The 51,079-nt window shown below is 46.4% G+C and overlaps 1 protein-coding gene across 3 annotated transcripts; it reads right to left on the bottom strand.

Moving 5' to 3' along the window:
- Positions 1–4,207: 4,207 nt before the first annotated feature.
- Positions 4,208–43,810, bottom strand: Tmem154 (transmembrane protein 154). Of its 3 annotated transcripts, XM_087627129.1 has the most exons (9): positions 30,346–30,517; positions 29,802–29,868; positions 28,233–28,315; positions 23,868–24,119; positions 23,741–23,779; positions 18,394–18,421; positions 17,402–17,487; positions 15,750–15,807; positions 4,302–6,690 (listed from the first exon to the last, which is right to left on the bottom strand). In XM_087627129.1, exons 4-9 carry the CDS (start codon positions 23,953–23,955, stop codon positions 6,675–6,677), a joined length of 315 nt encoding a protein of 104 aa, XP_087483255.1. In that variant the 5' UTR covers positions 23,956–24,119; positions 28,233–28,315; positions 29,802–29,868; positions 30,346–30,517; the 3' UTR covers positions 4,302–6,674. The 3 variants fall into 3 exon arrangements, with proteins under 3 accessions (NP_001388824.1, XP_087483255.1, XP_087483254.1); NM_001401895.2 differs by lacking the exons at positions 28,233–28,315; positions 29,802–29,868; positions 30,346–30,517 and adding an exon at positions 43,715–43,810 and having other exon boundaries at positions 4,208–6,690; XM_087627128.1 differs by lacking the exon at positions 30,346–30,517 and having other exon boundaries at positions 28,233–29,868.
- Positions 43,811–51,079: the final 7,269 nt, after the last annotated feature.

The following is a 51,079-nucleotide window of genomic DNA, read 5'->3' as shown; positions in this document are numbered from 1 at the left end:
GTTAGAAGTACTTTGCTTGTTTTAATATCTTATTTATGCATATGTATCTGTTCCTGAAAGTATGTCTGTGCACCACTTATGTGCAGGTGCCTGCAGATGTTAGAAAAAAAAGGCATCAGATCCCCTAAAATTGAAATTATATATAGGAAGTAGTGCGCCAACCAGGGTAGGCACTAGAAACAGAACCCAGGTCCTCTCAAGGTGTGTAAGTGTTCCCAGCATTGCTCCAACCCTCGGGAACAGGTTATTTAACAAAACGATTTAACTTGTCTCCAGTATTATAGACTGAGTTTACTTTGCAACAAAATAAAATTCTGTCAGGACTATGGCTCCATCTTAGACGTTTCTCTTCAGTGTGGAGCTGTCAGCTGTTTGGATCTGGCCATCTGCAGGCTGATCTGGTAGATCGCTGACTAGATTCTGATGGAGATAGGAAGGAAATAGGAAGGGCCTGATGGGGTAATGGATGCTGTAACTGATGAGGCTTCTTCGGGGCTCTTCGTGCTCTCTGTCGGTCATGCTCTGACTGGTCTCTGTGTATGCGTCTCAGCCTGTGTCTTGCCCCAGCTATGTGGTATTTGTGGCTCCGTCAACTCAGTCCCCTGTGTTTACAAGGTCAGGGTGTGGAAGAGGAGGTTGGGATGAAAGCCACGGAAAAGAGTTAAACTGCAGAAGGAGAGAAGTTTTAATCTCTAGGATTCTTTTCATTTTTACCAATAATATTTTAAGTTACATTCCCATAAGCAATTAAATTTCATTCATTCCTATAAAAATGTTCTGGAAGGAAGGATGAAGACAAGAATAACTTTATCCTGCAGAGAGGTAGAAAGTTCAATTTGGGAACTCGATGGCTTTGGATAAAGCAGATAGAGTGCCGGGGACTGGTATTTCGTCATTCGTTTGAAGAGGTCTGTGGATCAAAGGTTACCTAAGGCTAACCTTTCTTTTTACAGTCACAGAAGGTACAAGAATTTTCCTTAGCAAGATACACAGCGAGCCCTTTACTCTTTGCAAGCAACAACTTCTGTAAACACATATCTGACCTTAAACACACTCCTAGCCCACATGTTGATATGTATCAAGTGACGTAGATGCAATGGCCTAACAAGTGTCCCTCCTCCCCCCTCACAGTTCCTCATTTTAAAATGAGGTTTAAGAATTCCTTTCAGCTTATCACTGCCAAGGGAGCAATTTAGTAAACAAATCCATGTGTTCTTATTTACTTTTATGTTTAATTGCCTCTGAAGGGTGCTGGAGAGATGGCTCAGTGGTTAAGAGTGCTGGCTGCTGTACAAGAGGACCCAGGTTCGATTCCCAGCACCCACATGGTAGCTTACATCTGTCTGTGATTCTGGTTCCTGAGGACCCGATGCCCTCTTCTGGTGTTTGTGCACACTGCACAGGCAAACATGCAGGCAAAACACTCATACACATAAAATTTAAAAAAGCTAAAGAGTAGTAAAGTTTTAAAAATTAACTTAAAGAAAATAATTTTTACATACACGCATATGTATACCTGACACAGTAAAACCACAAATCATAGAAAGTGTTGTTATGAATTATTCCGATAGGTAAAACATGGCCTAAAACTTACAGTTAATCTTAGGGCTTTGATGATTTTACAAATCAGGTCCAATCAGTGGCAGTGAGATAGTTTTTCTGTCCTGTTGCCACTGTTTTCTTGCAGTACTGGGGATGGGACTCTGGCTTTGCTCGTGCCAGGCAAGAACTTTGTCACTGAACCACATCCCCAGGCCCACAATCCTTTGAAAAAAGCACTTCTCTTTCTTTTCATTTCCTTTATGATACACGCACAGGCTCATGTGTGTGTGTGTGTGTGTGTGTGTGTGTGTGTGTGTGTGTGTGTACACCATGGTACACATGTGGAGGTCAGAGAACAGCTTTCAGGGATCAGTTGGAGCCTCCTTCCACATGTGGGTCCCAGGAATTAAACTTGGGATGTCAGGACTGACAACGAGTGCTTTCATCCCTCGCCCCCCCATCATTTCACCAGCGCTGAACAATTCTTATATAAGGGCTCCAACCAACATACATACACTGCTGGGACAAAGGCAGGTGATATACAAACTAATGGCCACCTGACCTTGCTGGCCTCCTAAAGAAACAGAAATGGAAGGACTGAGCATGGCATCTTTAGTTAACTGAGATGAAGATGTACGTGGATATCTACTGATGGGTTCAGCTCTTACCAATGTACCATGTATGTTTTTGCAAGCTGAATACCTATAAGCAGATGAATATTGTCCACTCTTCACATGCAAGCAGAAGAAAGAAAACTAAACAATGTTCTCTGCTTATAAAGCACTGAAGGCCAAGGAAAAATAGTGTGAGATGGGCTGAGAAGCGTGAGGGTCTGAGTCTTCTTACCAACTCAAGTCCAATCATAAAGAAACAAAAGGAGAGAGAGAGGGAGAGAGAGAGAGAGAGAGAGAGAGAGAGAGAGAGAGAGAGAGAGAGAAGAAGAAGAAGAAGAAGAAGAAGAAGAAGAAGAAGGAGGAGGAGAAGGAGGAGGGGGAGGAGGAGGAGGAGGAGGAAATCCACCTTTGGGTATGTTATACAGTTTTAACTCATACTTCTTTTTTTTTTTTTGTGGTTCTTTTTTTCGGAGCTGGGGACCGAACCCAGGGCCTTGCGCTTCCTAGGTAAGCGCTCTACCACTGAGCTAAATCCCCAGCCCCTTAACTCATACTTCTAATCTCATACAATATATTTTTAATTTAAGCACTCTTAGGAATTTAATTTCTCAACATATTTCAGAGTTTACAGCATATATAGAGGTCTGGTACAGTTATAATATTACTGCCTCTCAAGAATGCCATATTGTTTAGAAAAGGAGACAGAACTAATAATCGCTTCAAATGAAACCCATGGAACTAAGAAGCAATAACAGTCAAGAAGAGGGAAATCAGATTTCAGAACCAGACAGTGCAGTGCCAACTTGATGCCAATGGGAGATCTGAAATGAGAAATGGCCTCAGCAACTGGCTGTTTGGGTAGTTACAAGTGGCTTAGACTGATCCTCCGAAGGCTACAGACGACCTCTGGCCATTGTGGCTGTAGAAATGTGTCTATAATGAAAGCTGCTCTTCGCTGCTTGTGGTAGCTATTAAAAGAAAAACCCCAAAATGCACCCTGAGTGTCTTCACCATGTGAAGAAGTTACATGTGTTAATTGAATTCAGCATAAAACGTCAATGTTTTCCCCAAAACGATGACCTTCAGCATTGTCTTCCTAGTAGGAAACCATGTCTTGTCGGCCCACGAGGCTGAGGATTTGCACTGATTCTGTCAGAAGATTCAACATGTTGTTTATTCAACATAAAGTCTTTTCCCAAAGACCATGTAAAGTGTTGTTTTATATAACCCAATTGCAAGATCAAACCTAAGTGTTTTTTAAGACTTCCAGTTATATTGGTATTTCCATTGCTAGAGCTCTGAAAGTCAAAGGAAGCACATACCGCCTGTGGCACCAAGGTTGGTCTATACTACATTCATGCATGCATCTGGGAACTAACACCCCTCCTAGAGAGAAGAGTAGTGTCAGGAAGAGTGGCAGACGGCCTGTGGAGGGAGAAGTACTCAGTTGTCACTTCTCAGAGCCTTGCTTGAGCTGTCCTAGACCTTTGTAGTACCTGACCACAGAGAGACCACTCTGCTTAAGGCAAAGAGTCGCGTTTGTTTCTACAGGTACCCCAGGTGAAATACCACTCTGTTTAGCTTTAGAGCTCAAGAATCTTTGGCGGAAGAGAGAACAGTCAAACTGTGAGAGCTGGAAGGCAGGGGAAGGCTGTGAAATGCTGTACAGCAGGGCAGCCATGACCCCACATTAGCTGTGACTGTCTACCTAAGGCTGAACTTTGACCAACAGTCAATCACAGTTTGGAGAACTATTGGCTGCTAAGGGATCCTTGGAGAAGGACAGTCATTGTCTTCAGTTGTTTACCCACTAAGGAGCCCACTAGTTCCAAACCCTTAGCCACACAGGCAATCCTGGTTAAATTCAATGTGTCTCAAAACACAACAAAACAAAAGAGTGGCACGCATGTGGAGAAGAGGCCTGTAGGGAGAGGGAGGGGGTGAGAAGGGGATTAGAAGCTGTGGCTACAGAAATCAGAACGCACTCCATACATATATGAATTTGTCAAAGAATAAATTCAATAAGTTCTTTTTTAAAAATAAGTCCCAAATGGATTTTTTAAAACATGTTTATTGAAACAAGTTTCTGAAGAAGTCCAGCTAAGCAACGCCGTCAACCTACCTTGCTTTAAAGAAAAATACATCAAAGCATGTGTCTTAAAAACTTTTTTTTTGGAGTCACAGTCTTACCTATTCCAGGCTGACCTGACCTTAAACTCACTATGTATCTGCGGATAAACCTGAACCTGTAGGAATGATCTTCCTGCAACAGTGCCCAGTTTATACAGTGCTAGGGTCAAACCCAGCTCTGGGCATGCTAGGCCAACAACTCACCATCGGAGATAAAGTCCATGGCCATCTTTATTCTAAAATCTGGTTTGTTCTGAGTAGCTATCCAGCTAAGGCAAACTGCTGAGGGTTTTTCTCCTATCAATAGTGTAAAAAAAAAATAAATGGTTTTGTTTTAAGAATTCATGGAATTGACATATACATATGCTGTGCTCTGATCGTATAGTAAGAATAGAATCGTAGGCTTAACTTGACTGCTTGGGCCATGCCGATGGCATGAGTCAGAACTCATATAGCTCTGCAGGAAGTCTCTGTGCAGTTAGAAAAGCCAATGCGGATCTCAGATGCAAACTTAACAGCGTGCTGGTAAATTTGTTTCTTTGGGACTTCCAGGTTATTTGATGCACTGAATGAGAATCGTGTTATCGTCTCACAAAACACGCCTTTATCAAAAGTAACAGTCCGACACCTCATACACTTCTGAGAAATTCTGAAGTCTGATACTGGGCAGGGTGGATCAAGGTCAAAAACCTGGTAGTCATCGGGGATCTTAGACACCCCAAGAAAGAAGGAACTAGACTTTTCAGAAAGAGAACCAAATTTAAAGTAGCAGTCATGGGCAGACTAGGCGAGTGGTGACTCAGAAGGCTCCATCTGCTGTCGGGTGACTGGGAGAGTCAGGGCAGGTTATAAATTCATTGTGAGTGTCCACAGGGTCCATGACAGAGTGAGACAGGACAACGAATCTTTTGAGGATACACTGTTGAACTGCCTTTTGTCTGAGAACTGCACGGTCCCAGGACAGTAGGAGAGCCTGGATTCAGGTCATTTACTGCATAGAGAGACCACCCTAGCCTGTGGCTCTGTCTATAAAATTATCTGCATATCTCAGAAGACAAGAGCTCATTAAAGAGGCCCCAAGGGGGCAAGAGAAGGCTCTCTGTGGAGCATGAGAGCAGCCTTTCAAATACAGAACCCCAATTCAGCAGCAAAAAGTTTGGTTAACCTCATCTCCCCTCAGTTTATATGTGGTTAGCAAAATAAAATTTTCATTCTTTGTTTCTTTCCTGGAATAAAATACCAAGCATCCCACGAGAACCAGAGACTCAATTTGCTGGATGGCCTTTTAAAGGTCAGAATTAGAAAACGAAGGATTAAATGGGACTTTACTAAGGAGGAGAGGTTAGTGGGTTTTTCTGCATTTTTAACTCCATTGTTTTTAGTACATGGATGTCAACTAATTTCATGTAGAATGTCATTTCTGATGGCCTGGGAGCCACCTCCTGGAGGGCTAAGCATTGGAGACTCTTCCCAGCCCTACAGAAAAGGCTGGATGTAGAGCACACAGACCAGAAAGCACCATGGGCCAGAGCTGCCACAGGCACAGGTCCTTCTAGCTCAGCCTTGAAGATCTCCCATGACCCCCACCTGCCTGCACTCCAAGCCCGCGCACAGCACAAGCCAGGCCTGTGGCTTGAAACAAGATCAGCTGCTTTGAGATGTTGCAAGTAGAGGTGACTTTAGCGGAGAAGGGAAAAGTTGCTTCTCTCTTTAAAGACTGCTGTTTCTTCTGGAAGTTTTCAAAAGTGACTGAGATGTGGCTGAGTGCAAGTCTACGAGTCGTGCAAGGATCTCCCATGAGGCCTGTGGACTTCCTTGTGTTTTCTTAGCAGGTGAGAAACAAGCTTAACGAGTCCCTGGGATGGTGTGGCTATGAAACGCCTGCTTTGTTTGGCCTGTTTTCTGTAACCCAACCGTCCTTGAGGAAAGTTCCAGATGACTAGAGTTGACCTGAGAGGACATGAACAGTGAGAAAATATCCAAACCTGGTGGGCAGTAAGGCGACCTGGACCCAGAAGACCAGCTTCCTGATTCAAACCCTCAGAATGAAGCAGACCAGAGCTGTGATCTTAGGGTGACCAGAATGAGCGAGGAGGAGGCAGTGGGGAGGGACACCCACAGGTCCGAAGCCAGCACCACACAGGGCTCTTTCTTCATCATGCGTGGGCTGGCGGGCAGCCAGGCCTTTCCAAGACTTCAGTACCTCATTCTTCCAAGTCCAGGGGATGCCATCATCTGAAGAGGGGATGGTGGAAGAAACACTAAAAGGTTCTTGTGTCTACACTGATTTGAAATTAATTAAACTTGTCTCCTCTTCATCCTTCTCTGGTGGGCCCTGCAGGTGCCCTCGGGGAGTATGCTCTTGGGAAACGTCAACGCCACTTGGACTTAGGATTCATTATCACTGAAAAAGAAAGAAATACAGAACAGACCAATAGCACAAGAGGCAAGGGAGAGCTGAACCCTGGATTGCAGAGGTGACTCGAGATTCTAAACAATCAGAAAGCCAGCACTGTTTAGCTTGCGGTTTCCCACACAAGGCACAGTTTGGATTTAATATTCAATTCTTGAGGAGGAAATCCATGGATACCAAGAGACAATTTCTAGCTCTCCAAAATCCTTCCCCCATGACAGGGAGAGAACCAGATGGAGTTGGGGATTCCCGCCTTTAATTAAATCTAATCTCATTCCCTATGGATAGATGCCAGAAGTCTCTTTTTAAAATGTGTTATTTCCTTCAAGAGTTTGTGGCCCTGACTTATTTGCAATGGTGCCTCTTGTTCAAGCACACAGAGGGGCTAGGGAGTGTTCTCTGTCCCATCGGACATCTTGGTATGAATGACTATAAATTAGACACCTGATATTTGAACATAGCCACGGTGTCAGCTAATTTGTGCTTTTTTTTTTGTTTGTTTGCTTAATTCAAGTTTGGCTATCTTGGTCCAATATTTGATTTTGCGGCTTTTGCGCAGTGTGCCGGGGGCTTCTTGTGTCACCCTAGAGAGCAGCTGGGGCCCCTGATTCTTTCTTCCTGCTTCTTCTCTAGGTTTGGAGTCCTTTCTATTAAAACTCTAGCAGAGCTCTATTGGCAGCCAACTCTGTCTCCAAGGAAGGTCATGAGTAACCACAGTGAGCGGATGTGTTCTCTCCTCGGCTCCTGGATGTGTGCAGTCTACAGCAGTCTCCTGACTCACTCAACAGATGCTCAGCGAAGCATTGTGCGTTATCGATGGTACAAACATACCTGTAGTCCCAGCAACTACAGCCAGGAAAACAGTGTCTCAGAAAAACAAACAAAACAAGCCCCGAGAGAGATAGATCAGTTAGATAGATGTGTCCTTGACAGGGGAAAGAAGTAACTGCGAGTGTGTGTGTGTGTGTGTGTGTGTGTGTGTTTGCGTGCACACGTGTGCCCATGGGTGGATGCTGTGGGGACAAGGAACACATGAAAAGGGGAAGGAGGGCAGAACTGTATCCAAGGCAGGGGAATAAACAAAGAAATAGCCTCTATAGCAAAACTCATTAAATGTGGACAACGGATGGGAATTATAGTTTTAGTTTTCGGTTTGGTTTCTTATTTGTTTGGTTGCTTGCTTGCTTTTTGCTCTGGGAGGAAACTCAGTGACAGCAAGCTTGCTTACCGCATGTACTCTCAAGGCCCTTGATTTGATCACCAACATACCACACACTAAAGAAGGAATATTCCTAAGACTTACTAACAAACCTTTAACTATGAAACTCTGAAAAACTCATAGTGGGGAGTGATGGCTTCATTCCTTGGAAACTGGGTGACACCAAGATAGTGTTGCAAAGGGGCCAGGGCCATCTCTAAAGAACAGAAGTCCCCAGACTGCATGGTCTCCTTGTATGGCCTTAGCTAGCAAGACCCTCTCTTTTGTCTACAACACTGAGCTCTGACCACTGGTTGTAACAGAAATAGTATTCAAAATTATTGTAAAACCAGTCAGCGTTCATTGTACAGGGTCCTGGATTCTTCTCCGGCAAGCCTTCCCCTCCCCCCAACAAAACAAAACTCCCCCAGAGAAAGGCAGTTAAGGTCCAAGACATTAACCGTAGCTAATTCCTTGGCATTTTCTCTCCTAAATGGTTTTCTGTTCTAAAGATATGTTCTCTTTTGTTCAGAAACAGGATCTTTGCTCTGTCATCTGTTAGTCCACTTCTGGTCACACAGGGTGGGGCATGACTCAGCGGTAGAGCTCTTCCTAGAACATGCAAGGTCATGGGTTTAATTCCCAGCACTGCAACATACAGACTAGAACCTCCCTCCATTTCCCCCCCTCCCTTTTAGTAGCTATCTAGTGACCTGTTAACCCATTAGATATTGAAAAACTGAGGCTTAGGAATGTAAGTCAGTAGTACGGTGCTTGCCTGAAGCTCTAAATTCAATCCCCAGTTCTGAAGAAAAAAAGAAAGAAAGAGAAAAAGAAAGAGGAGGGGGGCCCACAAAACAACAATAAAACCTAACCAATACTTTTCATAATTAACTCTTCAGGCTACTCCTAATTTTTAACTTTTATGAACAGTCCCAAGAAGTCCCTTTGCATACGTCTTTACAAGAGGAATTGGGTCAAGAACATGCAGCTTTAAAGCATTTAAGCCTACTGTTAAATGGTCCTTCTAGGTAAGAACGCTAGTAGACTTTACCTAAGCTTTCATCTGCTGTTTTTTTGCTAAGAAGAATATTCTCTTTTCCCCAAACATTAATTGATAACTTCAATTTCTTTTGCTAAATTGACTACTGATAAACTTTGTTCATAATTAAAGTGGGTCAATTATCTTTTTATTTTATCTTTTTATTGGTTCAGGTAGTAAGAATTAATTTTGATTCATTATAGTACAAACCACGTCTCTGGTTTTTCTTTTTTGTTGTTGTTTTTTGATTTATTTATTTATTTATTTACTTATTTATTTTTGAGACAGGGACTCGCTCTGTAGCTGTTATGGAGCAGTCCCTTCTGACATTAAAACCTTCCATCTTGGAAAAAGGCAGTTAAGGTCCAAGACATTAAAGGGGAAGGGAGCCAACAGAATGTTCTAAGGGAAGGTGACACATCCCACCCCATAAGGAAGCTTATCAAGAAGGAAAGTTTACAAGGCTTCAGGAAGTTCCCAAAACTGATCAGAGTTGCTAGGTTCTTCCCTCCTCAGGCAAGTGTCAGTAGAAGGGCATTGAAAGGCACTCAGATGAGCCACACTGCCTGGAAGACACACTCTCCACCCTGAGCTGCCTGCAGGCTGTGGTGAGCTCTAGGTTCCCAGCTTTGTGAGCTGTCTCCATGCTGGGCTGGGCTTTGGTGATGCAGCTGCCTTCTAGTCATTTCTTCTCCCACAAGTAACTCAAATAAAACTCTTTGGTTCACCAGGCTGGACTTCTGGGGTATCCCCACTTTGACCTGACATCAATTCTTTATCTGGAAGAGGCAGATGCTGTTCACACATCCTAAGGATAGTGTCCCACAGCAGTAGCCCAGGCTGCCCTTGAACTTGTGTAATCCTCCTGCCTCTGCCTCTCAATTGTTAGGGTAGTAAGTATGTACTCCATGCCAGGCTTTTATTTGGACTTGCTTCTTTTTCAAATAGGGTCTTCTTCTGGACCCCAGATTATCCTTGATACTCCTGCTTCAGCCTCCCGGGTGCTGATTACAAGTTCGAGCTCTCACACCCACCTCTCCATTAACAATTCTTACCTGGTTTCAGTGGTACAATGTCAAATCTCTAATGTGTTTCCTGTGAGCCTCCCCGACTCCCTGCCCCAGCTCACAAATGCTCTCTCGGTTTAGGTCATCCTGGCTGTCTGGACAAAAAATTTTCCAAGTGGAAACGTCCAAGTGCACTGGGACTTGGAAGAGATGGGGCTGAATATGAAATGATAACTTCGAAGTCTTGTCTTTGACTTAGTGGCACGCACACTATGGCTTCCATTCCTTTAAGTCTTTTACGTTTACCAGGGTTAGCTCACTGGTAAAGAATGTGCTTAGCATGTGAGAGTCTCAGAATTCAATCCCCAGCATCAACTAATTAATTAGAAAGTAGGTTTGTGTGCATGTGCATGTGTGTGTTTATGCATGTTTATGTATATATGTATGTATGTGTGTGTATATATGTATGTATGTATGTATGTATGTATGTATGTATGTATTGTGTGTTTAGAATGTGTAAGCTGGAAGAGGGTGTCAAGTGCCCACTCTATCCTATCACCCTCTGTCTTGCTCTCCTAAGACTGTCTCTCTCCCTGAGCTTGGAGCTAAGCTGTCCACCAGCGGCACCTAACACTTCTCTGGCTCTGTCCCGGGACAGTGCTGGGGTTAAAGTTGAGAGTGGGACCACACACAGCTTTTTTATGATATGTGCTGGGCTCGCATGCTCAAAGGCAAGCACTTTTACCCTCTGTATCTTCTCCTCAGTCCCGGTAAATAAATACTTGGATCTTTCAAATGATTTGGCCATGCATCTTGTTGCGGGCATTAGCACTGGGTAGTTGCCATTTTTTTAGTGGCTTTTATGATAGTTCCAATGCTGGGATACCCAAACAAGTGGATTCTTAATGTCAGAAACGCACAGGATCTGGCTGAAGCTTCAGTCAGGGCACAGTCACTTCTCTGTTTTGTGTCAAGGGGCAAGTTAACCTTTCCTAGTTTTAATTTCCTTATCTGATGTCATTTGCAAAACACACCTAATAACTCTATAGCTTATAGGGTTGCTGTAAGAGAATAAATGAGGGCTTGAGGTGAGAAAGTCTCTGCCCTCAGTCCCCAGCACCACACACTCAAAGGATAAAAGGGAGGGGAAAATGTAGGTAAAACCCCATGTTACAGGCCCCGCACCTACACCCATGCCTGTTGGTGATTTGTACTCGGCAGACTGAGCTCTGACAAATGTTTGTGAGTTATCGACAACACTGCCTCAAAGAGGTAAAGGCTTTCAGAAACCATCTTCAGAAGCACACCTCACATTTCTGAGGAGACGTCTTTGCTTAGAAGCTTGTTTACTTTTAAAGCCCCCCAAAAGCAAAGTGTGTGAGATTTCTGAAACACCATAGACATGTGACTTGGTGCCAGCGCATCCCACACTGCCCCTGCTTTGATGGGCTATGGGGTCATTCCCAGACAGCGGCCGCCTTCCTGGTGTTTTGTGTGGTGAGGTGTCATCCATCCACAAGACCTGTGGGTGAGTCAGCAGCCTCCTCCCCCGAGTCCCAGCACATCGAGCCGGGCCGTTCTCCATCACTGGCTCATTGCTTTATTTAGTTAGCTGTCTCTAGCTATTCATCATCTCTGGAAAATGATCAAATAAGCCATGCATTTTTAACTCTAGCAAATCCTGGAGTTCCCTGTTAAAAATACCTTGGCCAGCTGCCACCGAGCCGTGACAAGCACACTGGCGGCTCAGCTCGCAACCTTCCCTGCTTGCCTCCATGTGCGCACACGTGCAGTTTCAGCAACTTATTTCTGACAGCGACATTAAAGAGTAATTTGTCTAGGAGTGTTATATAAACATGCGAAGAACATGGAACACCTTTCCACGAGCATATAGAGGAACAGGAGGACAAACTGTGAAACAAAACAGAGCGCGCCTGTATTTTCTTCAAGGAAGCACCCGACTGGCATGCTGCCAGCAGAATGGGGGCAGAATCAGCTCAAATCCCTCACCTCGTAGCAGTGACTGTTTGTCCAGATGGGACAGTCACCCTGTCCTCCTGACCCATCTCTCTTGCAGCAATCCTGAGGTGTGGCCCCAGCGAATGCGGCCATCTCTGAATGTGGTGTTATGCCACCACTCAGCCCTTCTCGGGCCATGGTGCTCTCACTCAGTTTCAGGGAGTGTGGAGTTCAGCTTGGCACGAAATCACGTAACAATTAGATCAAGCTCCCTTTCTCATCAATACAAAATCCCTTCTTCCCGACAGAGGCCTGGCCTGGGTGGAGTTAGGGAAATGAGGCTCGGAATTGGCCCAGGACACAGAGATCGTACTTGCTGTGGAGACATACTCTGGGACACACACACACACACACACACACACACACACACACACACACGTACACACACACACATGTACACACACACACCTGAGCTCATGCACCTATCTTTAACACCATCCTTCTCGGTATCAGTCTGGAGGACACAAACTATTTTGTATCCCTTGTGGTACTACAAAACTAACTTACTCTTTTTAGGGGTGGTGGGGACTAGATAGGAACTAGGGAAGAAAGTACCAAAGGAAACACTGGGGGGGTCATGGACATTTTAAGGCCTAGACCTTTCTCTGCACTGTCACCCAGTGTAAACTCTCCCCGTAGGGACAGTGATGAGCAGTAGGGAATGGACCGTGGCTGCGTCTGTACCTCCCTGTCTGACCTCATGTGGTCCAAGGTGCAGACAGAAGCTCTGAGTGTCTGACTAGACATGAGTCAGGAGAAAGGAAGAAGCTGGCTGGCCTGGGCCAGGTGGACTCTATCTGCACTGAACCAGTATCTGGTGGCATTTGGGAGGTGCTGTATGGGTGGGGTCCAACAATGGACTCCATTGTCTAGAAACTTTGAACCGTTGATTATAAAACCCACCAAATGGATCTGTTCTTACCGTCTGTCAGCTCTGGGCTGCCTCTCCTCTTCCTGTGCTCTGAATACCACTGATAGGTACACCACAATTTACAGGACAGGGGATTATGAGGAAAGGCCACTAAGGTGGAAAATAAGAATATAGAACTTTTCTCCCCACAACTCCTTTCTTGTCCTTTTCTGTCATTGTTTTTAAACATGACAACCTCACTGCAAAGGGCTTATAGTAGTTTGTACAAATCTGGTCCTTACTAGCATCTTATTTTGGGGCTGAGTATGTACATTTTAAGAAAAGTGTCCACTCTGAGGTAAATTTTGTGAACCCTAAATATATGTTACATGTTATATGTTACACATTACTCATATATTATATATTATTGCATATTACATATTACATATTAATTTATAATATATTATGTTATATTAACTAATATAATTTAGTAATCATTGCATCAATTGTTATATATAATTATTTTGATTATTATATTATACCAATTAACTTATAATTAATTGTAAGTATTTAAATCATGTTGATTATTATGTAATTAATAATTATTATTACATTGTATAATTGTTAATCTGTGTCAGTACTGCTTTGTCCCAATACTCAAAAAAGTTGAGGTAAGAAGATTATGAGTTCAAGGCCAGCCTGGGCTATGGAGCTCGATCCGAGTCAAAGAGGCAGAGGTGAGGGAAAGAGGGGAGGGAGGGAGGAAGAAACGGAAGAAGGGAGGGAAGGAGAGAGGGAGGGAGGAGCTGAGGGGAGAACAAGAGGTGGGGCAGAAAAAGATAGAAAAGTGAGGACAGAGAAAGTGAAAATCAGGGGCTGGAGTGGATTCCACGGGAAAGCTCTGAAGGGATAGCCAATGGAGCTGCCAGTCCCCACAAGCCCATAAGTCCAGGATGCTGATGCTACAAATGGTTCCAGAAGTCCTCCTTATCAGAAGGGTGGGTAAGTGTAGCGCCTATTAAATTCACTCCTTAGTCACTGTCCCCTGCTTTCCGAAGCATTATGTGCACCTGATTGGGGCGGGACGGGGAGGGGCATCTCGGGGGACGATGCCACAGAGGAAGGTTGCTTGATGATGACCTATCAGGTGATGAATAATGTACCACTCGTGGGGAGGTATTGATGACAGGCTGGGCTGTGTGCGTGGGAAGTAAAGAACACGTACGTGACTGTTCCCCGGGAATTCATTCTGCTTTCAGTATCATATGCCTGTGGAAGTCACTGGAAGGAGATGCAGCCAAGGGCTGAGACTGGCCGGTCTAGAACTCCAACACCGCTCCCCAGACTGAGAACGCAGTGAAGCCCTGGCAGGTATCCTGTCAACCCAGATGGTTCCAGGCCCCCAGAGGAATTCAGACATTCACTTGCAAAATGACCAGTTCACAGAGAACACCGAACAGATAGGGGCCTTTTTGTCTTACAGGCAGCTTATTTCAAGACCCAACCTCACTATATTTGAGAAAAAGATGTTTAATAAAAGCTCGTCAGCGTATAATTCTGTCAGGGCAGTTTTCCTCAGCAGTGTCAGGAATCTAACAGAGTGGGGCTCAAGGATATAAAACTCCTGACATTTCTCATCACTGTGGATGCAATCACAATGTAAAGAGAGTTTGAGGGTGACCTGTGTTGACCTATGCACTGTCTCATTAGGAGGGGGAAGGTTAGGATCTGTGGAAAAGATTCCTCCATAATGTCCTTTGTCATATAACGAGGGCACTACCTTTTCTTTCTTTTGCCTTCTTGTTATTATCTGGAACCACATTTAAGTAAGATAGAATCTTTTTCAAACTTGTGATGAATTGTAATGTATAAATGCCCCACGAGGTAGTAACATGGACTTGAGGGTCAGAGCTGAGGCTGCCCTGGGTAGGACCATGTTAGTCCATGACAGAGAGAGACGCAGGGTGGTGAACTATCAGCTAACATGTCGGGATTCTAGGATTCTAGGAGAATAGACACAGAGACAAAGACCCCGAAGGAAAACCTGACCTTTCCTTGCAGGGCTATGGCCTCAGGGCCTGTGGTACCATGTGACTGCATCTGGAAACATCTATGACAAGTGAACGAATGATGTATTTTCACGGGTATTCACCACGCTCTCAAGCTTCGATCTGTGAGCTCTAACACAGGAGTCCCATCGCCGTTACAGTTCAAGTTCTCTGCTGTCTGGCCAACTTTGTTACCCCAGCAGATGACTTGGTGACTCCCCTGAACTATAGTCATGATCTGAAGAGCAAGTCCGCTCTTCAACTCCTTCCAGTTCTTTCCACATACTGGGCAAACAATTCTCTAATCAGAAATTCCACAACTCACTAATTCCTCTCCTCACAAAGATCACATCATTTAAATACTACCATCAAGGGCTAATAAATTACACCTGGCCCCCAAGGCACTAAAATTTTCTATCAAGCAGAGCCACCTAGTGGCAGAGTGGGATATATTTTTTAATTTTCATTTAATTTCTCTCTGATACTAATGTAGATCAAGTAGGTTAGGGTTCTTTGTTTGTTTCCTTGCTTTATAAAAATGTTCCTTTTGGTCATGATTATTGAAAACCACCCTGTCTGGGGCAGTCCCCTCCTTCTGTTTCTTTACCAAATGTCTGTCTATCCAAGGCAAATAACCTGAGTCAATTTGCTGTAATCAGCAAATTTTAGGACTAAAACAAAAGCCAGTTCAACGGTGTCTCTTTGAAACCTCAAGAGCTACTAGGATGTTTTCTATTTTCCAAAACACGCTTCCTGACCACACATTCCTCCCTGTAAACTGACATATTAAATTGCCAGGCACAAAAAAGCCAAAGAAAATGCTGTGCTGGGCTGTGGCTGGGACCCTCGTCCACCCTTCGCCATCCCTGATAGAAATCACAAGTACCTTGGGCTGAGGTTTGGCTCCTTTTCTTCCTTCAGAGTAGGCAGACATTCATAGTTGGCTAAGACAGAAGGAAAACAAATCCACTGTTAGTCACCAGAATTGCTTTTTCTACCCACAAAACCGACACAGTCAGGAACAGACTGTACCTCTGGATGGCTACCTGTGAAGAAATGGCCCCATTGGGGAGTTCTAGAGGTTCAAAGAGTAATGACGCCAAGGCTCTTGACACGGTAAGAGCAGGGATCACGCAGATAGAGGACTGCATGTTCCGTGCCCTATGGAAAGGGCACAATTCATCACTGCTTGCTCTGTTGGCCCCCTGGAGGCTCGCAGTGTTCTGAAAACCAGAATATGCATCTTGGGAGTGAGACACAAGACCGAAATGCTGTACCTCAGGCCCTACAGTTTCAAAGCAGAGGCATCAGGAAGTTGGAGAGGGACCACCTTCTCCCAGGGAGCTTCTTTCTCCTCTACCACACTGTGTGTGTACGTGTGTGTCTCTCTGTGTGTGTATGTGTGTATGTCTGTGTGTGTATGTTTTTGTCTGTCTGTGTCTGTATCCGTGTGTGTGTGTGTGTGTGAGCGTGAAACACATGGGCAGAGACATTTTGCTGTCCATGTTCAGTGAGGAATTCTCAAAGTAATACGAATAGAGTGAGTTACAGAGCAGCACCAGATGTTTTTCTCTGCACGGAAACACACACACTATACATGCATACACCACAAACATATACACAATACATGTATACATGATTATAACATAGAAATATAAATAGTATGATATATAGCGAGTTTTATCAATTTTATATGAGCATCAAGAAATTTTTATTGATTTTTAATTTAATTTAAAAATTTATTGATTTTTAATGAACACAGTTTAAAGACCAGCTAGCACTTGAAAATTATCGTGTGGGAATACTCTGTATAGCAGGTCTGTCTGATAGAACTGTCTACAAACATGGGAATGTGCTTGAGTCAGCCTGATAAATATCATACTCAGTGGTTAGCAAACCGATCCCTTCGGTTACTAAAACCAAGTTTTATTTTTATATGATTAAACAGGCGCACAGCTCTAGTGCCTTGTGTACTGGACAGTGGTTCATACAAAATACACTTTATGAAGTTGTGCGACCACATACAGATTGGAATTCTCTTAATTCAAGAAAACACAAGGTCATGTCAGATTTTTTTCCCCCAGATAATTTTGTATCAGATTTCCTTCCCAGGCTAGAAAGATCATGGTTAGGGATGTAGCTCAGTGGAAAAGCACCTACCTAGCATGTTAGAGGCTGGGGTTAGATTTCCAGCAACACACATGCATGCATGTACACACACACACACACACACACACACACACACACACACACACACACATGTATGCACAAACCCACCAACTCTCACCTGCACTCACACTATCAGAAACAAATAGTACAGTTTCTTCTTGAAAAGCCCTATTTGAACAACTAGCACACACATAAAAACAAGTGGCAACAGATTTGGTGACTATGATTAAACTGGATCTTTAAGGAGTGCACAGGTCGAGTGCCAGATGAAGCACAACTTCAGATTTTCTGAGTTGCTGATGAAGCAGAGGCAGCCGTCTAGCCCTGCGTTACCACAGAGGCAAGCAAACGCTTTGGGCTTCCACGTACCATTTCTGTTCATGCTGTTCATCCATTTGTCAAGCTCCTCCATCTCTATTTCCATAACGGAGGGTGTGTCCTCTTCAAAAATAGGGCTAGACAGAGAGCAGAGACAAACACGGGTTTTAAAAAACGAAAAGGGTCTGTAGACTGATTTTCATTGGTGGAAGAGTCTAGAATATTGACTGGTTGGGAAAAACCCCACTTGGTGTATGACGCCCCGAGCTAGCCCTGGGTTTGCCCTAAACAAGATAGCATCAAACTCTAGCAGGAAGGAAGGCAAAATCTGCAACAAGACCTCATCTGTCACTAAGGCCATACGGGATGACGCAGAGGCCAGGGAGTGGACTGAAAGAGAACACTTTCGGGGTTGGGGATTTAGCTCAGTGGTAGAGCGCTTGCCTAGCAAGCGCATGGCCCTGGGTTCAGTCCCCAGCTCTGAAAAAAAAGAACCAAAAAAAAAAAAAAAAGAGAACACTTTCTGGAAACCAAAGCCATGGTTGCCAGGGTGCTCAGTGATCCTCTCACTTAGTTGCCTGGCCTTGCTTGGTCTCACTTCTCTTTTTTTGGAGTTTTGATCAATGACCCAGATAAAGAGACCAGGCACCAGGCTGCGTTCATCTGGTCTCCTTCAATGCCAAGGCAGAATCTACAGCAGGGAGGCTGATGGGAGGAGGGGGAGGCATCACTTGGTGTCTTTAGTGTTCCCCCAGGGCCAGAATATTAACTGCTATGCGGTTGGCACTGGCAGCAGCCAGACAAAAACTCTTTTCTAGAAGGTGACTCCAGCAGACACCCCTGGGTAAGGTTTGTAGACTAAGATGCATGGCCCTCATGACAATGGGGGGCGGGGCTGTCTTAGTCTAGGGAGACTGATGCAAGAGAAACCAGCCAGGTTGTTACAGCAGAAGAGGGGGAAAGGCAAATGGCTCCTTTATCTCTTCCCCTTGACCGTTCTTGTCCACACAACAGGGAACTGAAGGCAGGCGGAGAGGACTCACACTTTCAAGGTCTCGCCTCCTAGATCATCTGAAAGAGAGTAGATACAACAGTCACATCAGCCTAACTCATCGCTGGGACTTCCTGCAGCATCCACTAGGTGTCCTTGGCAATGGGAGGGACACGATGACAAGGGCTGGGGCCCATAGCACTTAAGCAAAGACAAGGGGACAATTTGTAGAAGTCCATTCTCTCTTTCTACCACATGGGTCCCAGAGATCAAACTCAGGACCTTTACCCACTGAGGCACCCTGAGGCCCATGAATCACATTTTCAAAGGCACAGTCATTAACCCCCGAGTCACACAGTACAGACTGTCATGCTGAAACCAGGTCTGAAATCCTCACGGAATCACGGCCTCTGCTCCCCTTGGAGATGGGTGCTCCCCAGAGAGTGCTCCTCTCCCTATTATTCTTATATCCACACAAGGGGGAAAGCATGGTCAGGAAAGAAGGTGTTACAAACAAGGGCTTGGTTATGGGTTTCCGTCAATAAAATAATGTTCCAGCATCGTTTCCTTATGACACACCGTCCTTAACACGGTGCCACATGGGTCGCCTTTACCCTGCTCTTTGAATGGCTGGATCCCTCCACTTCTCAGCCCATCATCCCCACCTCTGTTTCTAGGTTCATCGGTCCCAATGGTCCCTGGCTCTGCCTTCCACTTGCTTCAGTACTGGTCAGTTAGACCTGTTAGACCATCTGTTTGATTCTACTTCATCTGTCTCTCCCACCAGAGCACGGCTCCCCAAGGGCCATGATAGCATCTGTCTTGTTTACCGTGGCATGCCCCAGCCCCCATCCTGCTAGTGCAGTGCCTGGCAAACACCCAGTAAGTATGCACTAGACAGACGAACAGGCTTTAATCTCAGTTGTCTATCAATGGAGTTAAATTCGTGTCTGATCTTTTGGACCTATCATTACTATAATAGTGGGACTTCTAACCAGCTTGGCTTTGATGGCTGCTGACTGGGGTGAGAGTCAGGTGCCATTTGACAAGACAGATGAACAGGTGGCAAGAATCAGACATAGCCTGCTGCCTGGCCCAAGCAAGCTCTGTCTGGTTTGGCAGGGAAACTGACATCCCCTGGAGAAGGCAATCAGTGGTGGCAAGTGGGTGCAAGGTGAATAAGACAGATGCTTTGGAAAGCACACCCTCTGAGAGGTTCCCCAGGAAGTCTGATGCCTCAACCCCTGACAATTGGAGGCCACCTTGTGTCTAGCCTGAAGAAGTACAGTCATCGGTGAGAAAACAGCCAGCTGGCACCTGGAACTGAGCTCAGGTGGCACAAGCTGCTATGTCCTGCTGGTCGGGCAAGCTTTGGTGACATCGCTAACCCAGTGAAGCCGGTGCAGATGCAGGTTTCATACCGTCACTGCTGGCCTTGAAGGCACCTCCAGCTCTGTCTCCCGCCCCTGAATAGAATCTGAGACCTGCTGCAGATGCTCGACTCTCCAGAAACTTACTCGGGGAGTCGAATGGCTTCGTCGTACACATTTTGTGCCTGCAGTTTTCTGGTCATTGTTTAAGATGGGGTCTCACATAGTTCAGACTGGCTTCAAACTTGCTACATAGCTGAGGATGACCTCGAACTTCTGGTCCTCTTGCACTTGGCATTATAAGCAAGCCTCACCACTCTGGGTCTCTGCAGCGCTCAGAGACTGAGCCCAAGACTTTGAGTGTACACAGCAGGCTCAGTTACATCCCTGGCCCTGCACGTATAGCTTTAATCTAAAATGTACTGGCTATTTCCTTAGGGGATTTTAAACAAAGCCCCACACAACTGGAACTCTCTACAGGTGGTCCATAAAGACCTGCACAACTCTCTCTCTCTCTCTCTCTCTCTCTCTCTCTCTCTCTCTCTCTCTCTCTCACACACACACACACACACACACACACACACACACACACACACACCCCTCTGCCAGTTCTAACCAGTTCCCTTTCCCTGTTTAGCAACTTCCCCACCAATTTCCCAGACAGCAAGTGGCTCCACAGTCCCGCTGTGAGCACGGATTTCCACTCGCATCTGGGCTCCCCACAGGCTTGGAGGTGGGCAGAAACCGACCTGCATGCAGATGATGGAAAAGTTTAAAAATCCATTACCAAAGTGCTCCAGATGCACCGAATGAGAGGCTCCATAATCAGCATTAAAAGAGCAAAAAGCCTTCTGTGGCCTCATCTTCTCTGCTCCAGGGCCATTACCCCTGCCCCAGCCACCATGGCAACAGAAACACATCTGGGAGATTGTACAAGAGGAGAGCATTAAGCCGGGGGCAGAGGGGGGGGGACCAATTACTTGTCCTCAGCAATCAGGTCCTGCCTGCTCCACTCTACCTGCCTACATCTCTTTATTAAGAGCCACCGACTAGGTGCACACACTCACACTGGCTTCCATTTTGTCCCTTTCCGGCCTGCCATCTCATTCTCTCCCCTGTCTTGTCTTCCACCTTTAGTTCCTGCCTTACAACCGCTTTGCTGACAAGGCCCTCTCTGTGCTGTAGGCAGTGGGATTGTTGGTCGGGGCCCGAGGGAAGGAGCCACAGAAGGCTCTGGCCGCTTGGTTTCCAGGCTGAGCAGGAGCCTCACTGAGCAGAGCCAGCATCGGTTAGCCACAGTCTGTTCTAAATGATGACTTCCTGCCCGTGCTTTTGCACCAGTTCTTTGAGAGATTACCCAACACATCAAGGCAATGTGAGAGAGGCTGCCCCCTGCCTTAGCTTACTCTAGATTGTCTAAAACAGTGAGGCTTACTTGTTTGCTTCAGACTGTGTCTTTCCCTGAGATTACCTTCTTCAAGTAGAATTTGCCTTCATTTTGAGGTAGAGGGTGACTGTGGACCTGGGAATGACACCACCTGTCCAGAACTGCAACTCAAGGTACACACTGATAAATGACTTACTGAGAGTAGGAAGGGTGGGGCTGTTTGCACTTAGCAAAGTAAGCTGAGGCTGTAGGTGCACTTGGGTGTATTAAACCACATCAGGAAAACTGGACCTGCGAGGTTGTCTGATGCACCAAGGTGAAGAAACTGCAGAACTCTCTTAACCTAAAGTATAGCTGTAATAGCAACAGCCTTACCTGTCATCTTACCCAATCACTGCATGCGTGTGTGCGTGCGTGCGTGCGTGCGTGCGTGCGTGCGTGTGTGTGTGTGTGTGTGTGTGTGTGTGTGTGTGTGTGAAGGGACTACTAGGCAGAAAGCTCTAGGCTGTCCCAACTACTGATACAGCCTACTAGAATGGCTGTCTGCCTGTCCATCTGCCCATCCTAGACCTTGTCCTGCGTTTTACCTTTACAGCTTTCACTACACCTCGCTTGGGTGGCTCACCTCTGACCCTGCAGCCTAACCCTACAGCAGGATCTCCAGTAGAACTCCAGCCTGCATTTGTTATTTCATTTTGCAGAAACTGTAGACCTATTGGGTTCCTAGTTCTTGCTTCTCAGTCCTTGCTCTTTGGAACACCTTGAATGCTTCTGTGGCCTCTCAGACTCCTCTCTAGTCATTCAGTAACCTGGATGGATGGATGGATGGATGGATGGATGGATGGATGGATGGATGGATGGATACATACATACATACATGATAAATGGATTGATTTACTGTGTGATACATTAGTGTGCAATTGAAATTTAATATTACAACAAGGATTAGAATATGAAAACTGCTTTGATTAGCTATCAAGAAAAGCCAGGGGTTGGGGATTTGGCTCAGTGATAGAGCACTTGCTTAGCAAGTGCAAGGCCCTGAGTTCAGTCCCCAGCTCCGGGGGTTGGGGGTGGGGAGCCGGAGGGTGGGGCTGCTCCTCATATGCAAATGATTTTGGAACTGAAAGACTTGAACACCAGAATTCAAGAGCTTGACATGAGATTGGAGGCCCCAGCCCTGGACTCCAGGTTGCATTTAGGTTTGACAGGGAATTCCCCTGAGGTTAAAAAAAAGGAAGAATGAGAAGAGCCAGGTGCAGTGCTGTGGCCCAGAGCTACCTTAGAGGCTGATGCGGGAGGCCTGCTTGAGTGTAAGAGTTCAAGTCCAGCCTAGGCAGCAAGAGGGGGGGCAACAAGTGCGTCTGGGCAACCTGGCTGGGGCTTGCTTTAGCTGTAGATTACAGAGGAGCTCCCACGCAGCCACTGTTGCTAGGTTACTCTGAAACATTGAGAGGTGGAGAATGGGTTTCCTCTTCCTCCTCTGTCGAATTATCTTACCAGTTCCTTCTGTGAAAGAAGAGGACTTCCTCCTCAGCGCCACTTACCTCATCTGCTAGCGGTGCATAGAGTTGCTACAGCTCTTACCCAGCACTAAATGGCTGTCCCAGTGTGGGACAGACAGCAAGGAGAGCAAGGTGCCCTGTTAGTAGGCCTGGAGGACACGGACGAGTTTTTTCTGTGAGCCCGACTATGCATCTTACTTGAGAAGCCCCTCCCCTTAAATGAAATTTGAAATGACTTTTAAAAGCTTTAATTTAAAAACGGAAGCCTAGGCCAGTGGGATGACTCAGCAGGTAAAGGGACTAGATGCCAACACTGATAACTAGAGTTTGATCCCTACAACCCACGTGGTGAAAGGAGAAAAACTATTTCTACTAGCACATGTCTGACTTCCACATGTGCACCAATGCATGTGCCTGTTTGCTTGAACATGCATGTATGCACACACACACACACACACACACACGAATATAATTACAAACAAGCAAGCAAACAAACAAACAAACAAACAAAAACTTGAGCTAGTCATAGTTTTCTAACACAAGTCAAAATATGCCAGGTTTGCTTGGGAACCAGAGGGACCCTGGATTCTAGTATTCTCTCATTTTGTTCTATACTACGCACTGGTGACTTGACTGGGCGTTTCCTATCTTGGTTTCAGTCAGTCATCTTTAGACATTTAGCAATTTCCATATAGACGTGCAACCTTGGTGGGAACAAGAAGAATGCTTCTCTCCACCCTTTTCAAACTGCGGTGTGGGATAGAGGGAATAATATCCATTAGAGAAATGGGGGTGAGGACCCCGTTTCATGTGCACATGATGAACGCCAACCCTTTATCATTAACCCCAATCAGACACACTTCACATGACTGACCCTCTCCTCCCACAAAGTGAAATGATGTCACATTGTTCTAGTGGTCAAGATTCTCCAGGTAGTAGCAATATATTGTAATTTCAATGCAGACTGAGAACTTACACATGTGCGCGCGCACACACACACACACACACACACACACACACACACACACACCATAGAATATGCTATTGTCAACTTCTTGCAAACATCAGTGAGCTGGAATCACTCATCCCTTACTACCTTACCTCCAACACCGAGCAAAATACTGGGCGACTACTCACGTGTCTGCAAGGCACTTTGAGATCCTTGGCTAGAAGGCTCTGCATAAAAGAAGAAAGCATTTTGTTCTGGTGGCTCGGTAAGGTGTACGGTGGTTGTCTGGAATTGGGGAACACACGAGCTACCTACCCTGCTTGGGTCTTCTGCTTTTAAAGTAGATCACGATGAGAATCGCAAACAGAAGGATGAGCAGCGCAGCCAGTGGGACAGCCACCATTAATATAAATTCCACCTGATTCGAGGTGCCGTGGATGTGGGTAGAATTCGCGCTTTCAGCTAATGCTTCTGTGGTCACTGTAGCCAAAGCCCTTGTCGTCTCTTCCTCTGCGGTGTCTTCTTCTGTGGTGCTGTGTCCTGAGTATTCTGAATCCTCATCATTTCCTAAATGAGAACAGAAGCAAGATGGCCACAGAGACTAAGCTGATGGGTCATGGTTTCGGCGATTTTTAAATGGGTCTGAGACGCATTCAGTGGTGAACTTGGTCCCATTCGGCATGACATGGAATATACTGATTTGACCTAAATGAAGCTCAAGCTGGAAGTGTGTTGAACATAGAGTCAAAGGAGAAGCAAGCCTCCCAGAAAGCCCCGCAGTCCGGCCTCAGCCAGGCACTCTGGACACACTAATCTGGACACACTAAGTATGGGCTTTGTCACACCACAGGCTACTCCCAGCACCATCTGGAATCAGGGAATGTTCATAAAGTTTCTGAGTAAATTTAAATTTACTTGCACAATGTGAAATGCACGCCATTAAAAATACATTTAGATATAAATCAATGGTCCTGGAGGTAAAGCTTAGTGTAAGAGTACATGCCTTGCCAGCATAGGCCGGGGCTCAATTGTTAGCACCACAAAATGATAGATAGATAGATAGATAGATAGATAGATAGATAGATAGATAGATAGATAGATGATAGATAGACAGATAGATAGATGATAGACAGATAGACGATAGATGATAGATGATAGATAGACAGACAAAGATAGATAGATAGATAAATAAATATATAGATAGATAGATAGATAGATGATAGACAGACAGATAAAGATACATACATACATACATAATACATACATGCAGATGATAGATCATAGATGATAGATACAGACATTAGATAGATAGAGATAGGAATGAACTTTTTTCCTGAAAAAATAGAGGGCATTTGTCCATGGAAAGGAATCCTTTAATACTGAGATAACTTAGTTTCAGAGCTAAGTGCCTGACATTCTGCACAGCACTTAAGACCTCTTGAGTATCTGACAAGTCCTCCTGGATTCTAAATAAAACCACCATGAGTTCTCATTTGTGAAGTAAGATTCTCAAGATGATCCCTTGGAGAAAAAACAAAAAACCTCAGGGGCTGGAGAGATGGCTCAGCGGTTAAGAGCACCGACTGCTCTTCCAGAGGTCCTGAGTTCAAGTCCCAGCAACCACATGGTGGCTCACAACCATCTGTAATGGGATCCGATGCCCTCTTCTGGTGTGTCTGAAGACAGTGGCAACGTACTTATATTCATAAAATAAAGAAGCCTTTAGAAAGAAAGAAGGAAGGAAGGAAGGAAGGGAGGAAGGAAGGAAGGAAGGAAGGAAGGAAGGAAGGAAGGAAGGAAGGAAGGAAGGAAGAAGCTGCACCATTTATAGTTACTGGGGAAATGCATTGGTAGAGTGTCATGGTTAAGAGCAACGGTCAGGATGACAATATTTATCATCCCGCAGGAGGCAAGCCTCCATACGCGTCTGTGAGTTTCTAGATTAGGTTACTGCAGTGGGGACGCCACTCTCACTGCGGCTGCCATCGTTCCATGTGCTATGGTCCCAGACTGAGTAAGGAGAAGGCAACTGTGAACTGGTCGCCACATTCCACCCCTCTCTCTGCCCAACTGTGGCAACACTGCCAGCTGCCTCCTGTCCTGTCGCCATGTCCCCAGCCATGATAGACTGAATCCTTGGCCCGTGACCCAAAACAAACTGTTCTTTCCTTAAGTTGCTTTTGTCAAAGCAACGAGAAAAAAATGGTAACACCGGAAATCTCCCGATTTCAAAGCAGAAGCAAGATTACTCTGTCTGAACCTTGAGTGCCATTAAACGACCTTCCCAGAACCTCACCTCGACCCAGCAGTGATGCTGTGGGCTTTGTTCTGACATGGTGTGGGGCTGTCTGATTCTCACCCTGGTCTGACAGAAGAAAGTGTTACCTGCACAAGACGCATTGGTAGGTGAAAATTGTTTTAAGGAGAGATCAGTGGCTTTAAGCTGTGATCTGGCTAGGCCATGCCTCCATAGGATGGCCAAGCTGGACAGTGCAGAGACATTCGATAGTTTATCTTTCTGTGTAATTGCACAACAGTGAATTCCTCTGACTCACGTTACAGCAATAAAAATATCAGCGCATTTATAAACTACTCGTGGGTCCCCACTCCAATTCCTACATTGATCCCTAAGCTCCAGTGTGATGGTATTAGGAGATGCGGCCCCCAAGATAAGGTTAGTGCTCTTGTATGAGAAGAAAACCAGAAGTATTCATAGTCTCTCCCTCCACCTCCTCTTCCTGCTGGACACCACACTCAGCAGTATGCACATGCAAAGTGTGCTGTACCACTGAGCGAGGTGTGCAGACCTGCTTTCCTTCCGTTTGCCGCCCCCCACTGCTGCTGTGGCTGCTGTCACCTGCTTCAGGCTAATCTTTCCTGTTCATGTATTCAGAGGTCTTGCTCAGGGCCCATTTGCCTCAGCTTCCAGGAGCATTGGGATTGCGGGCCTGTGTCACTGTGCATGGCTTCTCAAGACTCTATTAAGAGCCAAGCCTTGTCTGTACTCTGCTCTCTACCTGTGTTATTCCATTCTGTGCTCTCTACGCTTGCAGATAGATACAGTGACAGAATTCACACAACTTGCTCGGTCACAGAGCTCACAAGGAAAGATCGGGATCCCCAGGGTCTTGTGATGGAACCTGAGACTTTGACTTGGTAATGTGTCCCTCTGATCAAGGGGAAATACGGTGCTGAGAATCATGGAAGTTTGACCATCAGGCAGAGAGCAGGAGACTAGACTCTGGGTTCTTGTCCCTTGGACTATAATAGGCAGTGGTTTGCTGGCACAAGGGTGGAAGGAAATCATTCTGGGGAAGGCCAGCATTGCCAGTTTCTGCCTGAGGCTCCTCAGCCCAGGTGCATGGCAGGCAGCTCAGCCCAGACCCACGGTAGCTTCTCTCCAAGGGGAGCAGAGGAACCAAGTTCCAGTACGACACTTACTGTCCTTGTCCCCACTTGACCTGTGACCCCAGGGAGGAGAAAATGGGGATGGATACAGACCAGTAAGAATGGTGAGAGGCTCTGGCACTGGGGCAGTGGAAGGAAGGAGAGATTAGTGCCGCACTCTGCTTTTCAAGACCGAGTAGGTGGCCTCTGGTGGCACTGTGGAGTTTAAATGGGCTGCAGGCTCTCCCTACGGCACACCCTGACAGGTGCAAAAGTTTTCCATCAGATTCTCCAGTATCTGTTTAAGTAAATGAGAGCCTAGAGCTCTTTCTGCTTCTGCCTCTTTCCCTCCTCTGAAAATTAATTTTGTGGTAAGGGGGATGGGACCCAGGGTCACTTGCATGCTAAGCAAGTGCTCTACCACAAAGCTCAACCTCAGAGCTCACTAGTGTTCGTTCTCTTTCTCTTTCTCTCCTCCCCCACCTCTCTCTCTCTCTCTCTCTCTCTCTCTCTCTCTCTCTCTCTCTCTCTGCCTTTCATTTCTTTATTCTGCAGACCTCCATTTTCAGAGACTCCTATGATAACCTCCCATGTCGCTCCCCATGTCCTAGCCAGGCGTAACCTCATGAAAGTCCCCAAAATAAATAACAGTAGATGGGCTGAAGGAATGCTTACTGTGTGCCAGACTAGGCTAAACTCCACCCCTACAGCACATGACCCCATGTCATCTAATTTGACCTTTATCATTGTCCACACTCTGCAGATGAATAGATGCAATTATCTTTCACTGGGGCTCAATTCTATGGATGCATAAAGAATTTCTTTGCTTTTGGTCTTTGTCCTTTTGAAAGTGAATGCAGCCAGGAGTGGTGGTGCATGACTTTAATCCCTTGCACCACCAAGACAAGCCTGACATATCTTGAGTTCGAGGCAAGCGTGGTCTACAGAGTGGGTTTCAGGACAGCCAGGGCTACACAGAGAAACCCTGTCTCAAAAAATAATTTTTAAAGAGCAGGCACTATGAGCTGAACCTAGGTCCTCTGCAAGAGCAGCACATGGTCTCAGCCCCTGAGCCATCTCTCAAGTGCCGGCTGCTCTTTGTTCCCTCTAAGAAGTTTCTCTCAAAGGTTATTCCACGAGTGAGTAGAGAGAGCCACATTTTTCTTCATTATTTATAAGATTGGTTCTTATTGACGGAAACTTAGTCGTTCCAACCTCACCAAAATAACGTCGCTGTTGTTAAAAGAGTGAGTCCTGGGGGCTGGGGATTTAGCTCAGTGGTAGAGCGCTTACCTAGGAAGTGCAAGGCCCTGGGTTCGGTCCCCAGCTCCGGAAAAAAGAACCAAAAAAAAAAAAAAAGAGTGAGTTCTGTTCACCTGGAAGAGAGAAGGGCATGGGACACAACATTGGGCTTAGGATAAGGGCTGCATCGCTTGGCCCTTGATGGTCTGATCTCAACTGCCTAAGGCAAGCCTGCTTAAGACAAGGGCTGGGAGTCCAGGGAGTCTGATATTGAAAAGGAGAAAAGCTAAATCACTGGAGATCAGCCCCCAAGGGCTCGTGGTTAAAGGAATCAGTGTCATGGAAAGCGGAGGGAGCTGTTGGTAACCAGCAGTCCACCTGCGAGCGCTTTAAATCCCAGCACTTGGGAGGCAGAGGCAGGTAGATCTCTATAAATTCGAGGCCAGCTTGGTCTACAAAGCAAATTCCAGAACAGCAAAGACTATACACAGAAATGCTGTCTCAAAAAAAAAAAAAAAACATTAAAAAAATTAGTGAGAAAGCCGGAAGCAAGAAAACCAAGGTGGAACTCAAGACTCAGCACAAGAACCAGAGGTGATAAAATGGTGGTGGGTAGAGCTAGCAGAAGGCAGCGCAGGGACTTTCCCCCAAAGCATCTTCCCCCCAACCCCCACAACCACTGACTTAAAGCAGCTTTTAACCCAATGAACATGGGGGGTCCCTAAACCACGGCTCAGCCTCAGGCAACCCCAGGGGCTCTAATCTTTTCAAAGAAACGCTTGCCTGTGCACTAGAGTCTAGCACGGTGGTGGTGGAGAAACAGGTCTTCAGAAAGCGAGTCTAGCTGTGAGCACTATCGAGGTTAAGTAAGCACCACAGAGCTTTCAAGTTTTCTTTTTTTTTTTTTTTGCCTCAGACACCCTACACACCCAGTCCTTCCCTGATTCCATGTTCATAACCAAGGAACCTGGGAAGAGTCCTTCCCAATTTGGAACCTGTTCCCTAAAGGTACTCTGGAAGGCAGGTGAGTTAGTAAGTGTAGCGCCTGGAGCGCATACATCAGAGTAACATACCTGATGTGTAACTTTGTCTTCTACCCATCCTCTTTCCTTGTATGCTTCCTGGCTGTCCCTTGGGAGTCCACCTGCCTGCTATAACTTCCTCTCTATTCTCGTATTTTCAGATCTAACAATTTGGATATTATTCAGGACATGAATGGTGGGGGTGGGGATAAAATTGGCAGAGCTGAGGGTGGGGTGAGGACAGAGCGGGTGTGAGCAGGAGAGGTGTCAGCAAGCAAAAGGCAGAAGAAATCCTGAAGGCAATGTGTGAAATGCAGGTAGGTCTTGCAGAGCTCACTCCTGCCTGTCACCCATCTGCAGGTCTCCAACAGGAGCTTCCTGATAGGGTGGCCTGGTCATGGTTATCTCAAGTGACCCCATCCCAAACTGCCCAGGACTCCTTCATTTCATCATTTCACAGTCTCTCTGCTCACTGAAGGATCACTTCAATGTCACCTCTCAACGCTCGATGTCACTGTCAGTCACTTGAAGGTAGGCTATGTCTCATCATCTGACTGTTCAACCTCAAATCACCAGAAACGAATGAAGGCTCGCTTACAAACGCTTGTTGACGGTATCCGTGCAAACACATCTGGGACTCACAGGGTGCACATCTGGTGAGGACCCTGGGAAAAATCTTTGTGAGTCAGGAAAAAAAAATGAGATGAGGTCTGATAGCACCAGCAGCTGAGACGCATGCATGCCTGTGTCACCATCCTGAGGACAGCCACTGAGTGGAAATGACTTTGCTTCTTGGTGAAGCAAACTGGCTAACTTCTCCTTTTTGAACGTGGAACAAATGCGTAATGGAGATCTGGGTTTTGTGGTGGCTACTGTGCTGTTATCCTGAGAGCTGAGGATAAAGACTATGTGGTTGGATGGCGCTGGGATCTTGCGCTGGCTAAGCGTATGCTCTACAGTGAGTTACACCCTGCCCTTTCTTGGTTTTGGAATGGGGGTGTTCCACTTCGCTGCTGATGCCCTGCAAACTAAAGCAATGACAGGAGAGTGTTTCCTAATTCAGAATAGCATGAGCTGTGCTGGGCCTGTTCTTGCCTCTGTTGAGTTTGCGGTGTATGTGCCCAAATGACTTAGGTACTTACAACTCAGACAGTGAAGTGAAACCACGCACACCGGGTGCCCTCGATCTCTCTCCTGCTCTGTGGAGTAACCGACCACATGTGTGATTTGAGGATATTCAAGAAACTAAACCCAAGAGTTCCACCTACGTGTCACCCGACATCTGAATGGAGCAAAGAGTAAAGAGCCCAATGTCTGTCAAAAGAAGATTAAAATAATAAATAAATAAGTAAACAAACAAACAAACAAACAGGAAGCCGAATAGGGATGTAGCTCAGTTGACTAAGTATTTGCTTAGCAGGCATGAAGCCCTAAGTATAACTTCAGCCTGGAATCCAAGCTCTTTGGAGGTAGAGGTAAGAAGATCACAAGTTCAAAGCCATAACTGGCTACATGATCTCCTGCCTCGGACAATAAACAAAGTTCAAAAGACAAGGGCACCCCTAGTAGTTCTGCCTCAACCACACATTCCCATCTCCTGGACACCTTATGCGTCTGATACTCTGATCTCACACAAATGAAATCTATATCAGAGGCTGGGATGAAGGCTTGGAGAATTACCTGCAGGGGACTGCAGGGAATAGCCAAGGTTGAGACCAACCTCTAAACTCTCTCTGCTTCTAGCCCTTCCTTGGGCTAGAAGCTACTCTTGTTCACTCTTGTTCTACTGTTCATTCTGTAAACTTGACAAGAATCAAAACTCAAGGCCCTGGAAACCTAGTACCCAACTCTATCAGCTGAAACCAATGACCTAAGGTTATCACTGAAGGCTGAGCTTAGGGGTGATCCTGGCTAGATATATCAGAGAAGACCATGACAAGCAGAGAGCACTCCCCTTTCTGAATAAGTCTAAGAGATGCATGCTTGACTTTAGAGCCTGAGTCTCCCCAAAAGATCTGCTGATGGCATGGCATGGTGGTTTAAGCCTACAGTCATTGGAACTATCTGGGAAGCTTCATGAAGCATAGACTGTCAGGTTCTTCTCCACGGTTCTGATGTAGTGGGTTTGAGTTAGATCTCAAGACAGTGCACAGGTCCGGGAGTTGTTGTTTTGTGTTAATAATGACCAGTTGTCCCAAAGAGCTATTTGTCCCTCAGTTTCACCAGTTATTTGATGCTACCTGGGGATGTATCCTGGGTTACAGGATATGTGTCTAGGAAGCAATCCTAGGGCCTTCCTCATGCTATACTCGCACATGCACACACACACACACACAAACACACACACACACACACACACACACACACACTCCGATGGTGAGTGATAGCCCTGGTCCCAATCATATTTCTTAATGTCTTCTTAGATGGTGCTGGTAAATATGCTCGCTAGCCTAAGAATTACCGAGCTAAATCATGAACGAGTGGACAGTGTCTTAATTTGCCATGACTCACCATGACAGACTTATTAACTTAAGTGTGACTGGGAGCCATATGCTGAAAGGAACCTTGGGAGCTATCTGAATAGGGATGTACACTGTTAAGCGGTTGATTTTTTTTTTCCTAGTGATCACTTTTTCAAAGATAATTGTTCTGCACTTGTGGTACCTGATTATAGGGAGACCAGGAACGAAAGGGGAACAAACGGCCAAGCAGACATCCTGGGTGCCAGTGTGGGTGTGGAGAGTGACTGCGTGTGACACAGACACACTACTGCCAAGTAGAAGGATGGCACATTGGGGGCAGCTTTGCCCATGGACCTCAGGTGGTGCCCTGGTCCTTCCCCTGGCCCACTTGCCCGAAAAGCATCATGAATGGATTACTGTCCTTGCTGAGCAGTGGAGGCAGACATGGCAGACACTTTAATCCCAGCACTTGGGAGGCAGGAAGAAGAAGGATCTCTGAGTTTGAGGCCTGCCTGGTCTACAGAGTGAGTTCTAGAACAGTCAGTGCTACACGGAGAGGGGAAACACAGACACACACACACACACACACACAGACATACACACAACACACACACACACACACACACTGTATAATTATTTTCACCATGCATTTCTCTGTGGTCTGTCTCTTTTTCTGTTTGGTACTCTCCTGGCACCTGAGAGTCTGGCATAAAATAGTTTTTTACAGAGTGATGGAAATGTTGAAATGTTAAATCAGTCAGTGGGGATGGGGCTGCCACTCAGTGATAGGACACTTGAAGCTTGCACAAGGGACAGGCTTCCACACTAGAACTGGAAGCGGGTGGGGGGTGGAGGGGCTCTGGGGTAGCACGGCCAGTCACCCTGTTTCTTTGTTATCAAGTCGGATACCTTCCTCACCCTAATAACTTTTATCCTTGAAGCATATGGTGTGTCCCTAACCAGAGAAACAGAGCTCTGGAGATTTCTTTCAAAAGCTATTTGGACTGTAAATGAAACAATATATGGATGACAAGGGCTTAATGCGAAGTTATAAGTCCCCCATCATGAAGGGTTATGTGCAGAGCTTATGTGCCGCAGGGGTGAGGGAGGCGGGGTGCTTTGTTAGAACATTCACGTGTGATGGTCCTCCCTCTGGCACAGAGCCATTGCTGCCTTCACTGGACACTCAGTAGTCCCTTGGACTTGATCATTTTTATTGTCAGTATCATTCAATATGATCGCCCTGGCATATGTCCTTGAGGAAGGGATCAGTAGAGTACACAAGCCAGTGGAGGACCTGCAGGGTGAGAGTATAGGAAGCCATTGTGCTAAGGTAGGGAGATCTGATCAGCACCAGGGAGCTCTGCTGTACTTTGATTCCTTTTTCATTTTAAGCAGTTTGTTATTTATTTCTTTTGAGAAAGCGTGCTTATAGTGAGCCAGACTATCCTAGAACCTAAGGCTGACTCTTGTTTTGAGTGTCACTCGAGAGACCTGCAACGTGGGCTACCTCGGCAATTTCCATCCATCAGAATGCCATTCTAGCCTGTAGCACGCATCCAGTTTTTAAATATATTCATATTACATAGGGCAGAATACAAAATTCTTCCCTGGACAAGGGGCAAATGTCTGCAGTCGTAGCACACAGGCAGCAGGAAGAGCAGTACAAACTGGACAACAATCTAGTCTGTGAAATGAGCTCCAGGCTATCCTGGGCCATAGAGTGAGACTCTATTACAGAAGAAAGAAAGAAAGAAAGAGGGGGGGGGAGGAGGGGAGGGATGGGGAGGAGAGGGGAAGGGAGGAAGGAAGGAAGGAAGGGAAGGAAAGGAAGGAAGGAACTTCTCAACGTCAGTGAAGTAAGATTATACTTTGAAGTAGGAGGGATCAATAAAGATGATTATCATCACAATACTTGGTATTTCCTGGTTCGATGTATTTTTGTTTCTCTTTGAATGGCTAATTTCCAACCACAGTGGCTAGGGTTTGGGCAGGGGGTGATCTCCAAAGGCTCTCAGCCTGAGGCACTGCTGGTGCAGATGGAAGGCCCTCAGGTCACTGGGAAGGTGTCTTTAGAGAGGATTAAGAGAAGGCAGTCTTTGCTTTGCCTCTTTTCTATTCCTGCCATTTCCCAAGTGTTTCCTGGGTCACACACACCCTGCCCCATGTGCTGCCTTCCCACAGGCTGCAGAACAACGGACCAAAGCCCCTAGAACAGTAAGAGTCACCCTCCTCCTCTGTCTCTGGCAGTTTGTCATAGTAACAGGAATCTGATTAATGCAGCACATAAAGGAGTAACTGGAAAGCAAATATCCCTAGCCATGCTCTTTTCAAAGATCCCTGTGCCCCACGCAATTGTTCTGCCATCCTCTTTCTGGAGACTCTGCCTGCCCCACCCGATGAGCCTGAGCCCTGGAGTTCACACTGTCATCTTTTTTTTTTTTTTTTTTTGGTTCTTTTTTTTCCGGAGCTGGGGTCCGAACCCAGGGCCTTGCGCTTCCTAGGTAAGCGCTCTACCACTGAGCTAAATCCCCAGCCCCGACTTAGCATCCCTCCGCGCCTCACCAAGAGCTGAGCACTGCCAGGCAGACGCTGGCAGGGCAGAGACAACTAAAATGTTAGATAGCAAATGCACTGTTTTGCAAAATCAGAAAAGGCAGGAAGAGAGCGGGCCTCCACCTCCACGGCTTCTGCACCCTGAATGGTGGCTCAAGAGGAACAACCGAGGCTTATGCAAACCTATGACCTTGAGGTGCTGAGGACCTTAGGACCTCTGTGTGTGGCAGAGGCCAAGGGTTTAAGGTCTGAGGCTTTTGACAAGCAGCTCAAGAGGGAAACAGATTTCTGATGCAAAGCGGTGGGATCCATTCTCTCGGATCAACTCTAAAGCAGTCTGGCCTCTGAACCACTAGGTCTTTAAGGAGAATCAGTGTTGCCCTTTGGCCTGGACTTTCAGACAGGCCTCAAGCACCAGAACTTACCACTACCGCTGCAGCTGAGAGCTTACAAGCTCCCTCCCTCCTCCTCCCCACTTGCCTTCCCTACTTCTCCTTCTTCCTCCCCTCCTCCCCATTCCCTTTTCCCTACAGTTGTGAGCACACCATTGCATGAGACGTTTCTCACTAACTTTATGTTTGTTTGGAGATAGGGACTTGTGTATTCTAGGCTTGCCCCCAATATGTCGACAGGGGTGAACCCTGAACTCCTGATCTTTCTGCTTCCTGCTCTCCATCAAGTGCTGGGGTCACCATGCTCAGTTTACAAACTGCTGGGGACAGAGGGCTTCCTTCATGCATACTAGGCAAATACTCTACCCACTAGGCTGCATCCCGACCCTCTTACCATTACCTCTGTGCGTGCGTGCATGCGTGTGTGTGTGTGTGTGTGTGTGTGTGTTATATGTGTTTGTGTGTGTACGATCTGTGGTGAGGTCAGCATCAGGTGTCTTTCAATTGTGCTTCCATTATTTGGTTCCATCTCGTCTTTCTGTTTTTGTTTTCTTTGGCACAGGGTCTCTTACTGAATCTGGAGTTCACTAATTTGGTTGGCCAGCAAGCTCCAAGGGCCCATCTGTTTCTATCTCCTATGCAGGAGGATGGTAGAATCGAGCCGGCACACCCGACTGCTTACACAGGTCCTGGGATCCAAACTCAGGTCTTCATGGTTGCTCAGTGAGAAGGCTGCTGAGGGGGTCACCTCTGCAGTTTCACATTAGCAATTAACATGGCTCATGTGAGTAATGCATAGCTTAACGTTGATCTAGAATTCTAATTATCACTGTTATTCTTTCAGTGATAAGTCTTCTCCTTCCCCTCTTCCTCCTCTTCTTCTTAATAAATCCCTGCGTTCTGTTGGTTAGCATACCAGAAAACACCCAGGATTCTCAGAGAACATCCGACAGGAGCAACCAGGGTGCTGCAAATCCTGACGATGCAGAGACACACACTCCAGGCATTGTGTCTACCCATCCTCTAAAAAGGGGGAGCTCGCCGCACTTCCGGGTTACTTGAGTGGCTCCTCTAGGACCCAGTTTAAAGGTTCTTCTAATTTATGTGGAGCTGGCCACATAAGCCCCACCTCCATGATCTTACCCATGAACCACCAAGGAGATGCTCTTCAGTTGACAGCCATAGTCCTTGAGTCTCTGGATGGAAGAAGTGGCATCCGGATCTACCCAAGCACTTCTATCACAGCGACTGTGTGCTCTTCCAGTATGTCCTGCGTGATGTCCAAGTGTACCACACTCATACTAAATAGTAGGACATTCACATGTGTAGGTGAATTGGTTCTCATGCTTTTATTTGCTAAGTCCGGCAATATTTTTTTTCACATTTCAAAATCTGATATTTAATTTTTTTGTAAAATAAATGATCATGATCAGACTTTACATGATCAGTAAAGTCTGGCAATATTAATGACCAATAAATAAACAAACAAGCAGAGGTTTTTTTTAGAAAGAGTAAGTTAACTTTTAAGTAAATCATGGCGTGACAGAAGCCCTGGCTCTATCCCCAGCATTGTATAAAACTGGACATGCTCCACAGGCTTGTAAAACCAGAGCTTAGAAAGGGGTGGGTGGAGAATCAGGAGTTCAAAGTCATCCCTCGCCATGGTTGGCTTTTCTCCTCCCCACCTCCTTTGTCCCAGGCATTACGCCTGTGTTTTTCTCACCAATAGAGGCAGGGCTGCTCAGTCGTTTTATGTCCCATACACTGTGTTTCCTGCTTTCAAAACAACTGTTACTAGATTGGAGGCTAATGTCTCTGGAACTTAAAGCCCCGGTAAGGTTCTTGCAGAAGTTTCCCCCTAAAGGGCTAGTAACCACTGCTCTTTTCTAAAAATGTTCAATGCAGATTTTCTGGGTCTGAACTTCCTTCCATGTCAAGAAGGCGATTACAAAGGCTTGTTCTTTCCTACTCAGTGGTGGAGGAGGCAACACCTGTTGTGAGTTGAAGATGCAGAATGCAAACTCTCACACATTAGAAGAGTTGAGATTGTATGCTGTGTGTGTGTGTGTGTGTGTGTGTGTGTGTGTCGTAAGCATGTGTGTGTGCGCACATATACACTCAACAGTGCACAAATGTGCGTTGGCCAGAGTTCAACGTTGGGTGTCCTCCTCTGTCACTCTCCACCTTATCTTTCGAGACAGGATCTCTAATTAAACCCAGAGCTTGTTTGCCTAGGCTGGCTGGCCATCGAGTCCCTGGAAGCTACCTGCATCCAACTCCCAGCACTGAGGTTACAGATATACACATCTCTGTGCCAGGTTTTTACATGACTGCTGGAGATCCAAACTCGGGTCTTCATGCTTTCCTGGCAAGAGTTCACCCACCGAACCATGTCACCAGCCCTGACATTGTTGTCTTAGTGAGTCAAGATCTTTCTAGGTAGCCAAGGTTGGCCTCAAACCTTTAAATCCTCCTGCCTCAAATTCCCAATTGTTGAGATTATCAGTATGCGGCACCACATCTGACTAAGATTCGGGATAGTTAATATTTTGGAATAGAATTAGAAAACTGGATAAGCTAAAATAATAATGAGCTAGGTATTACTATTACATAAGTTGATTAGAGTAAGTCTTAAGCTCTAAGATGAATTCCATTCATTCAGCAAGTCAAACACCACATTTTATTGAATGTCTGCTAGACCTGGTCAATGCACTAAACTAAATCTAAGCTACTAGGTAGGATAAATGAGGCCAGGGCAGGCACTTGCCTCCCAGGGAAATGACTAAGTCAGACAATAGCATCCGACTCTGTAATTATAATTCCAATGAATAGAAACTGTACTGTGTTCATGTATGGGGAAAAGAGCCATGAGGGTGTGGAAATCCAAGAGATTTGCTATACCTGGGGTTGCATTCAGAATATCCTCACAAATGATGGAGTCTCCATTTATGAAGTCCATTAAGCAAAGACCTCAGGGAAAGGTATCAGAGTTGAGGTTCTGGCAGGAAGAAAGGCCCAATAGTCCTGCACAACTTGGCACCGTTAAGTGGTTGCTTCATAAAGCAAAAGGTGGGATGTGGCGAGGGTTAAGTGAGAAAAGAATTCAGGCTCAATTCACATGGGGTTTTATCATTACGTCAGGGTGCGTGGGATCTAGTCCAGGAAGAAAACACTGACAGCGGTCAGGGGAGAAGATGACTGCATTTTTGTTACAAAACGATTGTTCTAGATTCATGCAAAATGGGGTGAAAAAGACACTAGAGGCAATGAGGCCGTTTATGATGGTAAGAAGCAGGGTAGGTGCAAGTCAAGAGGGAGCACAGAATGTGTCCTGTCTCAGACATGCCGAGCTGCTGACAGCACCCAGAATGTACCCAAGGGGATTGATGCTGGAAACGAGGGGTTACAGACGGGTGGAGAGGCCTGCAGAGGGTGAGTACTAGGGAGGTACACTCAGCCTGAGAGCAGATGACAGTCGCAAGGTTACGGTCTGACTGCCCAAGAACATGGAGCAAGGAAAGAGAAGAGCTAGAGTAGTATAAAGAGAGCAACTGGAAAAGAAAGATTTGTAAATCCAAACTTAAAAGGAGACCTACAAAAAAAAATTGCCATTAAGACACAAGGGAGAGAGCTGATTTCAGTAATATTTACAAGTTTATAAACACAAAGGCTGTGAGAAACTCCATAGGCAGGACAGAAAGGCAGGAAGAGTTTTCTAGGCCCTGAGTTATCTCCTTCAAATATTAATTTAACTTTATTTTTTATTTGTGGGGTGTGTGTGTGTGTGTGTGTGTGTGTGTGTGTGTCTGTGTGTCTGTGTGTCTGTGTGTCTGTGTGTGTGTGTGTCTGTGTGTCTGCCTGGGTGCCCACACAGGCTAGAAGAGGGCATTAAATCCTCTGCAACTGAAGTATAGGCATATGTGAGCCACCTGACTTGAGGCCTCAGACCCCAACCTCCAGTCCTCTGCAAGAGCAAGAGCTCTAGTTGGGCCCAGTGGCACACATCTTTAATCCCAGCACTAAGGAAGCAAAGGCTCATGGATCTGAGTTTCAAGCCAGCCTGGTCTAAAGAGTGAGTTCCAGGACAGCCAGGGCTACAGAGAAATCCTATCTCAAAAAGTCAAAACAAAACAAAAAGAGCTCCTCTGAGCCACCTCTCCATCCCGGCATCCTTTCCCTCTGAAGGGAACAGTACTACAGATATTGTCATAATATGGCTCTAGAATGTTCCCCCAAACCCATGTATTGAAGGCATGATGTGGCACTCTATTCAATGATGGAATCTTTATTGGGTCAGACTCGGTAGGAAATAATTGGTTCACTGGAGCCATGACCTTGAAGGGGATACTGGGACTCAGTCTCTGCTTCCCAGTTGTCCCACAGTGAGCGGTCTTCTACACCACAGTCTCCTCGCCATGGTGTACCCCCTTACCACTGGCCCAAAGGCAACAACATGGGCCAATTTACCCTAGACTCAAACCGTGAGCTAAATTAAATCTTTCTTCCTTGGAAGTTGATTTCTTCAGATGGTTTACTTTGCTTTTGTTCATTTGTTTGCTTTGATTTTTGTGTTTTTTGGTTGGTTGTATGGATGGATGGATGGATGGATGGATGGATGGATGGATGGATGGATGGTTAGATGGTTAGTTGGTTGGGTGTTGAAACTAGAGCTTCTTCACCACAAAGCTATGTCCCCAGCTCTTCCCCAGATATTTTATTACACCGCAGAAGACTGAGTAAGATAGACATAGCCATGCCTGATATAATTTCTCTTTCTTACTCCCAAAGGTAAGTACTTAATAGTGTGTATCTATACTTTTAAATGCATCTACGACTCTACCTAAGCATACATCGTGGCCCTTTAAAAACCTGAGACAAACACGATTATTATTTGAATCAAAATATTGCGTTGAGGGTCTGTGTTACCCAGGCTGGAATCAAATTCCTCAGCTCAAGCAATCCTCTTGCTTCAGCTCCCAAGCGGCTGAAACTCTTGACATTGTGCTGCATATTAATCGTCAACCACTGGGTTTGGCCAGTATTATTTTGAGACAGATCCAGCTTGATACCAGTAGTTCAGGTTCATCAAGCCTGCTCTGTGGCACTCATTCCAAAACTGCAAAATTGTTTCACCCCTCTTCTGTGAATGGCATTTAGACAGACTCCGAGCATACCCCCACCCCTTGCCATGGACACACACAGTTTTACAAATGGTGCAGTCAACGTGGCTGGCTTGGTCTCTTTCCTGCACATTTGTGAGCGATCAGGAATAAATCCTCAGGATAGCAGAGTTAGAACATTTCCCAGCTACCCTCTAGAATGGATGCACAGAAAAGCTCCCCTCTCCAGCAACACAGTCTGATTAAGAAAATGTTCACATTGAGCAATAGCTAGAAATACCAGATGAAAGAGGAGGACACCTTTAAATGAATAAAGAAATCTCAAGAGAGCCAGGATATCATGTCTGGAGGGGCAAAGGTGACTGGTAAGCCTAGCACTAAGAGAGTTGAGGTAGGAGGTCTATGACTTTGAGCTAACCTGAACTACAGAAGCAGACCCTATTACAAAAAGCATAATAAAACGACAACCAAAAGAAAAAGAAAAAAAAAACTAAACCAGTAAACAAACAAGAATATAAAGGAAGTGAAAATCCCTAACTGGTCATGGGGATTGCCTCAAAGACTTGGGCTCCAGAGTTTAAGAGACCATATAATGCTTTTAGGGATCACCTATCCAATAACTGTGTCAAAAGCTAACCCTCGAACACCAGGCCCTTGCCTAAAGGGTGTGTTGGGAGTGGTTAACAATATTCAGCACTCAGTATCACTGGACTGTCCTGATCCTATGGAAGCCACATGTCTCCTTAGATGTTCAATCTAACTTAGTCATCTTTACCTTTCTTTCTGGCCACCTTCCTGTCTCTATGGTTACTCCTGGTTATTGAATGGCCTCACCTGAGGACTGAGTCCTACTTTCTACCTGTCCCATGGCTTCCTTCAGTAAAGCTGAGGTTCAGTCATCACCTCCTCTAAGCTCAACACATCCCTGGCTTCATTCCTAGTGGGTGCTATGGAGAAGGGATGTCGTACTTCAGGAGTTTGGGGTTGATGGAGAGAATCTGGAGTTAAACAGGTAAGCAGTTCCCCTGCACACCAGGCTCTGCCCTCAATGCCATGACTGGGAGGTCAACAGACCCAGCAAACAGCAGGAGTCAGTCTACACAAAAGTCAAAAGAAAATCATCCAGTAGATAAGAGTTGGCATGATGTGAACCAAAGGGGTAAATAACTTAGCTTAAGTAAAATGCCAAGAAAAACTACATAGGCTAGACTCTCTAGAAATGGAAATAATGATGACTAAAATTAAAAGCTCAGCGGCCGGGCATGGCCCTGCATGGTTCCTGTTTCTCCACATCGTGGGCAGTATTAAAGGGTGGTGCAAACTGTAGTAGGTTGGCCAAGCACAGGGCACACTGTGTCTTCACAGAACTGAACTCATCCCAGAAGGCCCTCCCTCTCCAGCTTCCCTGGAATTTGGAACTGTAGTCACTGAGGGACTTTAAGCCTCATCCCGTTTGGTTTGACCTGCTGCTGTTTTTGCTGCTGTTGTTGAGACTATACGGCCAAGTAAGCACTGACCTCTGTTCTCCCCCACCCCCAGCCCGTGCTGGGATCACAGGCATGCATCACCAATATCAGAATTTGTCTTTTCTTTTGTACTCTCTTCAGCTCTCTCTTCTGTACTCGCTCAGCTGTGCCTGTGTGCATGGACCATTCTTTCTCTCCCGGTTCCCACACCCCAGAGCCTCTCACCTAGTGGCTCTAGCATTTGGCTCTTATTGCCTCTGGCCTTAGCTAAACTAATCCCCGGCTTCTCTGCTTGCTCACTCTGCATCTATTTCAGGCCTTACTTCCCTTAAGGCAGCTCTCCGATTAACCCCACACTCTCACAGTCCATTTTCTGGCAGACAGGTCTCAGCCAACGTAAACAAAGATGGTCTGTTACTAATACGCAGGAACCACAAAGCTTGGTCTCCCTATAAACATACCAGGGCCAGCTCTCTGAAGGACCTGCACCTGGTTATGTGTTGATCCAGAGCTTGTTTAAACTGTGCTCACCAATTTTGTCAAAGCCCGAGGAGAGTTGTTTCTCTACTTGCCTCCTGCTTGTTTTCCAGTGGATAATTTCACTTGCGATGGTTCTCAATCCTGAACCAAGATGTCTAGCTATTAACAGAGAGGCTGACACACAGGAATGAGGCTGGCCTGCACCTGCGAGTTCTAGACAACCTAGTTTGTTTGGTGATATAAAGGCTTCGTTTGGGGTGGACCTCAGAACATGCTTGCAACAGAGAGAGTGCCGCTCTTCAGGAGACTGAACTTTTCTCCTAAGCATCCCCCAGATACTTTTAAAAAGAAAAATAACTAAAAGATATGAAAGTCCTATAATCTAAGTCATATTCTTAAGCACCAATGGTTCAAAAGGATATGCATTGAATAGTTTAAGAGCTAAGCTTTAACGAGGAGTAGCTTTTCCCTTGACCAATGTCCAAGTATGCAGCTTTTATTTTATTTTATTTTTCTTTCTTTTTTTTTTCGGAGCTGGGGACCGAACCCAGGGCCTTGCCAGGGCCTTGCGTTTGCTAGGCAAGCGCTCTACCGCTGAGCTAAATCCCCAACCCCGTATGCAGCTTTTCTTAGCTTTCTGCAAGTTGTAGTTTTGCATCTTTTAGATGCTGGAGATACAGGCAGGGCCCAAGAAGCACAGTAGCTTATGGAGACCTTCTCCGCACAACTCTGCAACCAAGCTTTCATCTCTGATTCCCAAACTCTCCTCTGTGCCACCTGTTTTCAGGGCTCTGTGAGTCTTAAAGTTCAGCTTCATAGCCATCCCAGGGATGGTTTTAATATTTATCAACAATTACTGAGTTCCTGGTGGATGCTAAGCTCTGACAGCATTTAGGAAAATCAAAGATGAACAAAAGAGGATTTTTCTTTTTACCCTGCTTGTGCTCATGACTTCTTCCAGCTTCCTTCAGCTCCAAAGCACAGTGCACAAAACAAGCATAGACTCCCTATCTCACTTGGAAGTTACACACACACACACACACCCTACACTTTCTACTTCAGACACTTGGGCTCACCATATAAAGAGTGCCTTGCAAGACAGCCTGGTAGTCGGAAAGAGGTGTACCCAGCCACCTCCAGGAAGCTGCATCTCTGTGACATCAGTGCCTCTGGTCACCCATCCTTTCTAGACAATGGCACTGGTCCCTCTGCTTTAGATGCAGTCCTTTCCTAGAAGCAGCTACTATCTACCCACCCGCGGAAGCCATGACCGCAAGGGTATTTACCAAGGACAAGTCAACAGACTTCAGAGGCAACGAGAGGGCACATGCTTGTTGTAGCAACTGCTACAACAGTCAACTGCTGCCGACCCCTAGGGTTGAGATGTAGCACGGTCTCTTCCAATACCTTTGACTGCCTATAATCACATTAGCCTTGAAAGCAAATGTCCGTTATTAACAGTGGGTGCAAAGGAAATAACCCCCATTTTACCAAGATCGAAGAACAGCGTGTCAGATAATTATCTGGAAGTTAATCAGGGGATGCCTGTTGACTCCTCTGCTGACTTCAAATATACATCATCTTTTCCCAAATGCTTTCTGGAGTAAAGCTCCAAACCCTAGCTGGTTCCTTTCTAACCCCCACCTCCTCTACCCCCAAGTGGTTTTTGGAAACAGCAGACACCTCAGCTACTAAAGTGAAACCATTACTTCTGTCTTTTAACAGACTGGAACATTTTTTTTTCCATGAACTGCCAAAAGAGTTTATGGTTTTTTAATATGCCCAGTAAAGCTGATAAATTACAAGGATCATAAAAGGCAATGATAGCCAGAGGTTTAGAACAAGCGAAAGAGGCTGTGATGAAAGCAAGATCTATCCTCCAGCCCTGCCCTCCCAAAGACAGTTTTAATTTTCTTTGCTTTTAAGTTTCACCGAAAGGATTAGGTTTTCTGGATGGGACCGTCCCCGAACGAGTCCGGTAGCCGCGGGCACCCCCAGGCTTCCGTAATCTCTTTCCCAACTGGAGGTTGCTTACCCTGGCTTGAATGACCTAGCGCGAGTCCCAGAGCCAAGACCAAGGCAGCGCACGGCACGGTCATGTCAGCAGGCTCGCCCGCGCTCAGGATGCTGCGAAGCCCCGGCCTCCCTCCAACGCACACATTTCCTGTTTCCTGCTCCTTTGGGTCGGTGCTCACTTGAAGGAGAGGTGTTTGCCTGATTTTTAGGAAGTGATGTAACTCTGCAGGAGCCTGTCAGACTGGCAAGGGTTGCAACAGAGGAGCTGCTTCGCCCAGCACTGATTCAGTTAGCACCTCCCTAGCTCTCTGGAGTCCCGGCCTCCACCTTTCTGTCCCTCAGACTCCGTTGCTCAGGTGTCATTCAGCACTTGGAGGGAGCCTGGACCGCAGGCGTTCTGATTTGACAAGTTTGCACATCTGTCTGATGGGTCTCTGGAACTGTCCAGAGCCCTCGATAAACGCTGGCCTGAGCTCAGTGCTGACAGCACGTTCTCAAATCAGCACTGTCTGGTAATAGCCACATTGCCTGCGGTGCAAAGGACTGAGCCTCGTGTGAAGGGACCTTTTACATTAAATAAATTTAATGTAAAATGTAAACAACTTCACAGGCTTAGCGGCTGCTGGGATGAACAGCTCAGGTTCAATCAATAGGAAACTGCCAGTTCCAGCCAGCCAGACTCGTTCCTCCCGCCACCCAGCACCTGCTCCGGAGAGGCCCTATTTGATCCTACAGACAATACTGCTTCCCTGGGAGAGGTGTCTTTGCAAGGAAGCCTCTGCACTGTGGGACCCGCAGGTGGGAAGTGGCCCCTCACCTCCTGGCCTTTGTTATTGAGGAACCAGCAAAACAGGATTGAATGGGATTAGGAAGACGTTAGAAATTCTATCCGATGGAAACAATGAAGAGGGAGGGAGGGTCTTTTACATACTGTGGAGGTTAGAATGCTGCCGCAGCCCTTCCCTTGGTTGGTTTAGCTCCTAGGCCCACTTGTGATTGCTTTCCTTGTATTTGCTGTGGTCTAGAGACAGGCATGGCAGACTCTAGTGTGTTCATGGACTAGCAGTGTGCATTTTAATGTCTTAGTGACAATTAAATCCACTCTTGATACACTACACTTTTGCATCTTGGGAACAACTTGAAAGAAAATGGATGTGTTCAGAACCCGATGATCGCTCTGAAAGCTGCAGAGAAAAGTATTCATCACTCTCCCTGAGAGCCAATAGGGCCCTGGCTCCAAGACCCCTGTGGTGCAGAGTTCGGGTGGCAATTACTCCTGTGGGAGGGAGTTTTCTCCAGCTAAGACACACACCTGCAAAAGAAAAAGCCGGGGATCCTGGAGTTTTGGCTCCACTTTCCCCTTGCCATCCTGTGAAAAGCTGCTTTGGCTATCGGGCCGAGGCACACGTTTGACGAGGGCAAGGCTGATTCCTTCCAGTCGGTGTCGGCACAGACACACAGTTTTGTAGGCCCTGTGCTGATTTAGAGTAGCGTGTGCACCACTCTGTCAGAATGATGGGCGACAGAAAACAAGACCGCAGAGAGAACCCCTGCGCAGCATATCATTTTCCCTTGACTTCTGTGCTCCCCAAGACCCTCAGCATGAGGCAGTGGGTGTTAAGGGGAAGAAAATTACCACCATTGATCAGAAAGTGGTGACACCCGGAGACCCACCCACTGCAGCTAAAATCACCAGGGACTGTGTGGAAGGAAAGGGCTATTTGCCTCTGTTTGTTCTCGTTTCACCAACCATTAATTTTGGAAAGTGGCTGCCAGGATTTCTGGATTAAATTCTGGCACTCTCTCAGCTGGAAATCAGGACCTCGGCTTTACCCCTCCCAGGCACTGATCTGTGTGACTGGCAGGCCCACAGATGCCTATAGATGGCTTGAAACAGCAAGAAGAAAAACATCATGGTGTCCCAGTGTCCTGGAGATGCCCTGAGACCTCTCCAAGCTCAAGGGGGCCCAGAGGTGAACCAACATGTACCTCTTGTTCTAAGGTCATTTACTCCCTTCCTGAGAGAGTCTGGCTTTTCCAACCACCTGTTCAAGCTACAGAAGCCACTCCCCGCCACAGCCATTGCTTTCTACAGGTGTCCTGACTTCAACTCTGTGGACCATAGAGAATGAGGATGTCCAAGGACCTAACTGAGAAGCATGAAGCTATTGCTGTGTGTGCTGGCTTCCCGTCCACAGTCCCCTTCTGTCCGAGTTATGTGCTTGTCAACATACACAGGAATGGGCGGGCACACACACACACACACACACACACACACACACACAGAGTAGTGTACACACCACAGGTGTACACATACTTGTGCACACACCCTCACACTCATACATACACTCAAAGCTCCCCCTCCAGCACCCCATGGAATAAATGCAAACAAGAACAAAGAGCGGTCAATTAATTCCAAGCTCGTTTTAGCAAAGGAGCTGGCTACCATCTTTGGCAGACACCGGCAGGCTCCACGGAAGGCTGTTGGCCATGGAAACTATGGCGAGTTCAGGCTGTTGTTTTTAGTGACTGGCGAACAGTCTGCCCTCCGCTTCTCCAGAATCAGGCAGAGGGATAAAAACCAGAGTTGCTGTCAAATAGTGACCTTCCTGCAACGTGGCTTTGTAGCAAGCTGTCTTTGGGAGTGGCTGCTGGAGACAAGGGGAGGTTTTCAGGGCTGATGCAGGTCTGGAGTCCAAGTGCTTTTGTGTGGATGATCTGCTACTCCTACTTGTAAATTCAGTCTTTCTGTGGTCACGTCATGTACATTCACAATACTTTTTCTACCACGTGCACCCTGTTCTCACACTCCACCACACACACACGCACACATACACACGCACACACGTGTGCATGCGTACCAATGCACGCTTCCCAGGGCGTGTTTATGTCCCCACAGAAGGTGCTGGCAGCACCGTGGCACTCAGTAATGAGGAGCAGGCCTGCAGACAAGGTTGCTGACAGCAGCAGGGCTGCACTCATCTTGAAGGTTTCATGAAAGGAGAGCAAAAATCCACAAAGGCCCCAGGAACCAAAGACGTGCCAGAGGGGCAGGTGGGAATGGCAGCCTGAGCAAGAAGAGCATAAACCCTGGTGTGTGCAGAGAATAACAGCCAGGAGAGAGGTGTGAGGCTTGCTTGCTTCCTGTCTTCCAGAGGGGCACTACCTGCAGTGAGTCTACTGCACTGTTGGAGTCCCAGTCCCTACATCCTGGCTGTCAGCCCTTGTCCCACAGTCCTTGCTAGCCATTTAGGTAGCTGACTCCCTGTGAGACAGATTGGGCTTTGCTGGGCCCTCGGCACCATTGGTTATTATGGAAACATTATTTAAAGCTGTAAACATTACTGTTACTGCAAGAGCTCCTTCTGGAGCCCATTCTCCATAAGGAAGAGAAGACGTGGATGGGGCCGTTGGACACTCTAATTAGCAGGTACTGAGCTCTTTCTTTCTGTCTAAGCTGTCCTGAGTGAAGGCAGGCCAGGTCTTAAAGCCAGATGGACCATCTTTCTGGTAATTTTGGTAATCATGAGCATCCCTGTGATGATTTGTATATGCTCGGCCCAGGGAGTGGCACTATTGGGAGGTATGGCCTTGTTGGAGCAGGTGTGGCCTTGTAGGAATAGGCATGTCACTGTGGTCTTTAAGACCCTCATCCTAGCTCCCTTCAGTTGAAGATGTAGAGCTCTCAGCTCCTCCTGCACCATGCCTGCCTGGATGCTGCCATGCTTCCCTCCATGATGATAATGGACTGAACCTCTGATCCTGTAAACCAGCCCCAATGAAATGTTGTCCTTATAAGAGTTGCCTTGGTCATGGTGTCTGTTCACAGCAGTAAAACCCTAACTAAGACCATTCCATAGAGACCTAAGCCTCCTGGGACCATTTTCACCTTTGTCAGAGGGGGAGCACTTCCCCTGGGAGAGAGACTATGACTAGGGGGCAAGGCCATGATTGACCCAAAATGCAAGCCTTCGCAACTGTGAATGCTCCTAAAAAGCTATGAGTGGCCAAACTAATGGGATTGGGGAGCCTAAGCCCTTGGTCTCCCTCTGACACCACAAAAGCAGGCGGGTTAGGCTCAGTCTGCTGCCAAGTGTTTTCCTGTGCTGCCCTCCAGTGCTGCAACATGGGGACCTGGAGTGCTCTGGCCTACCCTGCTTCCCCTTTCATAGCATGAGCTGGTAAAAGAAGAAACAGCGGCAGGAAGTGCAGCTTTACACTAACTAAGCATCCACCCAAATCGTGCCGGCTTCGGCTTGACAATGTAAGTAGCTTATTAATAATCATTGATAATGTAGGTAGCGTATAGGCCAATGACGTGGACGTGTGCACATCTCCAACACCCAGACACTGCATTGCATGGTGCATGGTTGTTTTCACGCCGTTAGAACTAGAGAGATGGCAGGAGAAAGCAGATGGCTGTCAGGACCCAGAAAACAGAACCTGCCGGTCCCGGTCCCCAAATGATTCCGGACAGATGTCACATCTTCAGAACCAGAAGGATCTCAGGTCACAGATGGAGGGTGGTAACCCTGCTGCCTCCAAGGGCCACCCGATACCCAAGACCACCACAAGGGCACAGTGGAGGGCAGAGCTATCGGTTGCTCCCTCCTGCTTGCTGCCACTGCTCACAACTGCAAGCTCTAAGAAGAAAGGGGAGCTTTGAGACAGGAGTCTGGAGAGCTGCTCCCTGTCCAGACACTGACCTCAGCCCTTGCCTCCCTCAGGACATCTTCCAGGGTCGAGATGTCGGCTACCACAAAATGGGAGGGTTGTGAAGGGGGTTGGGAGGTAGCTGGCATGTGGAACTGAGTGCAGAGCTGAGGTCTAGTGGGTCCTTGGGCAGGGCCTGGCAAGAGGCAGGACATCAGTGGGCTGGCCCCAAAGGTTGATGGACTCTGTGATTTGCTAGTCTTCCCAAGGACAGGGTCTCTCTGTCTTTTCCAGTCTGTCCTCGGCACTTAGGACTAATGAGTAAGTGAATAAACTTTCTTTTATGATTTTTTTTTATATTGGGATTTTCTAGGGAGGATATGCACATTAGAGTTATTTTGACAAACTTTACAAGTTTGGAGTCCGGGGTCAAACCCTAGAACTATTGAATGATGATCTCCACAGCAACCATCTAGACCTCTGCATTTTTAATGATCTTGAGGGGATTTTTATAAACTTAAAAATAAGCCTAGAAACCTGCTCTAGAGTTTCATTTTTAGTTTCTGGGAGAAAAAAATGTGTCCCTTTTCTCACCAAGTTTGAACCAAATAACACCTGTCTTTTCTCCCTTGCCCTGAAGGGATATGACTTCCTATGTAACTTTCATTTGCCTAGGCTTCTTTACTGAATGTTCATTCAAGGAAAGAGACCTTCAGATAAGTGCCTCCCCAGCCCTCCTTCCACAACCCCCTACCCAACACTCCTCTGCCATCCCCCTTCCCAAAGATCCTCCTCAACCCTCCTCCCCAAACTCTCTCCCTATTACCCTTTCTCAAGGCCCCTCCCCAACCCTCCTCCCCAACGCTCTTTTCCAACCCTCCTCCTAACTCCCCTCTTCAAGCCCCCATCCCCAATGCCCCTCCTTACCTCCCAAGCTGGGCCATCATCCCTCCTTTACGATCATCGAAATACAGCAAACTCTGTCTTATATCTGTAGCCTTTCCTAGCAATCTTAGGCATCTATGGCCTCCCACACCTCTTAGAGAGAGTTCATCTTCCTTCCCTTGCAGTTTCCTTTTTGATCATATCTTCCTGTCTTCCCCGTACTCCCATGTCTCTTAGAACATTTTTGCAAGTAAGGCACACACAGTATTGGTAGTGAAGTCTGCTCTAGAATGTGCATTCAGATCAATGGTCTCAGTGTCTTCTCTTTCTTTTCTCAATGCCTGTTTTCTGTGTGTGTGTGGTTGGAGGGATAGACCCCAGGACCTCGTGTATGCTTGGTAAGAAGAGTCCTGCCCCAGCCTGTTTTCCCGTTTTTAATTGTGTGTTCCACATTTACAGTTGATGGTATCCCAGCCAGCTAATTTCTCAACACCAACAAAACTAGAAAATCCAAAGACAGCAAGGTGTGGGGAAGGCAGCAAACTATGAGAAGGAAGCTGCTATGATGAACAACTCCCACGGGACGGTACCCCAAACAAGCTGCACTTCAAAGGATGTTGTATTTACAGAGAGAGGAGTAAAAAGTAATGATTGACCGTTGTTTTCTTATCAAAATATACCTGGGCGTGTAGCACAGTGGCAGAACCCTTGCCCAGCATCCAAGAGGCCTTGGGTTCCCTCACCAACATTGCAGAAGAAATAAAATAATCTATATATTTTTTAAGAAACACAATATATAGTTTACAACAACAACAATAACAACAACAACAACAAAAAATGGCAAGAACGCCTTGATACTGGACACATTGTTGGCAGCTCAACACTCAGTTTACAGCAAGTCTGTCAAAGCTGAGGCCTTGTCCTCTGAAAACCTTTCTCTAGTGGCCATATAGAATCTATGGAGTCCTTGTGTAAGTGGTTCTGTTTGTGTCCATGTATGTGCATGTGAATTCACGTGTGTGCAAGTACATGTATGTGTGTCTCCAAGTTACAGTTCTCTCTCTCTCTGCGTGTTCGTGTGCGTGTGTGTGTGTGTGTGTGTGTGTGTGTGCAGTGCCTGAAGAGACCAGAAGAGGGCAACAGGTTCCCTGGAGCTGGAGTGAAAACGCTCAGACTCCAGACAAGGGAGCTGGGAAACAAATCCTAGTCCCCTGAGAGAGCATCAGGGGCTTTTAGACCCTGAGCCATCTCTGCAGCCCCCGAAGTCATTCTTTTAGTCCTTGCAGGTTTTCCCTGTGCATAGCAGCTGATTGAACACTCCTGCACGCATCCCCTTCACTAACAGTTGGAATTGCAGTGTCACTAACACACTCCAGTTACAGTATTCACCTGTCACAGCTCAAGGGTGGGCAAATGGTGACTTCTCTGTTTCTCTATTAGCATTCCCTTTGAACGGTAGCACATCCTGCCATGATGACCTAAATAGGCTCACTCCCAAATACAAGCTATACAGTTATTTCCCCTGTTTCAGAATCAGCCTCACTTATTTCTGGGCACTCAAGCACACCCCCCCCCCCCAGGAGTGTTTCCACTAGGATTTGCCTGGGAATTCCAAAGAATCAGCAGGGGAGGTGGTTTTCCAACTCTGGCCCTTAGACCATGAAAAGCCAAAACAGAAGTGGTTTATCCTTGTATCTTATCTGAGCCTCCTCTTCCTGAATCACATGGCATCTCTTGGACTTTGGACATGAACGAAGTGTCCAGGGTCCCCCAAGCACGTGTCATTTTTATGTATTACCTCTTTTTTACTACCCCACCATAGTGTTTATGCTACAGCAGGGCTGGA

Source organism: Rattus norvegicus, chromosome 2, assembly GCF_021556685.1.
Source record: "Rattus norvegicus strain SHRSP/BbbUtx chromosome 2, alternate assembly SHRSP_T2T, whole genome shotgun sequence".
NCBI classification, from domain to species: domain Eukaryota; kingdom Metazoa; phylum Chordata; class Mammalia; order Rodentia; family Muridae; genus Rattus; species Rattus norvegicus.
This window is presented reverse-complemented; position numbering and strand designations above follow the sequence as displayed.

Excerpts from the sequence above, each read along its gene's own strand:
- Tmem154 (NM_001401895.2), bottom strand. The coding sequence starts at position 43,778 with ATGACCGTGCCGTGCGCTGCCTTGGTCTTGGCTCTGGGACTCGCGCTA. Across the intron at positions 24,120-43,714 it reads GCTAGGTCATTCAAGCCAGG|GAAATGATGAGGATTCAGAA; the intron begins GTAAGCAACCTC and ends GTTCTCATTTAG. Across the intron at positions 23,780-23,867 it reads AAGCAGAAGACCCAAGCAGG|AGCCTTCTAGCCAAGGATCT; the intron begins GTAGGTAGCTCG and ends TCTTTTATGCAG.